This window comes from Heliconius melpomene, chromosome 17 (genome assembly GCF_056956725.1).
Source record: "Heliconius melpomene rosina isolate 202511_hmr_F chromosome 17, ASM5695672v1, whole genome shotgun sequence".
NCBI classification, from domain to species: Eukaryota; Metazoa; Arthropoda; class Insecta; order Lepidoptera; family Nymphalidae; genus Heliconius; species Heliconius melpomene.
In genome coordinates, this window is record NC_140405.1 from 6,802,432 (window position 1) to 6,874,520 (window position 72,089).

Sequence of the window (72,089 nt, forward strand, 5' to 3'; positions counted from 1 at the left end):
ATACCACGTTAAAAGGAAAAACCATAATAAAATACCAAATCTTATAGCAAAGAAAATTAAATACCTATATATTTAAAAAAATGATTACCTACTTTAATTAACAAAAAACAAAAGGTAAAAAAATATAATAATACAATATTGTCTGGTCTAATTATTTTTAATTCTGAACGAGATCGTACACGGAAGCCCGCTACTGTGACTCCATTGTGGCTGCAGCACTCCTGAATGGGTTACCACACTTGTTCGTCGCGGTCCACGAACCAAAAGACGCCGCGTGCTTTTGTCACTTACTTGCTTACACAGTACATACTAGTTCAGATACACAAGACTTCCAAAATATAAATACAATTTCATGTTTTTTAGCGTCACGCTATATCCCGCACACAGCAGGATAGACAGAGGGAACCTAGTGTTAAGACACTCCGTTCCCCATTTTCTGCCGATTTCTGGAGGCATTGCTTGTTAAGTGGAACCCGGAACTCAACGCCGCGCTTTTGAATTGACACCAGAGCGATATTTAACATGTAAATAAATTCTGAATAAAATGAAGATAGAATAAAATAAGTATAACTTCTTAGGATATTAAATAATCTTAGCAAAAAAAATAATCTTAACAAAGCTAGCCGGTTGATATCCACAGTCCATATTTTATGAAAAAAAAACAAGTTTCAACAAAGGAATTCACATAAATCATAACATCAAAATTATCCCCATCATAGTGTCATCATGGAGAGTGAAAAAAATAATTTACTGCTCCCAAAAAAGTAAACAATAAAAGGCAATGTGTCAAAATACCCTCATATTGTTAACAGTGAGCTTTGAAAAAATGCGGTTACCAAAGGGTCAAAAACGCTACAATGGCGGACCCACTCGTACAAAATGGCCCACAAAAGATGTCACAGTGTTGATTGAACATAAAAAATACTATGAACTTCTGAAGCAGTTAATGGGACTAACAATAAGCATTGCCGTTGGTGGTATATTTGAATGACGTGCCAGTAATACATTTTAGATTCGTGTCAGCGAAGAATGCTGATTAAGAATTCTTTTATTCTTCATGATTTATAGTGACTGACTAATTTTTAAGAAAATTTATATATTTTTTTTATTTTAATTTCAATATTCACTTCTATGATAAAAAATATTTATTATCTATGGAAATTTGCTTTTTTATTGGCTAAATATTTAGTCTATTGTTATCGCTGTCAGTACTGCCAACATGCAATTAGTTAACAGTCAAAGTCATGCAAGGAATGTTAGACGTAGAAAAAGTGTAATCGTATTTATATTTACTTACAGAACATTTATCTCCATACTTGTGTATTTAATTCATCAATGGAGCTCTACGAGACAATCGACAATAAACTGATAAAGAAATGATACTAATATGAATAAATGTGCGGCGATATTTTAATGTCTGGTGAAGCTAAGTTGTTGTGGAGTTGGAATTTTCTGTAGTCTATTTAGAGGTTTATATTTCATGTTCAAATGGTTTATCTAACTGAGAGCCGTGCTTTGTCTCGCGTGAGCAGGAAGCAAAATAGTTTTAAATGTTATTATTAAAACATATCGTCATAAAAAATAGTTAATATATATTTTCATCTGATTAGATAATAGTTCAAATACACTGTATCAAATTTCACACAAAATAATTTATTTGACAACATTCCGATATTCCAATTCAACCGCGTTCAATTCCGCCACTAAACACGCAATGCCTCCAAATTTCGGTTGAAATTTGGAAGTAACACTAGGCTCCCTCTGCCTACCTTGCCACATGCGTTGAGATACATAGAAAAAAAAGCAAAATATTATTGCTATTAAAAGAAAAGATAAACAAAAAATCTTATTCCATATATATTTCCTCTTAATCTGTTCAAATGCGAGCGTGCGCACAACAAGTGAAGCTAACTAGCAGTCAAGAGGTCGCTCCTTCGCTTCGCCTAAATTATGACCACTAAGTAATCACTCACCATCGCGCCGCTTTTTACGCTCATCGATACCATATACCTATTCATATGTGAGTTTATAAAAAATAAACACTAGAGTTTGACTGCTCTTTTAATCATGAAATTAATACAATAGGATGAATTTCAAATAATATAGGTATAGTAGATATGCGTAGATTGAATAGGTAGATAAACAGAGGCCAGTCATGGCGCAGAGGTAGACGCGTGTGACTGTAAAAGCGATAGGTTATGGGTTCGATTCCCACTTGATATTTTATATTACAAGTCCGTCGTATCGCACTATCTTCATTAACACTAGGTTCCATTTGCCCCTGGTTGTAACTCTACGTTGTACCTCTAACGAATCTAAGTTAAGATGTAACGACAAGACGACCTTAATAGCCTTAGGAGGCTAAAACTTCGCTTATCCTCTTTCACAACTGCCGTCTACAAATGCATTCGTGTTAAATCTTAGGAAATTTATCAAATACCGGCAACAGCAAGAGTGGTATAGCGAAATTGAACGGGCATGAACTTTCGAACGACACGAGTTAGGAATTAAGTTTGACAGTAAATAGAGGTGTAGCTCAACGATGTTCGTGCGCACGAAGGTAGTATCGACAATATAATGAGGCAAGAGCTGATTGCGGCTGGATTCGCGGGAACTCACTGTCTATCACCGTTTGCTTAGAAGTGTTATTGATTGTGTCATTATCATGTATAACACGATCCTCGTATTTGATATGACCCGGCACCCGGTACTTGAAAGCCTGGCCTTAGTGATAAGGATATCACAGTTATGTTATATCGCCAAATTGTAAATCCACAAGAATTATTAAATATTTTTTTAATACAATTCTTGTAATAACATATTCGTACTACGATTTGTAAAAGTTTGCTATTTGTAATTTAAAATTGGTATTCCATTTTTTAAATTTACTAAGTAGTAAATAATAAATATGTGCTTTATATAAGTTTAATTTATATTTGCTCGTTGTACATTACTATTACAGTAATGCCTATATTTTAAACGTCACGTCCTAGCAAAGTGCGGAAAATAGTGTCGAGGTCACGTAGAGCAACGCGATGAAGGCTCACTCATCGGGTTCAAAAGCCAATAGCGCAATTTGCTCTACAGCGGTCTCAACATCAAATACAATACCATCAAAATATTGCCTTATAATTTAGCAAATTTATGTACCTATGTTTTCCAATTTTTTTTACCAAAAGATACAAACGTTTACAAATAAATCAAATTATTAAAAAACTATAATATTTCTTTAATAATTAATATATGTACATACTTTATATTAAATTCTAAAAAGTATTTGGCAACTATGTAAAGTCTACTTATTGCTTAACCGAATTAAACTTTCGTGGATAGAGACATTTAAATAATATTTCTGTCGCCTCTGTAACGCTTAGCTCTGTGGCCATAGATTCCTTAATCTCCTCTAATCGCATGCTTGCGGGCAAAGCTGCAGCTCTTTGTATAACTTACGTTCACCTGACACACATTTAAAGAACCCAAATTCCAAATTATACTTTGTTTTACTCGAGTTAAAGGTGTATTCTGAAATACTTCGATATGGGTATGTTCTTTTGACATAGGGTGCATATTTGAAAACCTCAAACCCCTGTTGCATATTAAGGAGGAATCAATCAAAATAGCTTGCCAAAATGTGTTTGTGCCCACTGGCGCTTATAAATAACCTCCTTAGTGTATTGTCTTGGCCTTAATAGCCTGCTTTATGTGAATTACATTAAAGTTGAGATATATATATATTTATATAGATAATTCAAACAAAAAGATCAAAATAGTAAAATAGTCTCGTTCATTTCTAATTAATTGTAAACCATAATATGTATTTTATATTAAAATTCATTGTAAAAACAATGATATCGAGATATCGTGTGTTGAGTATCGGTAGTTAACGCCGCGCATTGTGTTGTGTTGTTAGAAAATGAGCGAGCAAATGTATGAGTGAGAGTCGAACCTATAACCATCACCATTAATTTAAATAACACCTAAACTATAACTTTTATTATTGCAAAAGAAAATTCAATGTTAACGCAATGCAAATTTCAATAATAAATTATAAGTATACAGACGTCATATTTTATCTTAGGGAGGAAGTTAGCGATACTTAACAAAAAGGCCCATTGTACGCCAATTTAGGGTTAAGTGATATTAAGTGAATACCGCCGATGGAGCACCGTCCCAGTGCTGGTAGTCATCATGTATCACGGGTACCCACCTACTTAAAAACAGTTTAGCTTTTAATAAGGAATCGTTAGGGTTGTACATAGAGTAACGTAACACGCAGATGTCGCATAAATATCTGACTAACTGACTAACTTATAGAGTTTATAGTTTATCTATAGAATGTGCTTAAACAAATAAAGCTTAAAGCCTTAGTTGATAGTTAAAATCGCACATATTATGAAAAATACTAACTTTCGCTTTAGTTTTACCACGCTACAGCAAGCGAAAGAAATATTTTGATTTAGTAATAAGAAAACAATAAAAGCTTTCCTATTTTTAATTTATTTTTTTTATTATTTTAATTTATTCGAATATATAACTATTTTAATAATTGACAATATAATATAAAATATGAAATTAGTCTATGGAAAGAAACCTCCAGCGATGTTGCTACAACATAATGATTGATGGGTCCCGAAAGCGGGCCCGACGGCGAACTTGGGATTTATCACCGGGACCACAAGCCGATCTAACAAAATTAGTACAAAATACTAACTACTTTAATGCACAGGCATAAAGGCTAAAGTCCTTTATTCGTCATCTTTAACATCTTATAGTAAACTCTACATCCGTTTCGCGCGATCATGTGATTCCAAACTCGTTAGTTGCATATTGAAAATTAATTACTTACTATTTGAAAAATCTATGAATGTATGTATAAATCGTCGACAATTTTTTAAAATAACAATAATTAAGCTTTGAGGGAATTAATTTAAAAATATTACAAATAATAGGATTGAATGTCCTAAAAAAATCTGAGATATAGTGAAGCAATGCTGTGAACCTAGTGTTAACATATTCCGTTTCAAATAAGACACTTCCGTTCCCCATTTTCTGCTAAATTCTGAAGGCATTGCGTGTTGAATGGTAAAACTCAACGCCGCGCTTTCTCTCGTACAAGAGCGAAGAAAATGAAAATATTTCATTTCCTACAGTGGGAATCGAACCCACAACCTGTCGAGTTCTCAATGGCACTCTTGTATCCTTGCCCCATCCGATAGGCCTCAAAAAAGAATATTATCATCTATTTTGATTTTTATTTAATTTGGGCAAGATCTAAACCTAATATTTTATTCATTACTAGCGACCCTCTTGCGGCGTCGCCCGCTTTTACTACTGGGTTATTCATATAATGTATGTTTGCAAAGCACTTAAGATAATGTGAAAATTAATTAAACCCTAATGCAACCCGCATTTTCATAGTTTCAATAAGGATTTTTCAATTGTTTTACGCAGCAAGGATTTTTTAGTAGGTACCGTAATTTTAAATCTGTGCTACTAATCTTTTCAAGTACTTAATATAATATATTTAAATGACTATTTTTAGATAGTTAAATGACTATTTTTAAACGGAAGAAATTATAAACAAAAACCTACATACCTAATAACTACTACAAAAAATGTGAAACCAAATATATCGCGCTTAAATAATACATTCAACTCCAATTGTCCAATACGTGCAAACGCATCTAACTAAACCTTCGTTACTTTAGAGGCAGCCGGGTTTTTTATTTTCGAGCTTGTGGTTAATGCTGAAGGGGGTATTCTGTCCCTAATGAAAAGCAAGCACGACGTGGCTGCCTGTGAGGAAAATTAAATAGAATGCATGGGCCGGGAATCGAACCCGGGCCGCCCGCGTGGCAGGCGAGCATTCTACCACTGAACCACCGATGCGTGTTAGGCAAGCGGGCACGGCGGACGCATGGCGAGTGGCGAGCCGTTTCGCAGCATGGATTTTTTTGATATTGTAACAATTTCTAAAGTACTTATTAAAATGAAAAACAGTAAAACAACAATTAAATGCGTTTTTCTCTAATACTATTCGCAATTTCGAAATAGTGTGAAAAGCAAATTTTATCTTCGTTTAACGTAGAAAATTAATAAAGTATTTTAAAGGATAAGGATTAATACCATTATGGAAAAATATCCCTCACAATAAAAAATATCTTGAAATTACTATTTTTAGACAGAAATATGATCACTACACGTTATCCTTAAAAGATAAAAATATGCTCTCGCGGACTTTTTTGTAGATCTTATTAAGAGGAACAATACTCCAGTACAGTTTTTTCCTGTAGTACTTACCATTAAAGCAGCGCATGCGCGAAAGTGTCTCAACGGGTAGGACTTTAGACACATTTATCGTATTTATGTTAATTTACATAAGAATGTACAAATAATAAACTATATATAAACCTTCCCTGAAAAATACTCGACCTAATGGTGAAAACCGCATAAAAATCCGTTGGGTGGTTTAGAAGAAGAAGAGTTAGAAAGTTCAGACAGACACGAAAAGCGACTTTGTTTTATAAGATATAGGATAGGATAGGATAGGATAAGTAAAACACCTTATCAATATAGACCCGAAGAAATTCAACTCTATAAATAACAAATAAACACACGTTGCAGGTACAATATCTTTTACAGCAAGTGCAGTTATTATCGATGAAGATTTATAACATCGTCGGCTATTATCTTCAGAAAGCTGTGATATTTGAACCCTTTTGTTTGTATCCGCCATGCGCCGCCAGCGTACAGGACAGACAGGTGGAACCCTCACCGGAGGGATGGTGCTAACTACGACTGTTCCTTTCTTCACGCTTTTTCTTACATTTTTTTTGTCCAAACACCATCTAAATTTGTCCAGATAAAGGTCGAACCAACACCAGCAGTAATTAATGGCGATTAATAATCGGTTATCTTGATCGTAGGCCTGCTAGCGTTATAATTGCTATACGTGTTTGGTTACAAATAATATTTAAAATTTTAAAATTATTATAATTTCACCGAATTCATATGTACCGGTATCTTGGAGAACGATCGGCGTTTTGATAAGAAAATAACAGTATTTAGACATTAAAGTTTTAAACTTAAAATTAATCTAGAAATTATAATTAAATAATGACTATTGGTTTGTTCAGATATAGATAGTATTTTATATTTGAATCTAAATCATATGCGTTATCTCCGATCACGGTGTCGGCGGCGTTTCGCATGCGCCACGGAGCACGGACCAGGCAAGATAGTGACGGGAGGCAGGCTTCCTCGAAGTGCGCCTTGCATCCTTCCTACGTCAATCAGGACGAGGGAGGGCCGTGCGTTTACATTGTCGATAACCATTCAACGTGAAAGTAAACGTAATAACGAAGGTACTTAACAAAAAAGGAAGGAAGGAATATCTTGCTTTTACTCTTCACTGCAGCATCTACAATAATTTTCTTATGTTTTACATGATTCGAGATTAATGGTGAATTAAAAGAACTTGTCCAAAAGATATCATATGTTATGATGCTATATTTCATTGTTTGTCGACAATTCAAAAAATCTTCGTCCACACAATTTTAACAATTTTAACATTAACAAAACCACTCCTCACTTCCACCACCTCACCTTCTCCGAATTAATAAAAAAATGAAACTTGAATCAATCATATAAAAATTATAAAGAATTAGCATATAGCAGCACAGCATCGATACATCTCGGAGGGCACTCTCGACGGCCGGCGGCCCCCGCGGTGCTCAATTGATGCATCGCCCGATCATCGGGGACCGACGCTCTGCTCGCCTATTCACTTATTACTTATGACATAAGAGGATAATTATCAGCGATCAAACTTCTTGTTTGTTTTATAATAAAAATAGATAATGTGCATATCGTCAAATTATTTATTATTAGCGACCAGAACGCGGCTTCGCCCGCTTAAAGTTATGTTAGGGCCAATTTATACAAAATCTTTATTTTAATTGTAACCTACGTTCTATGTGTATAAGCTATATTACTGTAAAGTCTCATTTAACTCTAAAATATTCACCTTTACAATTTTCTTTCTGTTTTATTAGTGGTAAAATCCTACGCCGTACTTAGTCTAACTAAATTTAGAAGATAAAAATAACTTCAATATGCGTTCCTAGGATATCGAACCTAGCACTAATCACTTCGCCAATGTCACGTTGAATGGAAAACACACAAAGGAGAATGTATAACTGACTGTGTTAGAGTCAATAAATCTGTTGACAACATCTCCTGTCACATGTCGACGAAAATACTCATTATTATTATAATCAAATCAAATTAAATTATTATATTCAGAGCGCTGTTCTCAATTACATACATTGATGACAGTGAGACAAATGCACCAATTATTAAACATACAACCCACAAAAAAATATATATCATAGTATTATTATAATTACATGTCATACTTATACAAGGCAGACCATTATTATTTTTACCCCACACACAGCGGGGTAGGCAAAAGGAGGGTAGTGTTAAGACATTCCATTCCCCATTTTCCATCGAATTCTGGAGGGTGTATATACCTGTTGTATTTACACAGCTGGCCTCTGCGCTTCAACTGGCCTCTCTGGTCATCATCTTGTTGATAAATTATAAATTAAATTAATTAATTACCAATACAATTAGTTACAATGTTTGTATGAGACATTATATAAAAAAAAATATTTTGGCCAAATCGAACATTTATCGCTGACGTATTTATGGAGCTCTCGCTTACCGTATCCCATCGATCAAAACGTTTACTGCGGCCAGTAGTGGTGGTGGTGGATAACAATCGGATGCAGGTGTGTGAACGCCGTTTTGAGTCAAATTCCCCATAAACTACCATATATACAAGAAAGTAAACTGAGTAAGCTGTTAAATTTTTATTCAGAAATGAAACATATAATTAATATAAAAAATGAAATTTATCAATAATGACGAAGTTTAAGATTTTATTACTATAGGCAGATAAAAGATCACACTTAAAACGATAGAACGGTTAAGGCGACAGTTGTGGGTTCGATCCCCACTCGAGGAAGTGATATTTATTTAAAAATATTTATTTGCATTTATATTTTCATTTCTTCGCTCTGATGTCGAGACAAAGCGCGGCGTTGAGTTCTGCCACTCAATACGGAATGCCTCCAGAATTCGTCAGAAAGTGGTGAACGGGGTGTCTTTACACTAGGTTCCCTCTGCCTACACCGCTGTGTGCGGGATACAGCGTGAAGCCGATGTAATTTTAATTTAAATTTTCTTAAAACGAAGACTTACAGCGAGATTATTTAGCTACATAGGTAAAGAAGATATGAGGCAAATAAACATATTACATACATATTTTTGCTTTCAGCAGTGACCATGTCAGCATTTTGTTAATTTATTTGTAAACTGAAACCTAGATCATATATAGAAAACAATATAGGTAAACAACATTCCCCTGAATGTGACTCGAACCCACTATCATTGCCAATTATCATTTTAAATACAAACATAACTTAATATTTTTCTTAAATAGAATGTACCTATTATATTACAAAGAAACGAATTTCATATGATATCTAATTGTTAGAATAATTCAATCCTCGAACGATTTCTAATTGATTTCTAGATATTTACGTCCGAAAAAATCTATAAAATAAAAAAAAACTGTAGCATAGAAAAAAATTGTTGATTCCTCCACATTGTAGATAAGAAGTGACTATTTTATGGTCGATATAAATTTAACAGGTAATTTAAGATTACTTTGTCATTTAACTGAGAGCCCTAGTAAATGAAACTTTTATAGATGCCATTAATACGTATTTCCCTAATTATTTGAACATTTTTAAGATTCTAAATCATTTTGTTGCCGTCAGTTGGTTTAGAATAACAGGTTTCGTTTTTTTTTTGTCGGCACATGCCACGTGACATCTCTTAAAACATGTGGTTTCGCTTTGTGGTTTCCAAAACTGCGAAAAATGCCAATTTCTTTTTGTCGTCCGTTTTTCAACAATTTAGTGTCAACTCGATCTGCGAAGGCTTTGTTTTTGAATCACCTGCCGCTTAAAAATGTAAACACTTTCGATTCAAGGTTAATATGAATCGAAAATAATTTAAAGTAGTGCAAGTTTTTTGTCCAATACAATTTTAATGTTATTATAAATTCAATTTCCTCGGTGACACTAAAATATGAATTATGATTTGAATAAGAGGTGGTAGATGTATGAACGGCGTTACATACTGTATATGTTTGGCTTATAAACACTCATTTAATTAAGTTTAGACATTTTTAGACATTTTCCGTCGATAAAATTCCGTAATATTCTTAAACAAATATTTCTAATATTTAATATGAAATTCTTAAATTTTATTTTCCTTAGAAAAATATAAGAATATTATCCGTGATGGGGGGCCAGACCTGTTAAATAAAATTGTTATACCTATTCTTTTAATATTAAACATTTTCCTCATAAAAATAGCGTGAAACAATTTAAATTGATGCCACATATTTTTAAACAATATATTAAAATAAATTGAATATAACCATAACAAAATATCTTTTAATGATAACATATACCTACATTTATTAGTTTATTTAGTTTAGAAATATGATTATAGGGTGAATGCGCGACTGTTCGCGAATTTACACGCGATGCTTCTTCAAAGAATCTCAGGTAGCACGCCGTCAACGTGAAATAATATTAAACATTAATTCCTGTCATACATGAAATAATTTTAAAATCCACTCTCAACTATTATAATTAAAGTAGATATTTTTTGTATTTACTAGGTAGGATGATATAAATATACTTTTGCTCTTTTGCTCTATACTTACATTGATTCTTGAAATTGTTTCATATTTATGTTTTATAAACGTGTAAAGGGTAAAATGCCACATATAAATGTTTTGAACTTTAAAATATTTTCATTCTACAGTTTCGTTTTTATTTCTTGAACTAGTAGGTAAATACTAAGCTAACATAGAGCCTTCTTTTATTTGACCCGTTTTGTTCGTAATAAATAAACCGAGTAATTATATTTTTCACTTAAAACATTTAACTCCAGTTCAATGTACTTTTTCTGATCAATATCTAAGACTATCAGACTGTATACAGCGTGTACGAACTCAAATTTTGGAAAATATACTTATGGCAATATGAGGCCATTCAGGGCGCAGAGGCACAAGCGTGTGACTGTTTTTCTTTCTTAGTTACGCCACTCAACCCACAAGGCCTCCAAAATTCGGCGAAGAGTGGAGACTCTTCGCCGAATTGTCTGTCTCTGTCGAATCTGTCTTAGGCCTGTCAGCGGAGTGTCTTAACACTAAGCTTCCTCTGCCTACCCTGCTACATGCGGGATCGAGCATAAAACTGAAATACTAGCAAATATTGGTAGGAGTCTCCTGGTAGTTCTAGTTCTCTAGAAACCATTAATAATTGACGTGCCTACGTCAATTATTATACATTAAGTAACATAACCCTTTATGTTACTATCACATTGTCGCTTTTTTAAACAATTTCTTTATATTTTTTAATCGAAACGTCACCCGAGATGTTTTTAACACTTCAGCTACCGATCGCACCACAACAATAGACCGAAATACTATATTCTCTATGCCCAAATAAAATAAATTGTTACATACGATTACACTCACGTATTTGACTCGAAGGAATTCGGGTGTAGACTGTAGAGGCACAGCTATAAGTTTTTTACAGAGAGCGCGGTAGGTAGCCAGCGAACTATCGGTAGCTGACTCCGGTATACTCGCGTTAGTTCAAACAAATCATATGTCGTCTCTTTTAATTATGTCATTGGTTGAGATTGACTCGTGGATTTGAAGCTACGAGCCGCCTTGTGGCTAAGATGAACAGTTTTTGAACATTTATTTTAATTCATCATGTGGATATATTCGTTCTGACACCTTAGGTTAATTGGTACAAGTTGGTTTGTGTTCGATGGTCGTAAATTTATTGAAAATCTAATGTTTATTTTCGTATTTTCATTAAAGAATTATTTTTAACATTTTTAAAGTGTTATTCCATTTACTTTCTTATTTAGAAAATGTATAAAAATTTGAACGTAACGGGTCTCGAACCCGTGCCTTCTGGAAACCGTCCAGCTGTCACTACTAAGCCATACGTTCAGTTCCTTTACAGTTTCCAAGTATGTATATACCTTCATACGTGTTATCTAAACAAGTATTAAAAAAATATATATTTCTTAATTAATATAAGTTTCTGCCTAGTTCTTCAACTAGCCGTAAAAAATATTGGAATACGGCAGTCAAATATAAGCATATCCACGTAAATAACGAACATTGCTTATCTTATCCAAATCAATATATATATATATTACCTAATCGTCATTTTATAATTACAAAATAATCCCAAGTACCGTGTGGCTTCCGACGATTAAAACAATTTCGGTCTGGTTTTGCTTTACTACTTTTTGTGAGAGGCCAACATGATATCATGTTTCCATAAAATCATCGAAGCGACTATTATTACGAAGCCAGCTTTTGTTTTAACTGATATTTCGAATACATTGGACTTTCAACCTTCAAAATATCGTATATTAGTCCTCTACTTGCTTATAGATGCAAAAGATATACGTCATTTCGACGTATGGTTCCAGCATGCCCAGTAGCCTAGGTAATTTGATAAGTTGGATATCGCTCTGCCTCCGCTTGAGTATTCGGTGCGATTAAAATAAAATTTCTTTTGTTTTAATATTTTGTACGTAATTCTCAGAGGTTTTTATATTTATATGATGAAATCGGAAGATATCTTCACTTTCAATCGTTCAGTTAATAGGTCTTTGACCTATTTGGACCTATCTAAATTACGAATATTATAGCATTTTTAAATATGTAGTTTACCATACCATGGTTTATAATGTCCAAGGATTAAGAAAAAAAAATTATTCTGACTGCAAGATTTTATATTTGTGACACAAGTGTGTCACTCTTTCTCACATTTTAGAATTAAATAAGAAATGCATTAGAGCAAACAAAACCCATCTGGCATAACGGTCTCCCGTAAAAAGTCGAAACACTTTTTTTTAGTAAATTCAGTAGCGTTACGCATCAACGAATTTGTTGTTTAATTTTTTACCCGTTAATTTAGTTTGTCATATTAATAAAACGGATCCACAAAGAATTGACTTACTTATTTAATAGAATAATAGAAGAATTTTGTTAAGTATCGTTTATTTTTAGATTCAAATCGTGATTTATGCATGCAAACGTATAATTAATAACGATAAAAAAAATCACGCTAGTCTCAAATACAGGCAATCAGAGATCTTTACTGGAATTAGTAAAAAAAAGTGGAGCAGATCAAAAACCTTCGGTTACCCACCTACTGAGTTCCCATTGCACGTCACACGCTCACGAAACAAAATACCGAGATGATAATATTGTAGGACGCCTTATCGAAGCGTTTATTTTAATTCAATCTGTCAGAAGAGACAAAAAACGAACTGGGCATAGCTACTGGGCGCATCGGTGCAGGGCGCCTCGTGACGTGGCCACGTGAGCATGCAGGGGCCTGTCACTCAGTGGCCATTATTTTAGTGCCTGCAGAAGTAAAAGTGTATTTTTTTTAAAGTTAATCCATAAATTCAGCAAGCCAACTATAAAAACAGCTATAAAAAAACTTAAAGAAATTACTTTGTAAATTAACAAGCAATACGGAATACCATTATCACCGTCGTTTTTAGATTCATAACATTTTAAATATATGTAAGGATTCCTATGATATTTGTTAAGATAATCTATTTTCAGAAATAAACATCAATGTTAGGTATCTGCTTAGATACATATAGATATTGATTTTGTATTCGCATAAATGGTTGGATATTTTATGTATTTTCCATTATTATATTTAATTAACTAAACTGTATTGTATTAAAAAAATATTGATCTTATGCACTATGAATTTGTTCTATTTCTAATCTAATACTCCAATTTATACAAATTATAAAAAAAAAGATAATTTTACCTTAAATTACAATCGACTGATTATAAAAAGATTGAATATTTTAGATGCTTGCGCATTTATTATACGCAACATGTAAGAGTGAGTTATAATTTGAGCACGGCTCCGACGGTCCGGGGTCAGGTTTCGCGGTGGAGACGCGGTGCGCGCAACCGCGTAATTTCTCAGCCGACGACATACAGGCACAGGCGGCCTTTTCGTAAAACACTATAAACATGAAAATTTTACAAGCGAAATCTTGATGGAATATGAAATATTCCACAAGTATAATCACATAGTTTTCGTATAAACGTGAATTAATCACAAAGTAAATTTTTATAGTTGATCAAATAAAATTTAAAAAATATACGTAAGTTTAATGTGTTTCAATACAATTCTTATGAACAAAAAAAAACATATAGAAAAATAAAACTAAATATTTGTATCCTTCTATTAGTTCATTCCAAAGCATACTGACGACGATACGGATAATAATAACGAAACCTCATCTACCTGCCGATTATTAAATGATAGACCGTATAATTTATGAAATTATCAAAAATTATTCCAGTAGTCAATGGCCAGTTATGGTATTTTTTTGTAATATACCATCAAAAACATGTACCCAAAAAAAGACATCAGAAGCACGCGACACGCGATCCACAGCTCCTTCGACAAAAAATGATGCATTAATAATAAAATCTCTGTGGGTTCGATCGTTATTAAACAGCTATAAATTATCCTAATAGTTGTAAACAACTTTAGAAGCTTAGAGCGAGTAGGTGTTTATAAACTAGTCTCGGTCCATCATTTTTTGCTACCTTTAAGTGGCTCACATGAAGTATAATTGGACGACTGACCGCTAATAGGGAAATAAATCGATATATGTGCCTAATTATAAACCGATGCATACAAATACAGAAAAAAATAAATATTCAGTTGTAAAAAACCTTTACATATGCCTACGTAATAAATGTTCGTTTAAAAAATCTAATATAAAAAATTTAATACGTTTCGTAATATTCAATATTTACATTTAATTAACAAAAACATATTCTTGTTTGTGAAATTATTTAAAATAATTAATACCTCACTGCCAGTTTATAAATACTATAAATATAAATACTTTTTAAAATATTTCCACTATTGCTATCTATTGGGGATTTTTATCATCACGACTAACGATGACCAGCGCCATCTATGCTGTAGGTGTATCTTTTACCAGTAACGGGCACATGAGGAACACTGACATCTGTGAGTAGTTATATTTTACAAGGGCGGTGGTCATTATCAAAATAGCGTTGCTGGTTTTGTAAAAATACAAAATATATTCAACAGATGGTGTTTTAAATTTTTATATCTGCCTTAATTTTTACAATTGATCGTTTCGGAAACTCTACAAATATTCTGGTCAAGTCAAATAAAAATTAGTGATCAAATACCAAAACTCATATAAAGCTGAAATTTGGTGCAGATCTTTGGTACAGATATGTGATTAAAAGCCACTAAACGTCGAAGTTCATCATTTCCATATAATTCATATCAAAAAATAAATGACACAAAGTTATAGCTTATACAATTATGTACAAAAATGAATCAGTTTATTTATTTATATGCATAAAAAATCAAGCCTATGTAGCTTGATAATAAAAGATTTTTATTTTATTATTTTATTTTATAATTATTAAAATCGTTGTTTGTTTTTTTTTTCTAAATATACAACTGTTGAAATATGATTCTAAAATTGAAAAAAACTAGTATGTATGTGATGTGCTTGTAAATAATGTGTTTAATAGCACATTATTTACTAATTTTTCTTCTTACTTCACCTGCCGGTCCACGAGTTTCACAAAATCTGTACAAGTATCCACTCGGGCGTGTATCAGTTAGAGGATATAAACATAATTCATTAAATAATTACTATACTGTACTTACTAAAAATATATATTTTAATTTTCCTTTTGATAATACTTATTTCCTTCTTTCGCCAAATTTGTCTTCACACAAAGGCTTTTACATTTGAAGAACCCAATAATGAGAACCTCACTCCATATAATCTACGCTTTTCGGTATTGAGCGTGAAACATTTTAATATTGTATGTAATATTGTGAGAACAGAAAAGCAATTTCGAGGTTTTTTGTTGACATTATGCGTAGCGGCTTTATATTACAAATTACAACTTAAAAGTAGGTACTTCCGTGTTTACATGAAGCGCTTAAAACAATGTTTTGGACCCAAGCCCAAACTTTAGCTTCAAAATTTATTTCAACCCAAACCCAGAGAAAAATTATATTGTATCGAAGAGAGTGTGTGCGAGTGTGTTTAGAGAGAAGAGAATGCCCTTTAGTAGAAATGCTTTAGCTTATCTGGAGAATATCCAGAGACTTTTTGTAGGTCATATATATATATAGTAGTAGATAGTTTCATCAATTAAATTGTTTTAATTTTTTTAAATTCTTTTTGATGTTATTTCAATTAATTTTGATAAAATTTTTATATTCTTCAAAATAATATTAACATTGAAAATTTCAGTCAATTCAAAAACATCACAACGTTTATTTGTTACCCCTATCAAAGCAACTTTTTGTTTGAACAACTTTTATACGATGCAATGGTCTGAACTGAGTTCTGGTCTGGTCATGGATATGGGGTGGAAAACAATGAAAAAAAAAATTACTTTCTATATTTATTTTTGGAATTTTAATTTAAATTATATAGTAATTTCATTGTTAATATCAGTTCACTTTGTATTGTTAAATTTATTGACGTGGATTTAGATAAGTTTCACAGAACCCTTAATTATCATGTAAAGTAGCTCGCACCGTTACACACACCACAACACTGTTTTGTGGGCAATGGTCGGATCTTCCTTAGTTTGCTGACTAACTTATGGTTTCCCGTGGTTAATCCTGAAACTTCACGAACTTTACTTCGAAGCATTATTCTGTTTATGAATATGCATGAAGTGAGTGTAGATACGATTCATTTGAGGAAAATATTTGTATATTAATGTAGACCTTAATCTAATGAAATATGTAGAATCTTAGTAATATTTATTATAAGATATGTATAATAAAAAAATCTTTGCAATTGTTTTTTCACTGGTACGTTATGGGTCATTAGCAGAGGGATATGCCACAGTATAAGGTAAATAGAATATTTTCCCCTATTCCCCTATTATTTTAGTAAAATTCTAAAGTTCTGTCACTTATACATATTTCAATCTTGTTTTTATTCCACTTTAAGTTAGTAGAACAAGTAAGTCTACCCGCATGGATTATACAAGAGCTATTTCAAACCAACTTGAACGTATGTTTACTCTAGACAGACCCTCTTCTGAAGGTATGTGTAGAGTAGACTGCAAAAAAAACATTAGAAAATAATGCGAAAATTCAATAACAAAACTTTTATCAATTTTTTTTAATGATAATGGAATTTGAAATTCAAAAATTATTTTTAGTTAGTTTAGTTTAGTTTATAGCGGTTGATATGTGATACCGCTATTTAATATAATCTAATAATTATTTTACACTAAATGAGTAAAATTAAAGATCCACATTTTGTGGAGAAATTAATGAAATTTTGTGAATTGTTCCAATGCGCTGCGTGCGGATGATTCTAGCAAATATAATAATTATACATTGTAATATTAATTTAGAATATGAAATGTTCCCTACAAGTTTTTTCAAATAACAAGTTCAAACGGGAGAAGCCGCGTTTGTGTCTCTAGTATACAATTATTCGGTCACAGCACACACAAATTTAAAACTTTTCCTTTAATTAGCTTTTATATTGTTACTAATAGGGTAAAACCGGGATAGATGCCCTACTTTTTGAAATATCCACCTAATTAGATAAAATATATTTTTTATAGGAATAATTTTTATTTATTTAGCTAGCTCAATCCTTTATGATGAATTACTTATATTTTTTTTTAACAAATCAAATATACATTTTGCAAAAAATAGCTTTTCGTGAAACACTAATTTTGAGGATAGATGCCCACCTATATGGATAGTTGCCCCACTATGAAAATGCTGGGGAGGATAGATGCCTGCAGAGTAAGGTAGGTGCACTTTATACCGATTAAATGAAAAAACCAAACCAATTGTTAAATAATTCTAATTTTAAAACAGCAATTTTGTTTCCAACAAACATAATCATAATAATGAAAAGTATATAGTGTTTTTTAAAATCTTATAATTTCTATTAAATTGTAATATCACAAAAATAGGTAACTATTATTAAAATTTTAAAACATTTGTGTAACTAAAATATTAATTCTTTCAACATCCATTATCATATTTTTTAAGTTAAATTTTACAACAAAATTACAATTCTTAATATTTTTTTCTTGTAAAACACTAATATTATAAATTAAAATATTATAATATCATAAATACTAACATCCACATTGCACAATTATACATTTTTATATTAAAAAGACCAAAATATAATTTTTAGTTATCTATTCTAATCATCTATTCTAATTCTCTAATTATCTCAAATAATAATTATTCGTTATTCCAATTTAATTAAAATTTAGCCAGATAGGGTTTTTATTTTTCCACATCTTGCGCAATAATTTCTGAAAAGTGTACAGGTTTCACGTAGCCTGTCTGACACATTACACATTGAATCCAGTCGGATTGCGACTTCGTATTTTTATAGTTTTCGAAACATTCTAAACATTCTAATGAAACAGTCTAACTTAGTTTTCAATTGTTTTTGCTTTCTCTTAGCTATATCTTTCTTGTGTTTAAAAAATGCTAATTTAATAAATACTTTAAAAAATATTTTAAAACTATATACCTAACTCCATATACTGAGTATAAAGGGATAGATGCCCCTAAGGGCACCTATACCTCGAAAAATCAGGGCAACTATCCTTTGTGATAGGGATAGATGCCAAGGAATTTTTTTAGTAAATTATAAACAAAATAGAATCTATAAGCACCCACATACAGTCTTAATGAACCAGTACATCGACGTAATAAAAAATATAGCGTAATTGATTACAAATTATAAAGTTATACAACGCAAAATATTAACCTTTAAATCTTTGACGCGTTCACGAATTTCGCCGCGGAGATATTTACTAAAATGTGCTAAACGCGTCCTCATTGCACGAATGTCCTTGGATAACTTTGGTGCGGGAAGACTGTGGCTCCTGCTTGTACAATTATTTTTTTGTCGCGAGTTCGGGAAGTTAGGTATTTTGAAAATGGGGCATCTATCCCACTGCGGCATCTATCCCGGTTTTACCCTATACAACTTCTATAGAACAACTAAAACAAAACCATTTAAACATTAGTTGTGTCAATTTGTATTGTATTCAAATTGGTATTGTTTCTTTAAATAAGTTCAATTTTATTGACTGAAATATTTTTATTAACCAAAATAAACATTGTCAATCTCCGATTCGTACAAAACTGTTCAGTACCCTAATATGTTGGCGAGAGTAATATTTAATAGTTAAAGACCAAGTTACTGGTTCACAGATACGAACAGTTGAGAGCCAGATAAGCTGCCTCGCTCAGAGACATCAATTAGTCATTAATGGTACAAATATAATATTATTATATACTAAGTAAACGCTAATCGACAGCTCTGAGTGCGACTGTAATACTCTAAAGTATATATAACACGTATTTAATATGCAAGACGATGTACACAGCTAGGGTATTAAAGGAAATAAAAGTTGCAATTTCAGTATCACAATTTATTGGACAAAACTTATAGCACAAAAATTATTAATTTAATTGAGTAAATTTCACTTACTCTAATATTATAATTTGAAATAGAAGAAGTAAATTTTTATTATATGATTCATATTATATTTGAAAACTACATTATGCTAATTATATTTATCATTCAGATGGCTAGTTGAGGTGAACGCGTAAATCAACATGTTGAAATAGAAATATTAAAATATACTATTTGTTCCTTTCCCAATACTTTATTTTTACTGTGACACAGATAAAATATCTTTATATAGCCTAGAGCTAGCCAATAAATAATTCAAGACAACCTCAACAAGCCACCCGTATAGAGTAAATGTCAGAAGAGTTAACAATCGATAAAGACACATTGGAATGATTAATATACTTGCCAAGTAGATATGTTTGAAGAGCGTACGCGACTATGAAAATTTCAAAAGTCTATTTAGAAAAATATCTTACCTATATCATCATTATATCTACATAAGACTCAGAAAATTGAATATATATTTATAATTAATTAATTATAAGCTACGAAACAAGGAACTTTACTTCCTTATGATTATGCCTGTAATTTGGTACTTTTAAGCACCTACAAATCTAAATAAGTTATATATAAAAATACATTAATAAGAATTTCTGAAATTTTAGCAATTTTGCTCCCATTCGTTTATTTGAGGATAATCGTATTAATCTGATGAGTAAACATTATACAGACACACACAGTACCTTATTTCTGTTGTCATTAATTTCGAATACTTGGCACTGCTTTATTTTTTGTTATATCTTTCGAAACATTCCAGCTTATATTACCATTTTTATATCATTAGCAAATAAAAGTTTTAAATAGATACTCATAGCAACATCTAAAATACTATCCATTATTTTGTAAATGTTTTATACATATATTAGGCTCTATTAAAATGCTTTAGAAAATACATAATACACGCTAAATGTATTCAAGAAGTAAATTAAATCTATGCACACATAGACGACGATCTAGATTATTATAATTATTATATATTAATAATAATGATTATTATGACGTGAAGCCTTCGTGGCGTAGGGGGCAGGGAGCAGGGGCAGTTGATCCGTGCCCACCCAAGAATTGTGCCCGAAATGAACATATCAATTCAAAGCTTAGGTCTAGACCCCATTAATATATATTGATACTTTTCTATGACCATGACATGATATTATCTTGGCAGCATAAAGTTCGAGATCAGGAGGTCGAAAGCTCTCATTTATTTCCTCACTCGAGGTATAAAAGAAAATTTAGGTTCTTGTCAACTTCGACATTTCCTTGTAGACAGCATGTCAGGCATACACTTTTATTCCACTGAAGCGTTGCAATTTTTCTGGTTTATTTACCTCTCCACCTAGCCATACGTATTAATCAGTTATAATGTAATTAACATACATGTAGATTGTATATTTATAAGTAAATAAATAATTTAAGTTAAACAGGATCAAAGAATTGTATATAAAAAAATCATAATCTTACATTTAACAAAAAAAAACAAATGTTATTTTTACATATTCGAATGATTACTCAACTACGTATTTCAAACTTTTAAAATTATATTTTTAGTTAGGTACATGTGAATAGAAAAAGACAAAGATGATATTAATTTAAAATATATAAAACTAAATATGCTTTATAATTTATAACTTATATTTCGCAATAATTATTGATTTTAAATGTCGCTTTCCAAGAGACCGGCTCGTTTTGGCCTCGGGTAGTCTGTTAATTCTATTTCCTCTATATCTCGTGAAGATCCCGCACGTCCATTTACTGCTCGGCCATTTCTCGTGTGTTTTGGGGTTGATTCGTCTATTTTCAACATTTCAATGTCGACACCCGTTTCGTCTTTATCGACCGCTGTCCTGCTCGGACAACGGTCTAGCTCCTGTCAGGTAGCCTGTAGTTCAGCCAGCACGTGGTCTTCCTCGTGCAAACTCTTTTCTGCCAACCTAAAGCTCTCTAAGAACTCGTTCAGGTCGACTAGGCCATCTTTATTTATGTCCATTAGTCGGCAAATATCCACCAACTGATCTTGAGTCATTGGATTCGGCATATACTTCCCCAGTAATTGACATGCTTCCGAAAATTCTTCTAATGTTATATAACCTTGAAGCAAAACAATACAATGATATCTGAATCAATCTTCAGAGGTGTCATTAAAAAGTAACGATATAAACTTTTTTAACTGACAGTATAACCATAAAGAAGATAATAAAAAGAAGCATAAAATGAATGAAATATGAGAGTTGTTTGTATGATCAAAGTGACAAATTCAAATAACTATGCAGTCACTATGAAATGACAAAAGTTTAAGTTCAATTATGCAACAACTTTTACCTGAATTATCCTTGTCGAGTATTTTAAATATGGCCTCCAAACTTCTTTTATTTTTATAAAGCGTTTCAACAACGGTTTGAGTGTCGGACTTTCGACCAACTTTCTGTAACGAATATGGACAATACAATTTTATATCTGAAACTTTTTTAAATTATAGCAGCAAACTAAATTTGCAGACAGATTGACATATTTTATTTCGTTATATAAAAGATTTTTTTTATTTCGTGTAAAACTTTTCTTTGTATATTTACTTAAGTAATTTTTTTTCACAAAACAAATTTATACATTTATAACATTCAATTCTGTAAAATTTCAATATGACAAATCGGCTAATTAAGCATTAGCCTCAAAAGGCAAAGGTCATTCATTCATTGAAGCGGCAAAATTTTCTGACAAGCTTCAGTAATTTATCAAATTCAATTGAAAGAACAGATTTAAAGTTCACGATTGGTTGAATCTTGGTAATATAGGTGAGATATTATTTTTTTTTAATTACAGGATTATGATATTTTTATAGATAGCAAGTGGCTATTAACACAAATATATATAGATACATAAATATATATTTAAATCAAACTACATCATTGAGCTTTCAACAATTCCCGCTTGAAGAAATCAAATATTTAATATTTTCGTTTCTTTAGTCTAGTGATCAGACAAAGAGTGGCGTTGATTTCCACCACTCAACACGCATTGCCTCGAAGAAAATCGACAGAAAGTGGGGAACGGAGTGCCTTAACACTGGGCTCCTTCAGCCTACTCTGCTACACGCGGGACAGAGCGAATATAAATTATTATAAAAATAGTTGTAAAACGTACATTTGCAGTTAAATCAAATGTGTCCATATAACGGACATGGCGCGTCTCAGTGTCGGTCCGCACGAGCTTATCCTTCAACATACGCCATGGTAGACCAAGGTGTGTAGTTTCTTCCATGGCGTAACACCAGTCGCTTATTGTAATAAAGCCTGTAACAATGACTACTGATAGGGTAATTGCACCAAGACTGATACAGATAAAAAATATATAAAGTTTAAAACTATAATTAAAAGCCAACATCATTAAATAAATTTTAATTTACAAAATATATATTTGGTTTTAGTTCAAATTGCTTTAAATTTGTATTAGTACAAAATAGATATCCAATTATCGACATTGAGCCCCTAGTTATCTACACAAAGTAAACGACACGTAATTATTGATTGAGACAGAATATATGGGCGCTGAATACAAATGATGAAAGAAAATAATTTAAGTATTTTATTGCTGATTTCTATTAAATATTAGCTTTTAATCAGTGACATATTAGAAGTCCTTATAATTTTTTAATTAATTTGACTCATAAAGTAACGGCCCTTGCAATTTGTTATAGAGGATAGTGTTTTCTTCAAAATGTAAAACTAGGCAGCACAAACTAACTAAATGAACTATTTTAATTGTTGGACTGCACTGTAATTTATGTAGAACGAGATCACAAGAAACAAACCGTAAATATCAAAATAGATATTAAAATGTAAAAATAAATAAGCTTTTATTACTAAATCTTATTTTAATTTGAGTGCCCTCTCGTATCTTACTTAAAACCGTAGAAATACAAAGAAAGATGCTGATTAATGATCAGTCTAATGTCACGTTGAATTCTAAAGATAATAGTGACAAATGATTCCCAATTTCAACCAAAACTTTGAGGCAGCAAAAAGAAAATTCAGTTTAGAATAAAATAAAGGAAAGCTTTTAAGCTCGGTTACCTACTAAAGTATAGATATACTTTGTTTTTACTTATGTACTTTTTTATTTAAAAGTTTTAATTTTTTTACTACTTTACTAAGATTAATTTAAAGTTAATATTTAAAAATGGGTCACAATTTCACTGTAGATTTAGTTACTAATATTGCTAACAATAATATTATATAACAATTAATTTAAACAACGTACAATGGAGGAATGTAACGTAAAATTTTCTCTAAATTAAGTAAAATTTTCTCTTATTGTAGAATATTATTTGAATTATTATAATATTCCATTTCCAAGTAATATTTCAGTCAATTTCTACTTTTTAAATCGCACACCAGTAAACAAACAAAACTGTAACTGAAGAAGAAATACACAAGAAAACTTGTAAAGTTGTATGGCAGAGTCATAAACTTCCCTGTAAAGTTCTTTTACTATTTTATTGAATGTAAAATTTTTGAATTTCAAAGAATTTAAATTGAATTTATGTGAAAGTTAGTTTTACAAAAATATATATTTACAGTATAGTGCATTTTAAATATAGCTAAGTATAATATATTTAATTAAGGACAGTCGTGGCGCAGGGCACAAGCGTGGAAATGTAAGCGCATCAGGTTGGAGATTCGATTTCCACTCGAGGAAATAAAATATCTAAAAGTTTCATTTCTTCGCTCTGGTGTCGAGCTAATACGCAGGGTTAAGTTCCTCCACCTAACACGCAACGCCTGTCTTAACACTAGGCTCCCTCAGGAAACCCTCTACATGCGGGATAAAGCGTGAAGCAGGAAAAAAAATGTAATTACAAACCACTTTGGTCCACATCCATGCTCCGAAAAGTGGCTTCCAAAGTTCGTCGTGCCATCACAATATGACTATGTAATTCCCTCATAGCAGATGACTCCACCAGACCAACTCTCTGGCGGAACGTGAGACGGCGAGTACGTGATACAGCTGCCGTGTATTGGACAAATTGCCTGTCTAGAGAATTGCCGCGTAACTTTAGATAAGCGCCTTTGTTGGAACCGAGCTCGTAATAGTTCGATGCAGAGAATATTGTTATCACCTGAGAAAGGAAAACGTTTATAACATATTTAAGTATATAACGTCGTTGTTATTATGACTATGGGCGTAGGAATAGGGGGCCCGGTTAGGCCGTGCCCTTGCCGGAATAGTCTGGTGCCCACCTCAGAGATTTTACTAACGAAAGATTTACGTAGCTATTGGCGAAATGAATTGTGCTCAACTGGCACGCTCGAAACGCCATATATCGAGAAATCAATCAATCTACGTACCTATTTAATGCTAAAGTCCAGCCCCAGGCCCCCTTACCCGAAGATATCTCTAGATATGCCCATGATTATGACAAATAAAATTATCTTGAGTTTACAATGAAAAGAATAGAAAAACATTACATTTCCATTATGCAAGATCTCGTAACCGCCGGGCTTGCATTCGTGACTTCTCACCAAAAAGCTCAACTTGTTCTTGCTCAGAAAAGTAGCGGTAACATCGGGTCCAAAATACGTGCCTGCACCACGTAATGCATTCGCCACACAACCGCCAGTACTCTGTGGGTCTGACCAGAGTATGTCAAAAACCTGGGGGGAAAGAGAATAAATAAAAATAATAAATGAATGTACCCAATCAGTGCAGTTTAAGCATTTATTACAAATATATTACTAAGATGACAATTTTTGCTCTAAGATTACGAGCTATAATAATACAAAAAAAATTGTATAATAATACAAATATCTCTTTATGACTGAAATAATTTTAATTTTATTCTTAAATTATAAATATGAAACATTTTGTTTCTAAATTCCGAAACAGCTTTATTTAATTTCACACTTAATAAATGTTTCAAATACTTTGGAAAGATAATCTTCCCAAGTTTATTACTTAACAAATTCTTTAATAAATTTCATTCATACATTCTAAGCTAACACCGGCACCTCAGAAATATATTTATACGAGGAAAAGATTTATTTGATGTATAGAATACTTATATAAAAGTACCTATCACGGTGATATCGAATGAATCGGTATTTTCATGTAAAAGTTTTTTCTAGTGTAAAGTGCTTTCCCAATGACAGCTTTTAGTCATGTTTTTATTTATTTTTTCATATAAAAGGGCCAGTTAAGTGAATAGGACTAGGTAGATCTACGGTAAGTACCGTATAGGTTTTTATTACAGGGCGAATTTCAAACAAAATGCAACCAAATAGACGCATAAATCGTATCTTTTGATACGGTTTATTTGAAAACTTAATTTTTTCTCAGCTCCAAGGGACAGTATAATTGAGTATTTAAAAAAGGCCTTGACAGACGGTCAACAAACTAATCCTATAGGGGTTCCGTTTATTCCTTTCGAGGTACGAAACCCTAAAAAAGAAAAATACATTAATAATATAACCACCGCAAATATTTTTATCTGATATACGTCCGTACAAGTATAGTATGCTTTTGGCCCCAGTAGCCTCTATTTTGTCACCGCATTTTGCGCGAGGCCGAGGCAGAAGAGCCCCGGCCTTGGTTGGCTAAGTAATAACAACTATAATATACTTAAACAAAAGCCGTAGGTCCGTTATCTACACAATGACAATATTCGTGTCACAAAAAGTAATTTACGATTCAGAATTCAGATATAAGATATCTACTTTCAAAGTAGTTTTATTTGTTTTATCGTATTGCTGAAGCATTGATTATAATGGAACAAATGTAACTTCAACAAAATCATTATAACGTTAGTTATATTTTCACTATAATATATAATGTAGATTTTTTTTCAGCTTTACGCTGTAACCAGCATTTAGCAGGGTAAGTAGAGGGAACCTAGTGTTAAGACTAGACTTCCCCGAATTCTGGAGGTATAGCATGTTGAGTATCTCATTACCAGAACGACGAAATAAAAATATTGAATGTTTAATTTCCTCGAGTAGGAATCGAACCCATAACCTATCGCGTTGACAGTAGAACACTTGTGGCCTTGCGGCACGACTGGCCTCGTTATAATTATATAGTATACGCATATTGGCTCTGCAATCGAGTTGATACCTGAGTCTAATACCTTTGTACATAGAGAAAGCAGTGCACCTCTAACGAGACCTCGCGCTGCATTAATTTACCTAGATTTACCTAGTTATCCAACCTACATCTACCTCGCGTTATAGGCATACTGCAGGCCACTGCCAGCTCGGTGGTTAATTTAGTATGTACATTCATTATCCTGATTGTATTTTTGGTCACGGCTTCAAATTCTGGAGCATTCATTTGTATCTATCGCATAAAGTTTATGATGGTTTTTCCTTAAAGAATATAGAAAGCACTTAGTTAAGACACTCCGTTCCCTATTTTCCGCTTTTTTTTTGGGGTATTGCAGAACTCAACGCTGGAATTAAGAGCGAAGAAATGAAAATATTAATAATAATTCACTTCCTCGAGCGGGGATTGAACCCACAACCGTCGCGTTACGATCACATCATTGTGTTCCTTCGCCACGACGGCCTTAACATTAACGTGTATTAAATAGCCCTCAGATAATATATTTATAAAAACCGATATTTTAAACAAATATAATATTTTTTAAAACGACTTTTATGATGAACTAACATCACGAAATGCACTGAATGCTGTCGTAGTCTACATTTCGTTAACAACTAAAACAAAAGCTCTCTCAGTGGTTTGTGTAAAACCAGCTGAATGTTAAAACACACGTGTTTTCATTCGACGACGACTTTTTTTCTGTAGTAGAGTGAAATGTATGTAGTAAACAAGCTAGGATTTTCCCTTTTTAGTTCAGTAGTCTGTATTTTCTAGTTAATGCTTTAAAGCAACTTTTAACTTTAGAGGCCAGTCGTGGTGCAGGAGCACAAAGTGTGCCTGTAAACTGGTTGTGGGTTCGACCCCTACTCAAAGAATTGAAATATCTATTTAAATTTATACTTTTCTTATTTCTTCGCTCTGGTGTCGACGCTAAGCGCGACGTTGAGTTCCGCCACTCAAATGGGAAACGGTGTGTCTTAACACTAGATAATATAATCCTATATCTTATAAAACAAAGTCGCTTTTCGTGTCTGTCTGTTGTTTCTAACTCTTCTTCTTCTAAACCACCCAACGGATTTTGATGCGGTTTTCACCATTAGATCGAGTTTTTTTCGTAGAAGGTTTATATATAGTTTATTATTTGTACATTCTTATGTAAATTAACATAAATACGATAAATGTGTATAAAGTCCTACCCGTTGAGACACTTTCGCGCATGCGCTGCTTTAATGGTAAGTACTACATGAAAATAATGTACTGGAGTATTGTGCCTCTTAATAAGATCTACAAAAAAGTCCGCGAGAGCATATTCGTATCTTTTAAGAATAACGTGTAGTGATCATATTTCTGTCTAAAAATAATAATTTCAATATATTTTTTATTGTGAGCGATATTTTTCCATAATGGTATTAATCCTTATCCTTTAAAATACTTTATTAAATTTCTACGTTAAACGAAGATAAAATTTGCTTTTTACACTATTTCGAAATTGCGAATAGTTTTACAGAAAAACGCATTTAATTGTTGACACATCCCGCCGTTGACACTTCAGCTGTATGTTACTCAAGTTTCACTTATCCCTTACTCTCAGCATATAAATAAGTATATTAGTTACGTTGGCCATTTAATGTAGACCAAAACTGTCTTTTACTGTTTTCCATTTTAATAAGTACTTTAGAAGTTGTTACAATATCAAAAAATCCTTTGCGAAACGGCTCGCCACTCGCCATGCGCCCGCCGTGCCCGCCTGCCTTACACGCATCGGTGGTTCAGTGGTAGAATGCTCGCCTGCCACGCGGGCGGCCCGGGTTCGATTCCCCGCCGATGCATTCTATTTAATTTTCCTCACAGGCAGCCACGTAGTACTTGCTTTTCATCAGGGACAGAATACCCTCTTCAGCATTAACCACAAGCTCGAAAAAAAAAACCCGTCTGTCTCTATAGCAACGAAGATTTAGATGCGTTTGCACGTATTGGATAATTGGAGTTGAATGTATTATTTCAGCGCGATATATTTGGTTTCATATTTTTTGTAGTAGTTATTAGTAGGTAGGTTTTTGTTTATAATTTCTTCCGTTTAAAAATAGTCATCCTATATCCTATATCCTATATATCTTATAAAACAAAGTCGCTTTTCGTGTCTGTCTGTTGTTTCTAACTCTTCTTCTTCTAAACCACCCAACGGATTTTATTGCGGTTTTCACCATTAGGTCGAGTGTTTTTCGTAGAAGGTTTATATATAGTTTATTATTTGTACATTCTTATGTAAATTAACATAAATACGAAAAATATGAATAAAGTCCTACCCGCTGAGACACATTCGCGCATGCGCTGCTTTAATGGTAAGTACTACATGAAAAAAATGTACTGGAGTATTGTTCCTCTCAATGAGATCTACAAAAAAGTCCGCGAGAGCATATTTTTATCTTTTAAGGATAACGTGTAGTGATCATATTTCTGTCTAAAAATAATAATTTCAATATATTTTTTATTGTGAGGGATATTTTTCCATAATGGTATTAATCCTTATCCTTTAAAATACTTTATTAATTTTCTACGTTAAACGAAGATAAAATTTGCTTTTTACAATATTTCGAAATTGCGAATAGTTTTACAGAAAAACGCATTTAATTGTTGACACATCTCGCCGTTGACACATCAGCTGTATGTTACTCAAGTTTCACTTATCCCTTACTCTCAGCATATAAATAAGTACATTAGTTACGTTTGCCATTTAATGTAGACTGTCTTTTACTGTTTTTCATTTTAATAAGTACTTTAGAAGTTGTTACACGATCAAAAAAATCCTTGCTGCGAAACGGCTCGCCACTCGCCATGCGTCCGCCGTGCCCGCTTGCCTAACACGCATCGGTGGTTCAGTGGTAGAATGCTCGCCTGCCACGCGGGCGGCCCGGGTTCGATTCCCGGCCCATGCATTCTATTTAATTTTCGTCACGGACAGCCACGTCGTGCTTGCTTTTCATCAGGGACAGAATACCCCCTTCAGCATTAACCACAAGCTCGAAAAGAAAAAACCCGGCTGCCTCTAAAGCAACGGAGGTTTAGTTAGATGCGTTTGCACGTATTGGATAATTGGAGTTGAATGTATTATTTAAGCGCGATATATTTGGTTTCACATTTTTTGTAGTAGCTATTAGGTAGGTAGGTTTTTGTTTATAATTTCTTCCGTTTAAAAATAGTCATTTAACTATCTAAAAATAGTCATTTAAATATATTTTAATAAGTACTTGAAAAGATTAGTAGCACAGATTTAAAATTACGGTACCTACTAAAAATCCTTGCTGTGTAAAACAATTGAAAAATCCTTATTGAAACTAAGAAAATGCGGGTTGCATTAGGGTTTAATTAATTTTCACATTATCTTAAGTGCTTTGCAAACAAACATTACATGAATAATCCAGTAGTTAAAGCGGGCGAAGCCGCAAGAGGGTCGCTAGTTTAAATATATTTTAATAAGTACTTGAAAAGATTAGTAGCACAGATTTAAAATTACGGTACCTACTAAAAAATCCTTGCTGTGTAAAACAATTGGAAAACCCTTATTGAAACTACGAAAATGCGGGTTGCATTAGGGTTTAATTAATTTTCACATTATCTAAAGTGCTTTGCAAACATACATTGTATGAATAATCCAGTAGTAAAAGCGGGCGAAGCCGCAAGAGGGTCGCTAGTAATTAATAATTCTTATTATTTTATTTAAAAATATCAACATTTTACAAGCTAGTGTAACATTTTTCACTTCCTGTACAGACGGAAACATTTCCTTTTTAAAAGCCTAACTCCATAGTTAACATAATAAAAACTTACCCCAAATAAACTTAATAATAACCTAAACCCTAATAAACGAAGCACATGATTACAGCGATCGACAAATTGTACAAGACTCCCTCAGAGGACAGAACTTCATAAGCAGTTCTAGAACAGTTTATCGAGTCACACTCAGGGGTCCGGTGATAAAGCTATATTACTAAAGGATGATACTTTCAGACTTGGTGCCGAGGGCAAAGAAATATGATGAGAGAGCGACAATAACTCAATAAACCCGTACATTTGGCAAACGAAATGAAAGCTTCGTGAATCTTTTATTTTAACTCGAACCCATTTGTTTCATCTATATCTACATAAAATATACGTATATATTTATTGTAATATAAATTATATTTAGTATGAGCATTTTTTAATTTCACTTCTTTTATTTTTCGAGATGGGTCAGGACATGGTGATATGGGATTTTAGTCTCCATTCCACCCCATTACACTCATTCGTTTAAACATTGTTTGGTATGTTAAAATGTAGGTGATAAACGTACAATAAGCCAATTGTTACACGATGAAAAAGTAATAAAATATCATAAAATATCGATATATCATGTCAGTATGCAGCACCACGTAAAAGGCTTAATTGGGGCCGTCCGTATAAAAGTGGGCGAATCCATATAAAATGTAAAATGATATCAAATCTTTTGAATCATTAATTTTATACAATTAACGATGGAGTTGTTTTTTTTTTTATAAATAACACAAGGTGTGGTCAGCTATTGAGGTTAACTTTTCTTTTTCTCAGGAAAGTAGAGAAGTTAATGTGAACGTAATGTAACGAGAGTCCGTTCTGAAATTAATATTTTTAATGTCGTTAAATATTTCCAGGTTTTCTGGAGAAGATGAAGATTTTTATTTCGATCACGTATTGAATATGCTGAACGCATATTTCCCAATGGGGTAAGTTTTTAAGAAAGAAGGCACAATGCCTTTGATAAACAAAGCTATTTTTTATTCAAATATCTCCCAAGTCTCCCAATCAGACCATTTCGTATGTATGTATGCCAACTAACCGCATGCCCGCCAGTCGAAGATAATTTTAAATTTATATACAAATATACAACTGGGACATGCATAATTTTGAAAACTATATTGTGAGCTTAGCCGCTTTATGCAATGACATAATTTCACTTTTATAACTAACTTCATTTTATCCTAACACCCTACGGTATTAGGGTACGTGACAAGAGAAGCCAAACTAACATTGTAGTTTACTGGCTTCAACTCCCACGTATTCAGATTCTAGTTTTAAAATGTTTAAACGTGATGGAAAATAATGTAACTTTAACATTTTAAAGAGACTAGAGCTGATATACTATAAAATATTTGCTAAGCGTGAGGTATTTTAGCACTGTTTAGTCATACGAGTACTATATAAATCAGCTTCACATTGTATCCCGCACGCAGCAGGATAGTCAAAGGGAACCTAGTGTTAAGACACTCTGTTCCTAACTTTCCGCTGAATTCTGGAGGCATTGCGTGTTGAGTAGCGAAGCTCAATTCCACGTTTTGCCTTAACACCAGAGCAAAGAAATAAAAATAAAAAAAAAAAAAAAATAACTCACTTCCTCGAGTGGGGATCGAACCCACAACCAGTCGCGTTTACAGTCACACTTTGTACCCCTGGTACATCTAGCCTTGGCACGACTGGCCTCTCATCTATATATATAAAATCGAAAGGTCACTCACTCATCACGAAATCTCAGAAACTACATGTGCTAGGAATCTCAAATTTTGCATAAGAGTTACTTATAGGACGTAGGTGCTCGCTAAGACGGGAATTTGAAAAATTCAATTTCTAAGGGGTTGTTTTTGGAGTCGAAACTTTGTATGAAATTTCGTTACTACAAATGCTAGGAGTCTCAAATTTTACATAGACGTCACTAGGACGTAGTGACATGGACATGGAGACAGAAATTAATAATAACATAGTTCACGCGGGTGAAACCGCGAGCGGGTCGCTAGTATTATATAAATTTCCACGAAATCAAAAATTGTGCGAAGACTTAACTAACTAGTAAGTAAAGTGGTAATGAAGCTTTTCTTTTAGTTCATTATAGAAACGTATTAGTTTCGCTACGGGCGTAATCTACTTATCGACAAGATTAAGCCCAAGAAAGTGCCTAATTACTTTCTGATAAAATACAGAACACGTATCTTATATTTTAGGCGTACATTTGTTAGAATCTTTTTTTTCTTCACTACAAACTGAATCCCGCACATCGCAAGGTAGAAGCAGAGGGAACCTGGGAACCTAGTGTTAGAGCACTCCGTTCCCATTCTCCCATGCCCAGGTCTGGAAGCATTGAGCTACCAGAGCAAGAAAATGACCCAGAACCTGTCTCGTTTACTGTCACATACTGGAACCCCTGCGCTACGACTGGCCTCAAAATATGATTTATCATTAAATATTTTTTATTACTTTTCCATTTACAATCATTACTGGATGTTTAAGAAAAAAAAGACAACAAACTATTGACTTTATATTAAATTATTATTAGTTGACTCTATCACAACATAACCTCTTTATTAAAATAGTCTGTACTGCATTGCAGTGTCATCTACCCTCAAGATGACCCTGAAACGATTTAAAACGGTTTTACTTTACGAGACTTTACTAGACGAACGTTCCCAACATAATACCTACTTACTAGTGAAGTGGGTAGAAAAAATAACAATATACAATACTCGTGACTGTTCTAAGAAACAATATGAGATGTAATGACAATGCTTAACTCTCACATATTACATTCAGGCGTAGAGACGTAGATAGATATAATTATTTTTATATAAAAAAATACTCGTAAATACCACATAATCTATACCTAAGCTTTGAAATGAGCTTCATGCTGTATTCCGCACATGGCAGGGTAGGCAGAAGGAACCTAGTGTTACGACACTTTCCCATTTTCCTCCGAATTCTGGGGGCATATTGAGTGGTAGAACCCAATGCCGGGCTTGCCCTTGACACCAGAGCGAAGAAATGGAAATAAAAAAATAAATAAATATTTCATTCCTTCGAGTGGAGATCAAAACCACAACCCACACATATTAGCTCCTACGCCATAACTGGCCTCCTAAAGCTTTGGCTATATATTTTGGGTATATTTGACTAACAAGAACTATTTTGTTTTAACAAGAAAACTATTAAACTCGTGAGACGCTTTTACAAGTTGCACGGAAACTAATTAGACGGTGACCCGATAGTAAACCGAGAGTAACACGATAAGCGCAGAATCCACCGGATGATTACTGCGATCGTTAGAATGTTCTGGCACAGTTTTCATTATTAGGAGCTTACCCTGTCATCAGTTTCTTATTAATATATAACTCGTTTAAAAATATATTCTTATTAATTTACAATATCTAATGTTATTGCGGTGCCTTTAAAAAATACCAATTATATTTCTTTATCATCTTGTCTAATATAAGAAAATATTTAATTTCGAAATATTTCCCTGGTCAAGAAAGCGTGGTGTTGAATTTCATAATTCAAAACACAATGTTAACTAATGAGCGAAAGTATGCAAGCAATGTTTCATATATTTCTCTCTGTCCCTGCTTTAAAATATTAGAGATACTAGTAAATAAAAAAGCTGCATTTATTTTTCATAAAAATGCCTTATAATTTTACCCTAAAAACAACAGTTTTGTTATTTTAGATGGAGCAAAAAAAAAGCAATTAAAAATTAATACAATTTCTCTAAATTATTATAATTATTATATGTCTACAGTAAAATAATATTTTAAATAAACTCTCAAAAATAAAATCTTAGAAAAAAAAAATAAGAATTGGCATCAGTCAAAATATAAATCAGTATATGACTCGGCTATAAGGCACAATAAGATCGATCGATGAGCTAGGGAATAAATAATTGATACTCACCTGTTTCCACTCCACCTTATCAATTACTTCTGCGGGATTCGCGCTCTCGTTCATCGGTGGCCGGAGAAGGGAGACGTACTGCAAAGATAATGCTATTTGTAATTGCCACTTCACCTATAAAACTTTCATGTTGCTTTTTATATTTAAAAGCATATATGTTGTTTTTATTTTCATACTAGCGGACGCGCGCAGCTTCGCCTGCTTATTTGCACTCTTAGGGGTGAATCCTAATAAACCATAACGACACGTGTTCAATGAAATATTTTTAAGAGTCTAAATTTCAAATCTTATAAAAATCGGTGGCGATTTAAATTTACAAACTTTCAACCCCTATTTCATCTCCTTAGGAGTCGAATATTACAAATTCCCGTCTTAGCGAGCACCTACGTCCTATAAATAACTCCTATGCAAAATTTCAGATTCCATGATGAGTGAGTGACCTTTCGATTTAATATATATATAAAAGACTCTTCAGCAAAATATTATATCAATTTTTGTTTTTATTTCATTTGCATGTGGAAAATATGACATTGTTTTTATATCAATAAGTTGGAATATAGTACATACGTTGGAGGAAATAGCTGATATTATATTAATAATTGATACTGTGATATCGCAGTAGGTATATATTTATTTTGTGCTCGTCATCTCTTGTGTCGTTAATTACCTTCCTATTGAAAGAAAATATTACAGCTTCACAGAAAAATGTCAGAGCAATTTATTTTGTTTTTTTATCCTAAACTAGCGGACGCGCGCAGCTTCGCTTGCTTATTTAGGGGTGAGTTCTAATAAACCACGAAACGTATTCATTGAAATATTTTTAAGTGTCTAAATTTCAAATTTTATAAAAATCGGTGGCGATTTAAAGATTTTTCCATACAAACTTTCCATCCCTTATTTGCACCCTTAGGGGTAAAATTCTAGAAAATCATGAAACATGTGTTCAATTAAATACTTTAAAGAGTCTGAATTTTAAATTTTATAAAAATTGGTGCCGATTTAAAAAAAATGTATACAAACTTTCAACCCCGTATTTGCGTAGGGGGAGAATTCTAGAAAACGATGAAACACGTGTTCCATTAAATACTTTTAAAAATCTAAATTTCAAATAAAATCGGTGCCGATTCAATTTTTTTTCCATACAAACTTTCAACCCCTATTTCACCCCTTTAGGGTTAAAATTTTTAACCCTTCCCTTCTTAGTGGATGTCCAGATTATGAAAGTAAACATCTGTCCAAATTTCACGTTTCTACTCACAGCGGTTACGGCTGTGCGTGCATCTTACCTCAGTCAGTGAGGACCAGTCCTTTTATATATATAGATATCTATTTGTTTTATATATAGTATTTATTTAATACATAGATATTTATATAATACATAGATCAAATTAAGTTAGTTTAAGTATTAATAATTTTGTTACGTTTCACATAAAAATGACTATTTACTTAATAATAGTATCGATTTTTAAAAACAAAGTGTTTCGAAATATCCGCATTAAAATTCACTACAGTAAGATGATTGTCCTAAATGAATATTAATATCAATTTAAAATCTTATACCTACAACAATTTTGGCTTTTAGTAATTTTACCTAATACCTTTAATATTAATGGATCTTTGGATGTGTTGAAATAGTGGTACGTGTCCTAAGAGCGAAGGAAAATATTTTCATGATAATAAATTAGGCTATGACTTTAAAAGCTCGCGACAGCGGTTTTTAATACACCTCAAATATACAACCGGGAATACCTTTTATAACAAAAATTAGTATGGTTTTAATATTGTAGTATCCTATTTGTAAATAATTGCCCAAAAGATCTTAAAATATTTTAGGTACTTGCCGTTGCCATATTTTTTGCAAAATTATAATTTCTTGTTATATCTTATGTTATTTAAATCAAAACTTACCTTATCCCTTTCTAGGCTTCTCACCATATCCAAGTCGGTAGTATCAGATATACCGCCGTGGACGACAAACACGCGATTATTAATGATGGTGCCCAGGGGAAGCCAGCGGTATACATTTTCTATCAGCTTCAACAACCGTTCAGCGTTGTGCTATATAATAATATAAAACATATTAATTTTATGAGACCAATGGAGAGTAGAGGTTTAATGGGGCTGTGTCTGACTGTGTACAGTGGTTATCAATTCGATTCCCATTCAGAGTAAAGCACTTTTTTAAGTAGGGTAGTTTAGAGTAGAGCTCTTTATTTCTCCCCTCTAGTAAAACGAATGCTTCATTGGGTTACTCGTCACTCTAAACACATTGGGTTACTCGTCACTCAAACTCAAATGCGGGCGGAAAGAAGAAAGAAGAAGAACGGAGTGTCCTGACAAAATACGCATTGCGTTGGTATTATGTAGGTATACGAAAAAAATATACTACAAAAATCTTCTTCGATAAAAGCCGTCCCTCAAAGAAAGTTGACAATCATTAAAGGGATTCCCATTTCGTTGACAGCTAACCTACATAATGATATGAAAAACTCATGTGTAACCCGCGTTGGGTTACATTGTGATAATGTCTACTGTCATCCATATCAGGATAAATTTTATGCAAATACAACTTAACGCCGCGCTTAGCCTTGTTACCAGAGCCATGGAATATAAATATTTAAATAATTATTTCCCTCGTGAGTGAGAATCGAACCCACTTGGTCCAATTTCTTGTATTTCTGTTTCCCACAAGTAGCAACGTAAGCAGATGGAACCTGGGAACCTAGTGTAAAGTGTTAAGTCCGTCCCCCATTAAAACATTTCCTCATATACTTGCTGTATTGTTATTAATATTGAAGATATTTTATTATTTTTTGCATTGTTATGAAAAAAAAAAAAAAACGATAACGATTTGAAAAATTAACGAATAAGAATTAATTTAACATAAAATAATGTAGAACAGAGTGCCCTTATTGTACTTTTCCATTTGTTTTGTGTCGTTAAAAACTTCTAAAAGCCTCCTGAGAGCTATCCCGTACCTACCTATATATGTTAGCTATGACCTTCAAATGCTACGTCTCTAAAGGATTTTGTCGCAGGACTTTGAAAACTTGTTTCTGTATTTTTTTTAAAAAATACTTTTTCTTGATTAAATCCTAAAGTATATAATATAATATGTATTTCACTCAAAATTTATATCTTTACGCATGAAATTCACAATTTACACTTCCAATTTATCGTTTTATCTCATTAAATACGTCACTTTAAGTATCAAATTGGTATTTTTATAACTTAAAAATTCTTACTTTTAGTTTTACTAATTTACTTATTTGAAAATTGGGCGACGAAGTGTCTTAACGCTAGGTTCTCTCTGTCTTGCCTGTTATATTCGGGATAATGCGGACAGCTAAACAAACATACTCTCTGTTCTTCTCATTCATTTCACTCAAAAATCAACAATAGTATTTTTTTTGTTAGGGTATAAAAATTTCATCAAAATTATTAAATAATTATTATATAATTTTTGAGTAGATAGATAAAAAAATATATAGGTATCTACTTCCTGATAGACAACATACATTATTAATTTATTAGTGCTATATTTTTTTTATAAAACTAAATAACTAACATTTTAAGCCCCTTTAACTTTTTAGCTTATAAAATGGACACTCACCCTGTATTTTTGATGTACTTCCCGTATAAAGCCATACCTGCGAAATTAACAGAAACACTTATTATCTAACAGAAGTCATACATAAAAAAAAATATACATTTACTTCACCATTTTCTCACATAAATACAAGCATTACGGAATTTACATTTGATTCGGGACCAATTTTGTACTGAACCGTAAAATAAAAGTCATATCAAAGCCCTTCATTCCATTCCGCTTGGAAATAGTTTTTTTCCTAATGGCAAAATATTAAACGAAAATCAGGGACAATAAATAAGCTTAGATTTTATTTGCATTGTATAATACAATAAAATAACATCAATTCTTATAGAAATAAGTAAATAAAGGCTCTCGTGGCGCAGTACCACGGCGAATGACTGTAAACGCGACGGTTGTCGGTACGATTTCCACTTGGGGAAATGAAATATATAATATTCCCTTTGCCTTGCTCTAGTAATAAAACAAAGCATGACGTTAAGTTTCAAAATTCATCGGAAAGTGGGGAATGGGGTTTCTTAACACTAAGTTCCCTCGGCCTACCCTAAACAGGGATAAAGCATGAAACAAAAAAAAAAGAAAATCAAACATGACTTTTAATACCTGGAGTTCATAATGAGATCTTCGTGGTTGCCGCGATTTAAATAAACTCCTCCAGGAAAGGCCAGCATGCAGGCAAGTAATAGCAAAAACACTTCCAATCCTTTCTTGCCACGATCAACGAAGTCTCCGTTGAATATGTATGGATTCTCGGGCGACGGTAACCCATTCTGCACGGAACGAAAATTTCAATGTATTAAAATCACCCTCGTGGAAATGAAGATAAACACCAAAATCCGGTTAAACCTTGTTTAAAACTCTTAAAATGTTATTATAAACTCGACTACAATTAATCTTGATAAAGTCTCCCTTTATTATAAATAACGCTACGTCTGGCTGGATTTAAACAAAAACGATGTACGGGACGCGATATGAGTGATGATTGTGTCCGATTGCAAACGCGTGTAACATACAAACATACAGAGATTAAAAATCACTTAACGCGATTGTTTTCTATTATATATTAGTAATTTAGTATTATTACATATACTATAATATGCTACGAGTATATGTATCCCGCACACAGCAGGGTAGGCCTAGTGTTAAGACACTCCGTTCTCCACTTTTTGCCGAAATCTAGCGGCAATGCGTGTTGTGAGGCGGAACTTAACTCCGCGCTTTGCCTCGACACCAGAACGAAAAACTGAAAATATTATAATAAATTTAAATAAATATTTCTATTCCTCGACTGGGGATCGAACCCACAACCGTCGCGTTTACTTTTATAAGACGAAGAACAATCAACATTAATTCGCGAATCCCCACAAATGCAGGCTGACCGTGGCGGAGGCTACTTACGCAATGCGTGCTCGAATCGATACAAGGTTACGCAATCGTTATCCTCCGTCAGATTCGCGTTATCCTGTCGAAGAGGACAAATGTTACCCGGATTATCCAATTCGCCTTTTTATATCGTTTTGGCGTTTTGAGCGCGATGACTATTTTTTTGCGTCATTCTATATTTGTATAAGATTTCTTAAATGACGAATAAAGTGCAGTTAGTCCGAGCTTAAATAGACGGTACGGTTGTAGGTACAAATTTAATTCAAGAAAAAAATAATGCATAAATTTTGATCGATTTCCGAAGTAATAAGTAGTAAAGTTAAAAACAAATTAAAGAGTAACTAGGTTCCGAGACAAATTAAAGAAAATACATATAAATAAAAATTAAACATAATAAAATTTAATAAAAAATTACGCTACATAATACAAGCACTCCATCTACTTTAATAAAATAAATTAAAAACAAAACCCATAAAGAAAATAAAAGTCAAAACGACACTGTAAAACAACTGTTTTATGATAGAAACAGCTCGTTTGACACTAGCAGAGAAATAGCTTCAATTAAGTCATTCAAATAAAGCGTTGTTCTTAACGTTCATTAATAGTGACGGAAAAGGCAATAGAAAAACAATATCAACAAACGAGGTCGTCCGGCGTAACAGGCGGCCTATCAATCAAGGGTAAGTCAGCAGTCGGCAGTCAGCACAAATTGGATGACGCGTGCGCCGCTCCCTAATTGTTAGTACAACACGAGTTATCGCCGTCTTGACGTCAAACCAGAGATTATATACTGGCGACTTGTGCTGGTTCCCTTTTAGGGTTCCGTAAGGAAAAAACGGAACCCTTATAGGGTCACTTTGTTGTCTGTCCGTCTGTTGCTTAACCTCGAATAAGATACTTATAATTCCTCTAACCAAAGAAATTCAAAGATAATCCTGCCAATTTGAATTTTAAATTTGCATTACGTGATTGGATAAAGAAGGTTAACGACTTTTTTTCTCGTTTCTAGGTCGAACTGTCATCCTTAACTGTTTTCTTACGACGCGACGCTGAGACGCTATTTCCCGTAAAATTCATAACTCATTGTCCCATTGAAACTGCAATCTGGGTCTGTGCCAGACACTAAAACACATATGCATATCAAGAGGTCTAATATTACCGCACTTTGCTCTAGAAGATTTTTACAAAATTTGAGGTAAAATAGTGTAAATTACATACTATTCACGATCGGGGGAATGACATAATTAATACTTTCATTTACTCGCTCTGATACCGAGTTCCGCCAACACGCAATTTCTTCAGAATTTAGTAGATAGTAGGTAACGGAAGTCTAATTAGGGAATGCTCGTCTTAACATTACGTTCCCAGGTTCCCTCGACCTTCCCTTTGTGTTGATTACAACGTGAAGGTAATATAAAAAAAAATCTTACACCACTATGGCCAGTGGGACAACTTTTCAATATAACTGCGATTAACTTGACATTGAGTCCCCACTTAACACGCAGTATCTCGAAAATTGGGGGAAATTTGTCTAAACACTGTATTCTAAAATTTTTTTTGACTTCCTATAACTGGCTATACATATGTGAGAAAAAGGTTGAAAATAAAAAAACAATCTTTCAATGTATATCCATGACAGCCAAAAATATTATTCGCTATTTTTGAGTACAACTCGAAATACAAAACAATAAAGTACCACAATATGAATAGAACCGGCAAATCAATATCTATTCGTAGATGTCTATTACATATTATGTATGTATGTACGTTTGTGTACTGAGGCAATTGAATGAATTCAGACCTCATTTGGCTCGGCAAAGGTAAACGGGCCTTTGTTTTGCCAGATAGTGAAATTAAGATATAAACTAGCTTGAGTAGGGTTGGAATTTGAAAATAAATCGTTTTACATACAATTAAACTTTACCTGATTGCATTATATTTGCTCAGTTATGGTGTTTCTTATATATCTATTAAAATTTCCATGTCCAAGTGACGGTTGTAAATTTCTTAGATTTATCAGTTGACGAGATGGAATGCTATTTATTAAACATTTTTTACATTTTTATAGTGTTTTTCCATACTTAGGAAAGAAAAATAATCCCTCGGTTATATTTGCTTGCCTTGTCAAGTGCAGGATTAACCAGTGAAGATAAAAACAAAAAAGAAAAGTAAAACATAAAATATAAAATTATCCTTTTGATCATTAGTCATATTTTTTTATAAAAGAATACTATTTCTTATTCTTTATCTCTAACTAGATAAGTATATACATTTTGTAGAGATGTTAATTTATACCCTTCTAACAAAAAGGACTAAATTATTACGTAACTTTTCCTCTCGGCTAACTTTGTTGCTGAAAACCTTTTCAGTTTTATGTAGCACATAAAAAGATATAGATTTATTGTAAAAATTACTAATATGAACTTTTAATAAAGATATATCTATCTTTTTATGCAAGTCAAAATTTATTCATTTTTTTTAATAAAAGTACCTACAAAGTCTATCATAAAGAAAACGTATTAACTAAGCATTCATGTCGCAGGGGGACAAGTGTGTGACTGTAAACGCGACTAGTTGTGGGTTCTATCTCCACTCAACACGTAATGCCTCCAGAATTCGGCGGATAATAGAGAACGGAGTGTCTATACACTAGGCTCCCTCTGCCTACTCTGTTGTATGCGGGATACGGCGTGAAACTGACTTTTTAATTGATAAATAATCATCGGAAAAGCCTGTATCAACTAAAACATTTACTATCTCTAAAACAAAACAAAATATAATAAATCAGTCAAACCTTATGGAAAATTACAAGCAAGTCATCCAATTTCCCGTGTAGATCTCCACAAATAGTAATTTGGCTTGAAATGGAGGTAGTCGCCACGTTGATGTTAGGTAGCCTCTTCAACATTTGAGAAGCCTCCTTCAAAATCTGCGCTACTTGTTTTGGGTGTAAGCGATGCTGAAATAAATTAGAGTTTATTTTTCTATTCGAAAAGACTTTTAATTTACATTAATATCATTTGTAAAATATATTTGCTTGCTTAATTTATATGTTTTCCTTCCTCCTGGCATTAATCCCGGCTATTGTGAGGGTCTGCCCTCCTACTCAACCTATTCCACTTTGCACGGTCTTTTGCGTCCTCGGTGGTTAGACCATTGGCTCTCATGTCCTGCATCACGACATCCAGCCAGCGCTTCCTTGGGCGTCCAGGAGGTCTCACTCCAGGAACTGATATAGCAAGGCACTTGCATCCGACATAGTTATTAGGCCGGCGCGTAACGTGGCCAAACCATCTCAGACGACGCTCTTGGAGCTTATCCGCTACGTCACGGACTCCAAGACTACCTCGAATGAATGTGTTGCGTATGCGGTTAGACCGCGTTACGCTGCACATCCACCTCAGCATCTTCATTTCCGTGACGTGAAGCTCCTGAGTGTGCCGAGATAGTGCCAGCCAACATTCGCTGCCGTATAAAAGAACCGGTCGGATGATGCTCTTCTATATCAGCCCCTTGAGCTTGGCCCAGGCAGCGCTTAATTTATATGTTTTATAAAACCAATATAAGTACTTTGCACGCTGTCACGCAGGGGCAAAAAGACGTGCGACTGTAGACAGTTTTGGGTCGAATCCCACTCAGGAGTTGAAATATTTAATATTTTCTTTTTCTCACTCTAGTAAAGACGCAAAACGCGGCCTTCAGTTTTGCCAAAGTAACGAACATACTATCCTAATGGGCAACGGAGTGTCTTAGCACTGGGCTCCCAGATTCCCTCTGCCTATAAAAAAATATTAAAGTAAAAAAAACTATATTTTAGTATGTAATGTAACCTCTTACCAATAAGACAAGAGGTTACAAGTTTAAAAGCACAGAAAAAGAAATAAAATCACTCTACTCTACTTCGCCTACGTTAAGAATGAAATTATAAATATATCATTATATCATTCTCATTTAAAAGACTCATGATGTTGGTACTAAAAATACTCGTACATTAGATATTCGTAGACGCAACATCACTATGTGACTGACAGAAATCAAGTTTCATGTACATTGGCATGTTTAGTCTACCGTACGATACCACCATTATTTAATTACAACCAATATTTTATGACCATAAATATTAATTATAAACGTTATTTTTTCCCAGCTTTACGCTGTACTCCGAACATAGTACGGTAAGCAGAGGAAACGTAGTGTTGAGAAACTCCGTTCCACACTTTCCGCCGAATTTTCAAGGCATTGCGTGACCCTAACGTCTTAATCAGAGAGAAGAAATGAAAATATTATATAATATAAAAGTAATATTTATTTCCCCCGAGTGGGATAGCACCAACTACCGTCGCGATTACACGTACAGCTTAATTTTAAATTGTACTACGCATAGTTACGAATAAAAGGTTTTCTATATAATGTATCATTTTAAAGTAAACACGTAAATGAATCACAATAACCTATTCTTAGAATAATTATAAGATTAACTTTGTATAATGCTTTAAAATTATATGGCGGCAGTCTTGTTATAATCATTTTTTTTTATTATGTACATAAAGTATGTGATATTATGTTTTATAACGCAATAAACTTTTAAATTACTGAAAATGAGTAATGAAATGTATTCACTTATATCGTTGTTATATTAATAAGTACGTAAGTACATATGCATCTTACTTTTTTCTTTCTAAATGCCTCGATAAGTAGATCAATGTCCTTTCTTTGCAAAGGAAATTCGAGATCAGGTCCACGGGCATGTTTCGGTGGCGCTGTCTCGTCCACGCCGCCACCCTCGTCAGATTCTTCAGAGAACACTTGTTCGGCTAAAAATATGTTTGGCATTTTAATGTCATATGATTCACATGTTAGTTATAATTTTACGAAAAGAAAAAAAGAAGTTGTGAAGTGTAACTGAAACGCGATAGGTTGTAGGTTCGATTTCCACTCGAGGAAATCCACATTTTAATATTTTGATAGCTCGCTCTGGTAATGAGGCAAAGTGCAGCGTTGAGATACGCCACTCAACACAATGCCTCCATAATTCAGTGGAAAATAGGGAACAGAAGTGATTTGATGGGAACGGAGTATCTCAGCACTAGCTTCTCAGGTTCCCTCTGCTTACCCTGCGATGTGAAAGTGAACCTTAAAAAAACTAATAAATAATAATCTGTTAAAACGAGAAATCATCTTGAGATTAGAAGTACTTTAATCGTCAAGATATTAAAATATCTCATGATTAAAAGTTAAAGCCCTTCTAATGCCATTATATCAACTTCGGCGATAACGAGGTGATTGTGAGACGTGCCATTGTTACGGAAGTCCTTTTCATCTACCTTTAACATAACATTAAAAGTATGTAAAGTTAGATAAGTATGTTTAATTGAATTGATTTTATATTTTCTACTGAGCTAAATGTTTGAGCTTTTAATTCGCTTAACGTTTATTTTTAAATTCATAAAAAATAAACGAATATATACTGAAAATTATTATAGGTACTATATTTTTGTTTGGATAAACTTTTTCCTAAAACGAATTCTGTGAGATTTATTCTGGTAATATATACTTAGTTCCATTTTCTACTTTTCTGCGTGTGTTACAAACGATGCATGTAAAGTGGGTCTTAATGTCACGCATTTGTTCAACACAACACATATTTACTACAATTTATGACCACCGCAACGACGTTGCTGTGTAAATTTGATTTAAGATTATCTTTTTACCAGCTTACCTCTATTTTCAGGCTTCTTTCATAAATATTTCAGCAAAATATTTTTGTGTATTTTAAATATTCAACAACCATAATTAAAGTGTAAGTTATTGTATTCTTCATAATTATATTATACGCAATTAATAATATCCCCCGCTATACAAGAATATAAATACTATACAAAATAAATTAAAATAACTAAGTTACATGTGCTATAATCTATCAATCGTTATAAACTCCCTAAAACATATTATATTTTAGTATATTATAGAAGCATTCCGCACTATTTTATAAAAAAAACATATAAAAGAAAATTCAACTCTTTGCCCAAAGAATTTTAAATTACATTCAAAATTCCTTTATTTTCTAAAACGCTTATAATATCTACAGCGTGAAACTGATTTATATCTCTTCACGAATTTTACCTAAAGCTTACTTTAGGCCCTTGTCGAAGAGCCACTCAACTGATTTTGATCCGGATATTCTTTAGAGAAAAATATATAACATAATTTAAAATAATTATATAACATAACTAGCGGATGCGCGCAGCTTCGCTTACTTATTTAGGGATGAATTCTAATAAACCACGAAACATGTGTTCAATGAAATATTTTAAAGAATCTAAAAGAATCGGTGGTTTAAGAGTCGGTGGCGATTCACCCTTAGGGGGTGAATTATAGAAAACCATGAAACATATGTTCAATTAAATATTTTTAAGAGTCTAAATATCAAATTTTATAAAAATCGGTGGCGATTTAAGAATTTTCCCATACAAACTTTCAACCCCTTATTTGCACCCTTAGGGGGTGAAGTCTAGAAAACCATGACACATGTGTTTAATTATATACGTTTAAGAGTCTGAATTTCAAATTTTATAAAAATTGGTGACGATTTAAAAAAAACCTATACAAACATTCAACCCCTTATTTGGACCCTTAGGGGAAGAATTCTAGAAAACGATGAAACACGTGTCCAATTAAATACTTTTAAAAATCTAAATTTCAAATATTATAAAAATCGGTGCCGATTTAATTTTTTTTCCATACAAACTTTGAACCCCTATTTCACCCCTTTAGGGTTAAAATTTTTCAAAATCCTTTCTTAGTGGATGTCCAGATTAAGAAAGTAAACATCTGTCCAAATTCCACGTTTCTACCATCAGCGGTTACGGCTGTGCGTGCGTCTTACCTCAGTCAGTGAGGACAAGTCCTTTTATATATATAGATAACATAATTTAAAATAATTTAAAATCTATTTAACATTATCTATATTTGTAAAAATATGGCAGGATGAGAATTTTATCGGGATAAAGAACTTGGATGGAGTCCTAGGAAATTGCAGGTTCAAATCTCTAGAAGTGTGTGATGACCCTTTCCATTCGACTTTCATTTACCACTCATTATTGAATATTATGTACCAAACTCGTTCCACCATAAAATGATACTTGAATTAAAATTTCAAAAATGATGAGGGCTGTCATTACACATAGTTCAGTTGATATCCCAGTTTCATATGAGTAATCCCGTTCAGACCGTTGATTTACATATTTTAACCAAAATATCCGGATACGGATGATAGATTTTAACTAAGACCCAATGTTATATATATTATTGTGTAACTTATATTTTTGTCTCTCTCTTAGTGTTCTACATCAGACTCTTCAGATCTTTATTTTTTCGTGATGAAAATAATTAAAATATTTCTGACGAAGAACCCACAACCATCGCTTGCATAACCAGATCTTGTCCAACTGAACTACAATGGCGTTATCGTTGGAAAAAGACTCGTTAATTTATTTTTGTGTTCATTAAACAATTGTTCATTGCTCTATGCTCTCCTCTTTTTAGAGGAGGACATATGCTAATCTAAAATTAAATTTAATAGTTATTGAGTGGAACTTTATCTATTTATGGTTTCAATTTCTTAAATACTTAAAGCAGGTGCAAAATATATTTCGTAATTAAATCTAAATTTAAAAATAATTGATGATATTTGAATAAATTTTCATATATTTTTGCAGTATTTGCCATCTTCGAAATCCTTCTTACCCGTCATATCATATTTTATAACATGTTATAAGGCATTAAGGCATGCCTTCTTGCCAAATTTCACAATACGATTTTATATGATTACATACATTACAGATTTTTTAAATTATTTTTACTATGAAAAAGGTTTTAAAAATATTTCAAAAATCTAACTCGGTCTGGCTCGGGCGAAATCGATAAACCTATATAAATTCCATATCTTAGATGCATTATATAAGTATATAAAACAATATTTTTTGCTTATATCTAAATATAAATTATAGTTTTTGCACTCACTGACAGACGCAGTCCTTGAAGTCCGTTCAGATGATGGCCGTCCACTCGTTTCTCTCATATGGCTCAGTAGTGCATTGAAGAAGTTATACAACTGGAAAGGAAGTTTATGTTAACGTTCGAATTCGTTTTATGAAATGGTGGCTTGTCTTTTAAAAAATATATAGGTTAGGTGTGATTATTTATATTAAAAATCTTTGAAACAATAATATCAAATCTGAGTGGTTTTAAAAGGTTAATTTATTTGTTTAGTATTACAGTTGAAGTATTTTTTCTTTTTTATGTCTGTATTATTAATGCCTCTATTACTTTAATTTATTTCATGATACGAAATGTACGTATTGAGGAAGTCATGATGCAATGGCACAACCGAATCACCTGTAAACACGACGGGTGTGGGTTCGCTTACCAGTAAAGAAAATTTATTATTATTCATAAATATTTTCATTTCTTCGCTGTGGTAACAAAGCCAAGCGGGGCGTTGAATACACCCACTGAACACGCTATGCCTCCAAAATTTGGCGAAAACTAGAGAACGGAGTGTCTTAACACTACCTACCCTGCTATATAGATGATACAGCGTGAAGCTATAAAAAAATATAATATACCCACAGACAAACATTAATTTATTTGGATATCAAGCATCACAAATAAATAACTTTAAACCTATTGGGAACTAATAAATAATCACATTTCTCTCATATGTATCTTTGACTGTGTAAACGGTTGACTGCTTAATAGTTATACGGCTGGGTTGCTCCTGGCCCACTTATGCGTCAGGTCGACGCTTGAAAATGTCTCAGTCTATAAAATTATTATTGACTCTTTTAATTAATGCAATATGTAAATACTGAATTTATTCAATAAGTATTTGTTTCGTGTATTTTTTTCAAAAAGCATATAACACTACTAAAGGTAGAAAACAATGAAGATATTATGAAATGACACACATTGCTAAGAATTTTCTTTAAAAGTAAATAACTAAAAAAAATTTATATTTATGTTTCAAAATGATCTGACAGACTATATATGGTAATTTCTTAGAACGATCTCCCTTCAAAATAGGCCTCATGTCACTATCGTCGGAAAATCTTATTTCCCTTTTAAACATTTTAATAACGTAAAAGGTCGCTGGAAGATACATCTTGGCTACAAGATGGATGGGCCACCATCTAATCGTCCCTCGTCCAATTTCAATATAAGCGTCAAAAAACAAAATTTCTATTCTAAATTTTATAATACATCACTGTTATACCTGGGTGTAAATCCACCACTATCTCATAAAATCTTTAGAGTAAACAAAAAGTTTTTCGATTCTTAACAATTCTTAACGTTGTTATTTCTGCTTCAATAAAACAACAACTTTCAATATTTTTATTAAAATTAACCCTAGAGGTGAATAATACTTTATTAAAAAGGATCTAAACAGAATAATAAATTCTATGATATAATACATGCTGCTGTGAGTGTCGTCAGTTGTCTCAAAAACCGAGCGTAAAGTGGAGAATAAAGTGTCATAACATAAGGTTTCCTCTAACTAGCTTACTTATGCGGCAAAATTTAAAGATAACGATGTAATTTTAAGAGTTTATAGCATAAAGCGACTATAATGATAATAATTTACTGAATCAGACACGTTTTGCAACCTTAATAAAGTTTTATAACTATTTTTGATTTCATTGATCTGACCTGCAATGAATAGAAACCTCACAGAAGAATTTCTCGCTACGTTCCTTTGTTTCATTCTATTGAGATTGTTTCTCTTTTTTTTAGTGGTCGCAAAAGCTAGTAGCTTAAGAATCTTAGTATAAACTATAAACAACTGAAAAAACTCAAAATCCTTACTAACATTATTAATTTGCTTAGAGCCTTTTTTCAGCTTACAATAGGATAACAAAAACAATATTATCTATATTATTATTGTTCGTATATCATACTTCTACTTAAAAAAAATATTAAAAAAAAATGGAAACAGAACTAAAACTTCCATTTCTACAAATGATATTAATCTAAAATTCAAATTTGAATCTCTAATATCTTCTTGAATATGGGTATAACTTTCAGCCTACACTCGTTCTATTTATAACTCGCGTTGGGTTTACTAAGATATTTAATATAATAAAGCCTTCTGCATATTTTAGCGTGTTGCCTGTACCTGAACATCTTGTATAGTTGCTGTCGTAAATTGAATTTAACTATAAAGTTTCTATGTATATACTAAAGTGAACGAAAGTGCTGGATGAACACGTAGTCTGCCAAAGAGAGTTTATTGATAAGCTTGTTTATTGAACTGAGACAAATCGAAGTACCGCCAACTTAACAATGTTATAGAGAATATTGGTATATTAAATAAAAAACAAATCAGCTTCAGATAACCGCTAACAGCAGCGACGGTAGAGGGAACCTAGGGAACGCCGAATTTTGGAGGCATTGCGTGTTGAGTCGCGGAACATAACACAATATTATCATACATATTTTAGAAGTAAACATAGAACTATGTTACTAATATCCTATCTTCACTCCACCAAGTAAATGCTTCTATACACATGACATAAATTAAGGAGCATGAAACTTTTAATGATCAAGTTTAATACGTTGCAGCTTCAACTTGACGCTGTATCCCGCTTAAGTATGGTAAGCATACGTTTCACTATTCATATTATATTATTCAGTGAATAATATTAATAATAATCAATTAATACCGGCGTTAAGTTCCGCCACTTAACACGCAGCTTCCGGAATGAGGAAAATGGGGAACGAAAGTTTCTTAAGAAAAAGGAATGTCGTAACACCAGGTTCCTAGTTTCTTTTTGTCTACCCTGCTATGTGTGGGACACAGCGTGACGCAAAAAACAAAAAGCTATTAAAAGATCTCAGTCTAGTCTAACTAATCAGCTCATTTCTAGAATATTTTTCAATGGCGGCATTTATAAGATCATTTAAAATTTGGTTAAGTAGAGGGAAGAGCTAGGACGGCAAACGCCAGCGGTAATTCACTTTCACATTTCAAAAAGGGACCTTAATGCTACACTGGGTCTCAAATCCCTGGCGTTACTTTCAGCTTCTAGTTGTATATACAAGGCGCCCGGCATCATAAAATCTCAAGTAGTTTTATTGTGTATATAATTTAGCATTTGTCATATTCACCAAAACTCTTAATATAAGTTTAAATACATACTTGTTGACACTATTTTCTATTGCACTTTCTTATGCAATAGGTAAAAATAAATATATTAAATTAAGAACATATGAAAAAGTAACTAACAAATTAGTTACTTTTTCATATGTTCGTGAACTACGTGTTCGTAAATGAAAAATCTATATTTGCAATTTTTAAAAATGTACTCATCTCAAATATGGCTGACGATGCTATAACATCACAGCGTGAAGCTCAAAGCTAGCTGACTGAGTATAGGAACAAGAGTTCAAGCCAATTTTCATTGAAAAGGTTAATTGAGAACAACATTTTTTAGTAGTAGTTTAGTAGTTTTAAAATATTTTTGTTTATTTCATTTTTATATAGAAATCGTAAAGCAATTCATAGAATATTTGTGTGTTTCTAGTCTAAGCTGTGAAATACGGACGAACAGACAGACATAATGACTAATCTGTATGCTTTCCCTTTTTTTGCCATTCAGCGGCGGAACCCTAAAAATATAATATCAAATTATTAATTATTATGTTATATATATATACTAGCGGCCCGCTCGCGGTTTCACCCGCGTGAACTATGTTATTATTAATTTCTGTCTCCATGACTACGTCCTAGTGACGTCTATGCAAAATTTGAGACTCCTAGCATTTGTAGTAACGAAGTTTCATACAAACTTTCGACTCCAAAAACAACCCCTTAGAAGTCGAATATTACAAATTCCCGTCTCAGCGAGCACCTACGTCCTATAAATAATTCCTATGCAAAATTTGAGATTCCTAGCACTTGTAGTTTCTGAGATTTCGTGATGAGTGAGTGACCTTTCGATTTTATATATATAGATTAACTAGTGGACCCGAACGCGGCTACGCCCGCTTGAACTGTACGAATATTTATTAAATATATTTATGAAATTATTTTCAGTTTTCAATAGAGAGATGCGTTAAGCAAGCTCATTTTGAGCGACGTTTTCTAACAACAAACCTTGCAAATTGTTGCTTAGCAACGGCGGTTGTTATAAACACGGCGGAATAAATTGCATGTCAAATTAATAAGTATTTTAATATATTGATATATCGATATCGAAAATATTACAAATATGAGAAAAAAAAGTATCCTATGTTCATCCCGAGACCCTCAAGTATCTCTATATGATTATTTTATCACAATTAAATTAGCGGTTTGGGCCTAATTGCGTAAAAGACAGACAGACAGACAGACAGAGTTACTTTCGAATTTATAATATAGGTATGGATTCTAAATGATTCGAAGTAAAGACATCTGTGACATTATTAAAAAAGCAATTTCATGTTTCTACTTAATTGCGTCTGTTTCATTTCGTCTATAATTTATACAATTTGCTTATTATGTTAATTTTGTTAACTTTGCAAGATATATATATGTTTTTCTTTTCAAAATATTTATATGAATAATATTGTTCAAAATTACTATAAATAACTGTTTTATTGTAACATTATTTCTCAATATACGTATTGATTTTAAAACAAAAGTTATTAGATATTATTAAAAAACAAAAGTAATGCAGATTAGTAAATTAATAATTATGTAGTTCAAGCGGGCGAAGCCGCGAGCGGGTCGCTAGTTTCGTAAACTTGAAGGTGACATTATTGAATCTTCGTTTGCAGGAAATGAAAAAGGCTTGCAGAGGTGCCGACGAAACTCAAGGCCACACTTTGCTTGAAATAAATGGATAAAAATGTTCCTCTCTGCGTTAGTAAGATCTCTTTAGAAAGTGAAACCGTAACCATTGGGTAGAATAAGCTGGTGCTGTTTATAAGCGTGAGCTATATGGATAAATAGAGTATAACAATTAAATAAAAAAAAATACACACAAATCTTTTTTATATTAAATTGTTCTATAAAAAGTATTTATATTTTTTAATTTAACGAAGCATATATTATGTACGAACCCACTCGGGAAAATGACTTATTTAATATTTTGCAAATCAAAACGTTTCCCGCCTACTATACAGCACAGCATGACAATAAAAATAATTTAAAAATTAGATGTATAAAAGCTGCTATTAATAAGCCATTTCTTAATTTCACGCCAATGTAAATACCTTTATTGTTAAATATTATCACTTTCAAATACAAAATGAAACTATATTAGAAAGGAACTTTATAATTTATCTCATACAAATGTTTATCAATTAAAATCTACCGAGCCACCCTTTGTTTAAGCCTTAACAGCACTCCGGTGTCCCCACTGACGCCCTGTACACCTTTGTTCCACAACCAAGCACCTGACTTTACATATAAATTCTCAAGTTTAACTTCAATCTTCATTTTAATGTATTCCTATTGTCTTGTCGTAACTCAAGTTATATATACGTATATTGTATTATATATTTGAATACGAAATTATAATTGCCACCTGTGACAGGATCGTCAGTATTCATTACAATAGCACTATTCAGTTGTAGAGCTAGTAGAGTTGTTATTATATTTACAAATCCAGTTTAACAAAGTAAGCGTTATGAGGCAAGTAGTGGCGCAGAGTGTAAGCGAGGAAAGGGTGTGACGGTAAAAGCGACAGGTTGTCTATTCGATTCCCACGAGAGAGAGAGAGAGAGAAATGAAGAGCGGCGTTGAATTCCGCCACGCAACACGCAGTGCCCGCAGAAATCAGAGGGAAGAGGGAACGTAGTGTCTTAACACTAGGCTCTCCCTGCTTACCATGCAACATGCGTAATACAATGTAAAGCTGAGAAAAAAATACTTGTACAAGATTTTGACAGCCGTGAGATACGTTATTTTAATTATTGATAAATAAAATTTAAACAATAAATTTATATTATAATTAATTCTTAGTTAGTCCTTTACAAATTTATCTACGTCCGTTCCCTAAAGCCTACAAAATATCTCAAATCGAAAGCTTACTGCCTTCAGTATCTGATTTATAGCGTAAGTAAACCCCTTTCTGATTAAAGGTTAGAACGCGTGGGCTTATTTATGCTCGTAACTTCGTTGGATCTAAGTTTTTTTTGTTATTAGTTAAAATAGAATATTTTTAATAATGATAAATAAAAACGTTTTAAATTATTAAAAATAAAAAAATATCTATTAAAAAAATTAAAAACTTGTAACAAACAAGCTCTTATTTTAAAATTGTACTCAAGTGAAAATAATAATTGGAAAAGCATGTATAGGGCAACAAGTTTAGTTTTAATTCTCCGTTTCTTATATAGGCTACAAGGTTTTGCAATTATGATTTTCGTTGTAGTTACAATTGAAATTTTAGATAAAAGTTTTTTTTTATTTTTCTTGATCTTTATATTTCCATTACATTATTGCAGGATGTTTTTCTGATCTAATTTTTACTTCATGTAATTGCCAAGGCAAATTAAATGAGTCTGAACATGACCTACCTACCCCCTAACCTGTGGCCACCTTTCGGCTTCATATCCTGATCAGAGCATTTACTATGGTGTATTGTTTTGCAAATTAAACTCTTTCATTTGATACGCCTGAGACGAGTTATGGAAAAAATTGTAAGCCGCCATTTTGTTTTAGCAGCCATATTGGTTTAACAACAATATTGATTACAAATAATTTTATTGATTAGACCTGAAGTCGTAATCCAAGTTTTAGCCCAATCGGACCCTGGAGAGTGGGTCGAAATGAGCTTGCAAGATTTCACATACACTGACAAACTAAGCAACTAACATGCCAAGTTAAACAAAGGCCTATAAAAAGACAAATGACACATAAATAACTAACATAACATATAAATTCAGTTCTTAGAATAAAATTAAAATAATAAATAATGGTTGCTAGCACTACTACCTACTTCTTTATTTAATTCGTTTTCACATCGCGTGCTTCGAGTACGTACCTCAAACAAATACATGGGGCATGAAACGGCACGTCTTCCAATATTTATTCTGACCATTTTTATTGATTTATAGAGAACTTTCTTTGATTCGTAGGTTTTATATATAATATGTTAGACTAATATTTATAAGATGACATAAAAGAATAATCAAATAAGCTGTCTAGTGTACAAGGAGCATAACAAATGGTTTTTAATTGGCACAGTCTTTACTCGTTTAGAAGTTTAGATTTAGAATTCATGTAATAACATGCATATAAATGCAGAGAGAAATGCATAATGCTTTTTGCACTTATAATTTTAAAGATCGCTAGTTATTATATAAAAACATCAACGTGCTTTTCTTATACGTATACTGGTGCACATTAAATGTATAGCATTTTTATTAGTACTAACAACAACATTACAGCATTTAGTCACAAAGGGTGTGGCTTAAAAGTACGTTCAAGGCATGCATTAAAGTTAACATCCATTCGTAACATGATAAAATTTTTCCAAGCATTTATGCAAAATACGTTTCATATTATTTAATTAAAAACATGACGACGACTTTCGACGTTTTTCGTGCCTGATATCCTCAATATTTAGTTTAAATGAGAAAAAATATATAATATTCGTTATTTTTACAAAAGGAGGTTCATATTATATTGAAAAAAGAAACTCTTAACCATGAACGAGTACATATTTCCATTCACACTTGGTCAATTTTCGGATAACTGTGACCACTACCTGTGTTTTAAAGACTTTAAATACCTCTGAAGAATACTCCTTACATTAATATTATATTATTTCTCCTTCACATACGTCTATCAATAATATTCCATATAGGTAATTTACCAGAGGCCAGTCATGGCGCAGAGGCAAGCGTGTGACTGTAAACGTGACGGGTTGTCGGATTAATTCCCATTTAAGAAAATGAAATATTTAGAATTTTCATTTCTACACTCTGGTGTTGCAGCAAGTGCGGCCTTACAGTCAACACACTCATACCTCCAGAATTTGGCGGAAAATGGGGTACTGTGTTTTAGCACTAGGTTCCCTCCGCTAAAAAAATATACCAACGGCAAAACACAGTAGTATAACATGCTAAAAATAAAATGTTTCATATATTTACCCCTCACGTACGCAAACTGACAGTACGAAAGGTGAGCAAGAGGATATATTTACAGCTAAGGAAATAATGTTCATCCTGTGGTAACATTAACACTGTAACGATCGAAAGTCACGCAACCTTATATATCTTTATATAAATACTAAAATAGACTTAAACGCGGTTTCGCTCACTTAAACTTATTTTTATATTATAGGCAAGAATTTTTTTTTAAACATATACCTACTTTTTAATAAAAAATATCCTATATGCTTTCTTTAGTAATAGGTACAATCCTCTAAGAATATGCGTACAAAGTTTCATAAAAATCGGTTTAGCAGTTTTGATGTGAAACCGTCACAATTTTTTCCAGAATTCGGCGAAAAGTGGGAAACGGAGTGTCTTAACACTACGGTACGGTTCCCCCTGCCTATCTTGCTGTTTGCGGGATACAGCGTGAAGCTGATTATTACTAAAAGAGTAATATATAATAAACAATTGAGAAATGTCTGAATTCGATAATTGCGCATTCAGTAGGACCTGCTGAGATTTGTATCCGACTTAATATTTGAGTCGGGGTAACGAGTCACTTTGAATACAACCACCTAACGAGATCGCATAAATACAGCCTTCTCTAGAATTCTAGATACGTTGCAAATACGGATATACGTGTGTATATAGAAACCTAGATATAATATTGAAAGATAAGTCAATAAGGGAATAGTAGTTTGACCTTTTAATATATTATATTTTTACCTGACTACGAAAGGAAGAGTTTGGAAGAGTTTTGCGTGTATCTTGTATGTGTGTAATATTCTTTATTACTTCCTATCGCCCATCTTCCATTTTTCCATTACCACCTGAACTACATTGATTTCTTTCATACAATTATTAAAAACTAAACATTTGTATTAGACGTAAACAGAAATGAAGTTGATAAAAGGTTAGCCTAGAACAAGTGTTATTACTATAATCCTAATTAGATTATAACTCACCTTAACTTGATCCTGCTCGCCGGCGTACTCGATGCTCTGAAAGATAGTCCAGGTGTAGCGCCTGCGCACCTCCATGCGCGCCAAGTACCGCCGATACCACTGCTGTATTAGTATCGCCGCTTTCATGGCTACGACAGATAAATAAGAAAAATCGTTAATTTTTTACACAGTCATTTTAAAAAATATTATATATAATTTGAAAGTGTAACTGTGCATCAATAACAACATTTTACATAGTATTTGCAAGTAAACGTATCTTATAAGCTTTTTCCTGTGTATGGTATAAAATTCTTTGTTTAACGATATAGTAAATCTCTTAACTAAGAGATGAATAACAACTTATCTTCTTATAAAGAAATATATAGGTACTAACGAAAATACTGATTACATAAATATAATGTATAAAAATATATAATATATTTAAAAAAAATAAAATAATAATAAGAAAAAGAGTATAGAGTATTTATAAAGGTATAGATTGTAACGTCACCTACGTTACAATCTATTACAAAGATATTTTTTCTAAATATTTTCGTACTTTCAAAAAAACATATTTTTCCTTTTGTACAAGAATTTGCTTCGAATAAAAAAAAGAACTACACTAACGTACAATATTTAAATTGAATAAGTACGTCCAATATTTAGCGTAAATTTGCCTTTGAAACAGAATTAACTCAATTTTATACTGAGTGCGGATCTCTTAGTTCGTCGACTATACAATTATACACTGACCTCATTTTTAAGCTGGACTAACTGAATAATCAATATTTGCTTATAAGTAAGGTAAGAAAAAAGGTGAAGCCATCACATACATTTTTCGTTTTTTAATTATTATTTTTTTTAATATTTTTATTTTCATAGTATTAAGAAAAGATTTTCCTATCATCACATATCAGAAAGCCTAATAACATATGAACATATTATAACACGAAGCTCTATGAACATATTGTATATCAAATAGGTATGTAAATGTAAATTCAAAACCTAGTCTCGCTTAAATATTATGATGATATGCATAAGTACGTACGTAGTATACGTAGAAACATATATAATAAATGTATAATCCGTATTTTGGAATCCCCTAATGTTTATTTATATTACGATTTAGGCAAATCCAATTTACATTGTTAACATAAATTGTAACTTTGTCTATAGCATCACAATTTAGGCCTGAATAGTGATTTGTCGAAATGCTATAGATAAACCTATCCTTGTAGACACGTTTACGTCCTTGTAGACTTTATGCCGGTGCTTTATGGTTGCTACAGTAACGTATGAAGCAAGAGGTTGAAAATACCTCAGTTCCGCCACTCAACACCCAATGGCTCCAGAATTCGGCGGAAAGTGGGGAACGGAGTGTCATGTGTATCAGTTCATCAGTCAGTCTAATAAAATATATTAAATGATAATAATAACTAATTAAAAATATTAAATTTCTCTACTCACTTCTTTCAGCCTTCGTCATGCTAACATCATCTCTCTTCCAAAACTTCAGGAATGGTGCAAGCGCCTTCATTGTGCATTCCCCGTTAAGAACTCGTTTCCCTATTTTCTTTGGTACTTCTTGTTCTATTTCTGAACTACGACATGAAGAAGAGTCATCTCCTAAAGACCGCGTCCGTCGACTTCCTCTAAAACTGACGCAACCGCAGCCTTCAAATGAAAACATTGTGGGACTTTTGTCCTTCTTATACTTCTTATCTCTTCGTTTCCGGACACATCTTGGCTTGTTTTGGCGCGTTTTCGGAATCGTGACAAAATAATTCCCGAAAAACTAAGAAGCAAGCATATCCAGACTTGAAGACTAGTCTAAACCTGTAATGAAAAAAAAAGTACATGTATTTTAAATCTTATAATTCAAAATATATCTAAGAAATGTATTTTCCTGATATAATAGCGTCAATTTACATCGTCGGTCGTCAACTCGATTTACTTTATTTCCCCAGAGTTTTATGCGCCATCGTATTCCCTATAGAAGTTTTTACACAAGTGACTCGTTTTAATGTAAGCTGTAAATTTTATGTTACATTTTCATTTAAATACACGAAGTGTATACTTCGTTTAAAACATTAAAGACAACGTAGCCAAGAAATATGAAAATTCTCAAAGGAATTATAACAATAACAAAAATTGTTTCATATAATACAAGACTTAATGCTCAGTTGGACGGCATCACTTTACAATCGTAATGGTTGTGGTTTCGATCTCCACTGGGGGGGAAATGACTATATTTAAATGTGTTTTATTCCTACTTTGCTATGATAAAATGCAGCGTTAAACTCCGTCACACAACGTACACCAGGTTTTCTCTGCCTACCTTGACATACAAGAAAAAGCGAAAATGTGTAAATACTGTTTTTACGGATTATAATTTACGACGATAATTATCGTTGAGTTAATAAAGAAATAAAATTCTAGTGCAATGACGTCAATCTCAATGATAAACCGGAAACGTACGACATTAAATACTCATCTTTTGTACGTAAATTAAAATATGTAGACTATACAATGCAAGCACGAACGCTTGCCAAAATGTTATTTCATATTAACGAATCTTTGAAAACAGTGAAAAAATACATACTTCGTTAACGTCAAATATATATTTAAATTAAAAATTTGCTTCACGCTGTATCTTGAACACAGCACGGTAGGCTGAGAGAACCTAGTGTTAAAACACTCCGTATATCTATTAAGATTTTTTTAATAATTAATATGTATTTCAAATAAATAGCCACACATATAAACAAATTTAGTGGGAAAATGAAAACGTTAAGTCATATAAATAAAACTGTTATTTTTGAGATCAAATTAAAATACCCACATTTATGTTAACAGAAAGTATTCTCGTATAAGATATAGGTTTATATTAGCAATCTACTCTACCGCACGCTTGTCGCGTTGAGAGACGACCTGAAATTACTCTCAACTGTTCCCTCTGGATTACAGTAATAATTTACTGATCCTTGCTGATTATATGAACTTGATGCACCATGACGCAGCTTGGACATGTTGGTTATTAGTTTAAATCCTATCCGTAGACTTGTTACATTTTTAATAATATAATCATCCAAAAAAAACAAGAACGTAAAATGAGAGAAAAGTTCAATATTATAAAATATGCCTTGGTTGTTGACTTCTACGACAAAAGAAACTCAACGACACTCGAGGAAATAAAATATTTAATATTTTCATTTGTTCCCTGTGGTGCCAGGCAAGGCGTGGTGTTGAGTTCTACCTCGCAACGCAATGCCTTCAGAATTCGGCGTCTCCAGAAAGTGGAGAGCAGAGTGTCTTAACACTGTGCTCCCTATGTGTGCCTACGTTCAAACATGCGGGATACAGCGTAAATTGATTGGATTTGGCATTGATTGAGCTCTTAAATGTATGGAACATTGACGATATATTATGATAGTTAATAATTTCTTTTATACCGTTGTTGCTAGTATACTCGTAGAACCCTAGTTTTAAATTGTTAAAACCCAATTACTACCCGCTAATGAGCATTGTATTCGTTTTATTTTTGATATCGATTTTTCACTATACGTCATGCAATTAAATTGTAACATGCTATCAAATTAAAACCTGTATGATAAATATTTTCGTTTTAAACTTTTAACTTAAAATACTATACACATAGAACTTTATATTGTAGAACGTACTTTTCCATTACTAGGAACACCATTTTACGACTTCTTAAAGTACCTAATTATGTGGGTACCTTTCAAAGAGGAGATCCTCCTCCTTTGATCCTTTTAATCTTTGATTCTTCTTGTCCATTAAATTATTACACATGGTTGCACTTGTCAAATTGTGTTTATTTTATATTTTATATATATGTAGAAAGAAGAGCTTAGAACAGATATTATATTATCTTAGATGTTTAATGATTAGCTTTAATATTATTATCTGTAGCAACTGTTTATAATATGACTGGCTGTGTTCATGTAAAAATGACAATGTGTCAACACATTTGTATAGCTTTGGAGGAAATGATCGAAAAGACACTAATTGTTGATTATTGTAGAATTACGATTGGCTGACATATGTTTAAAAGACTCCTACATGACTTTTATTAGACCAGTGAGGTAATTTGACCAATAACGCGGAGGCTTATGCCTTGAGTAGAGTCGTGACGTGTGAGGGTGAAGTTCGATTTTAAAATAAGGAGGAAGTTGACGATCGTGGAATGATTTGGTCTTCTGATGTTTTGACGATCGTAAAATGATTTAGTCTTCTGATGTTTTGGAGAAAGGAAGGACTAGTGACGAGTGTCACGAATCTGCTGCGTTATTCCTGCTTGCATTAACCCACAATGGAGCCCACAGGTCCAATAAGAGTCATTTGCGAGCAATCTCCTACATATATAACTATATGGTTATGTCTACTCTATCTACTCTAGTATTATAGTGATGTCTATATATAAAATTAATATTTCCAAAAAAAATTTCTTATTTTTAATGTTTCGTTTTTTATTTAGGTCCAAATATTGAATAAATTATTAATTAGTTTGAAAATCAATTATTTACAAATTAAATTTGTTTTTTTTAAAAACCTCGACATGAAAAGCTTTAAAAGTAAACAAAGAACTAGAAATGAGCTGAGATCGTCTACAAACGTCTAAACATATATAAGAACTTGATGACAAATCGATTTATCCAAGTAATAGCTACGATGCAACCGACAGACGTACAGATGCACAATTGCACAGGTACATATGTCAAACATATCACACCCTGTGTTTTTGTCAGGGTTTAAAAAGCTAATATAAAATTGTTGATAAGCCATTTTAACCTGTGTTTCACAATACAACTCAGAAGATTAAAACACAAAACATTTTGAAAAGCTTATTATATGAAAAAAGTAAACATACTAAGAAGATCTACCCATAATCTACATTTTTTTTTACATAGTATACACAGAATACAAATGACTTTACTGAAATATAAAAGTCAACAATGATAACGGTTTCATATGATTCACTGACTGGATCTAAATCCCAATCCATATGATAATATGATATGAATTCTATTAGAATACCGATGCTTTCAATTTACATGTAAAACGAGTTTCTCAAAGGAAGATAAATTTATTTTCTGTGAAAAAATTGTTGAAGATAAAAGACTATATTTATATCAAATAATGCAGTCTTAGTAATAATATTAATTACTTATTTTGCGCGATAACTGTCTATATATTTAACGATAGATATCTAATCAATGGAAATGGATAACATAGTAATTCTAATAAATAATTATTTGTTTTGTGTTTCCTGTCATTCTGAGACACTAGAGGTAAGAAATGAAAATATTAATAAATATATTATTTCCTCATAAACACATCAAAACTAACAGAAAATAAAAATAAATAGCAAACAAAGATTAGCTTTAAATATTAATAAAGTCTCTTTTTTCCATTTGTAATCTGTGACAAGAAACCTAATGTCAAATAAGTATAAGTATGTATGTATGTAACAAACAACCGACATGCCATTACGAGTGAAGTGGAATTGCTCCTCGTAAAGATATAAGATAGCTTAGCTTTACTTTACTTTTATTTTATTTTGTATTTTATACACGTAAACCGCTGATACATCTCTTACATATAAAATACTTATAAAATAAAAAAAAAGTACTGCGAAACATTTGGGAAAAAAAATATGTTTATGAAAATCACACATTTTCATCGTTCTCCTTCTATTACATAATAAAATATTGTGCGTAGTTTTTATATTTTATTTAAAAAATCTTAGTAGCAGTGTAGTGCTAAAAGATTCATAATTGAATCATTCAGTTCATCATAGCATTTCAAAATTATATGCGTATATAGAAGCACTTAGTTGAAGTGTTAAAAAAAATACCTACATCAAAAAAAAGCAACAGAATTTGAAATTTTGGGCGAATCTGAAATTTGACAGATATTGCTTAATCAGTTACTACGAAAAGATTTCTAAAAAAAACCCTACAACAACTGAAAACAGAGAATTTTACACTGCTGCACTGCCATCTCTCTATAAACAAAAACTTTTCATATTAATGAAAACTAGATTAATTGGGTAATAACCGTACAAACGTAAATCATATAATAGCTGAAGCATTACAAAGTATCTCAGTGTTTTCTTAAACCATTCATCCATAAAATTTTCATTTCGTAACAATTCTGTCGTTAACCTGACAAACTATAAACTGTGCATGCTACGACGGAGATAAACTCTCTGCCTGAAATATAAATAGATAAGGTATCACATCATCACTCTATATTTACTCCTTAATGTTATTTTTATTATCTTCAAAGAGCTCAAATACACTGGAGGAGCTAGTTATTGAAACCATCTGTTTGGGACGATAGATGCAACAAAGGTATAAACTGTATAATTATGAACTACTTATAATTTTACACTTTACGTAAATAACATATTGAAAATATGTAAAATATAAGATTCTTGTAGTAATTTTAGGGATTGTTAATACACTCTCCGTTTTCCGTTTTCCACCCGAATTCAACACATAGTATGTTGAGTGTCGGCACTCAAAACCGCACTGTCTTATAAAAATAATTACCCACTATACCACTACGGCCTTTTCAATTCTATATTTAGAAGAATAGATTATAATATTGCTATTAAAGAATTAACGTCTTTATTAACCTCCTTGCTATAGTAGTAAACGCGAACGTGAACGTAAAGCAGTAGCATTTTGTCAAAGCTCCCATTTATCTTTGCACCTCGAATAAACCAGACTGGGACGTTTCTAGCTCATGCATTAATTTAGCTTGTCACATATAACGCGATTGTGGTAATATTTATGAAAACAAAAGAACGAATATATTTTAGAATATTTATATGTTAATACGAAAGGTAATTATATTATTATTTGGGATGTGACGATGCACAGCATCTGTGAGAGGGCGCTGTATACTTCCCTTTGATTATCCAATGATTACCACTTCCGGTTGCTGTTTTCGAGCCATCAGCGATCGCCGGAAGTCACGTGGTCTCAGGTGGTAGGGCGCCGGAACGTATAAAAGGCGACACTACGCTTCTTACCTCAAACTAATGTATATTTTTATTCCCAGCCCGCTCGACGACCGCAAGCCGAGGTTCGAGCCCCGCAGGGGGCGCCCTTGCGTCGTCGGCACTCCCCACAGGCAGCCACACAGTGCCTGCATATTTTCTGGGACAGAGTACCCTCTTCCCTACCCACCCGGTGTCGCTGTAAAGGCCAGTAAGGCTAACAGCATTAAAGTCAAGTCCGAAAAAAAAAAAAAAAAAAAAAAAATTCTTACCTCATAGCGTCGTTATTTCCCATCAGAGTAACATTGTTTAAAAGTGAAAGTGCTGTGGTAAGTGTAGTGTTGGAGGTGGAATTACTTCACATCGTGAACCGGATTTCTATATCGGGCCTACTCCTGGGAAGGCCTCCAGCAAAGATGTTCATCCTCATCAGAGAATTTGTTTTTGTGAAATTCAAAGGTAAGAAAATGGACAACGGGTGAGTCATTTGAACCTCTTCTTTAACAAGTATCACATGCATGTAATACTGTTCTATTGCTTGGTATTATATATACCAATACTGTAGTGGATTCTGAGCTTCACCGAACATGGCTGTGTTATAACCTACAATAAGGTTAGGTATATATCTCAGATTTTCAGCAGTTATGGCCCAATTTTATTCACCTAACGGGCATTGCAAAAAGCAAGAGGACTCGTCGCTTGTTTAACGCTCTTAGAGACGTTCTCAGCATAATATCATGCGATGTAAATGGAGTTTACTAAATAATCGGTTTTCACCGAGTTTACTTAGTTGTATATTATCTAGTAATATACTACCTTCGTTTAAATGCGATAAATTCGTTAGGAGCGTATCCTGAACGACTTATCAAATATATAAGATTCTATTCTCGTCATATATACGAGGGATCTCGTATATCAGGGAAGCAGATTATTTAATAGTTGCCAGTTGTCAAAACCAGCGTCAGAGTGGCTGGCGTTGCCAGTCACTCTGACGTGACACCGATCGATGACAATCAGAAATGGGATCGGAACAAGCTCTGGTCCCAATCACCTTATTCTCCGACATATATATAAAAAGTCTGTCTATTTTTAGATAATCTCTTTTATTTTAGGATAATTACTAACTTTATTGAAATGCTATATTCGCTGGGAGCGAGTTAACGAATACTCGGCAGAATTAGACACAAGGATTCGAAGACAATTTCAAAGCCTCCTGGCAGGAAAAGTCTTTCAAACACGGAATATCAGAGGTTCATTTTCTCAATCCTAGAGGAGTGAGGATAAAGGAATTGTGGATTTGCTGTTTATTCGTGGTTACTGCCATCGCTATGAATGTGATAACATTTAGCAATGGGCTCCATAGTGTTTAGCAATCACGGGACCTCCTGTATGGCTTCTTCGGCAAAGATTCTAGCCAGCCACCTTATCTTAGTTGCCTTAAGGGGGACTCGGACTATTACTTGACAAAAGGTATGTCCAATTATTTAAAGTGCATTTATCCGTACATTAGAATTTAAAAAATCTCGGTACTATTTTAATTAGGAATGCTCTCAATTGTACGAGAGGGGGGCAGTTATAAGGAGGCTGCCTCTGAGCGTATCGGAGGCAGTGGCTGATGGTTTGGGCTCCGTAGGCCCTTCCCGGTTTAATCGCGGGAATGCATCTAGCCATTTACCTCCATGCCACCAATAATCCTTTTCGAAGATTATTTGAAGCAGTTAGACCTTCGTCAACCGTACAAGCATCAAAATTGAGAATCATGCGTTAAGCATAAAAATCTAGTATACATTTAATTATACATTAGCAATTGTCAAGTATGAGTGCATACCAATATTCTGGCCTTTCCGCGAGTGAGAATCCGGCGACTGGTAACACAAGCCCAGAACTTAGCACAAGAGTCTTGCATGATTGTTAATAACTTTATTTAATTGTAACAGTATCTTTCTGTATACATTGTGTTGAGAAATACGGAGCCTGCCTCTGGGTATATCGGAGACGGGTGTAGATGGTTTGGGGCTTTGAAAACTCTTTTCTACTTAATAATGAGCATTCTCCATATCATGTCTGACTTTATCCAATAAGAATTTTCAAGCGGTTCGAGAAAGCAAGGATAGAAAATAGTTCGACTCACGTTCGACAACTGATAAAGCAAACCAATAGGAAATTTTCTAATAGATAACGAAATGTCTAAAACTAAAGTCCACATAAGTATTATAAAAAGTCACCGAAGGTTTCTTCGGCTAATTTGGTATTATCCTCGTGCCAGTGAGTGCACATCCCCGTGAGTACCTCGGCAAAAGTATTTAATACCTGACGTACTATATAATAGAAACTGTGTATCCCTGTTGTGCATCCCAGTAACCATCAGAATTGAAGCTGATGTAGTGGAAGAAATCTGTAATCAAGCTAGAAAAAAAAAGCATCCAGAGAAAATGCGGAGGCAACACATAGTTTAATATTTGGAAGAAGTAAAATTTGCATCTAAATAGAAGGAAATGTTAGTAAGAAGCACGAGAAAGTGGAAAGGAAAGCAGTTAAATAATTCAGAAGGCAAATCAACACCAAATTAAAGTCTCCAGTTGGGCCTATCAAGCAGTGAATTGTATTGTATTAGGACCTTTTATTACTGAAGTGGTCAGATATGAAATGCGAGAATTACAGACGACAACCTTTTATTACTAAGTAGTTGGATACCATAAAGTCTAATAATCAATAATACTGCAAAAAAGACTATCAAGAAGTTTCATTCATTTTTTGTAACTTTGGTTCCAGAGCTGGGAAGATGCTGGCTAATGAAAATAATATCTTCATGGAACATGAGGGCTGTGTAAAGGTAGTTGTGCTAATTATTACTGTCAACAGTCTTGTTATATGATATACCTTGGGCGATATCCACGTGCGTAACGTAGGTATTCCGCTGCGTATTGCCATGAGTTTTGCATAAACTGAACCTGGCTAGCGAGGTGTACACGTAGTCGCAACTCCAATATGGCGGAGAGCATGTTGGATGTCTATGACATCATTAAGTCCGGGAAAAATCGGACGTTTAACTTGGGTACATCTGTATTTAAATCGTATAAATTTTGACACTGTAAAGTTGCTTCTAAAAGCGAATTTCAGAGAGTGAACTATTGTAGTTCTAAAATACAGCTAAGAAGCGATTATAAAATTGATAACTTTATATGTAAATGTATAGTAGTATCAATTACTTATAACTTTATTACACTTCGAAGAATGATATAATCATTAGTCGGCCTAAATTTTGGTTGAAAAACTAATGAGCTTATAAACTCACATTTTCTAGCGCGTCGTATGTCAAGTCCAATTTTCTTCAAAACCGTACCTAAGTAGCAGATAGGATATTCATATCATGAATTGTCGGTCTGGTTGCGGTTCTGGTGAGCATTCATTGATGCTTTTATGAAGTTATAATACTCAAAGTGGGTGATAATGGACTCAAGTCTTAAATTTTACAAAGGCGTTCAAAGGTTTGACCAGTTTAACTCTAAATTGAAAAAAATGGAACATTTTATTGGGCTAAGTACATAGTATTTGGTAGAGCACTCTATTAAATGCTCTAGTGTTATTAATATATGGTACTAATGTCATCAATTACAAGGTAGTTAACTCTAGAAACTACTTCATCATCATCATCAGCCGGTCCTCGTCCACTGCTGGACATAGGCCTGTCCAATGGCACGCCACTGAGCTTGATCTTCAGCTCTTCGCATCCAGCCGTTGCCCGCCGCCGCCTTTACGAATATCGTCGCCCCATCTGGCGGGAGGACGTCCTACATTACGCTTGGCGAGGCGTGGTACCTACTCTAGAACGCGTCTCTGCTTACTATAAATTTATTATAGGTGTTAAAAAAGGAAGTATGGAGTTGGTTGCCGGTTCTATCTATGACCTGCTGTCTGAGCCGGAGATAGTTTCCAATAGACCGGACGATATTTTCATTGGCATTTCGATCCTGCTCGTACTTCTAACATCATATTTCGCCTAGAAATATTTCGGTGAAACAGGTGAGACCTGTTAAAAAATTACGCTCTAGAGACGGTGGTGTCATCCTAAGAAAAATGTTGTTCTAGGTTCTACATTAAGAAACTAGCTAGACCACCGGAAACAGGCTACAAAAGGTAACAATTTTGTTGTGTAATTTTGAGGGGAGGCTACGCAAGGGCTTCATGAATAATAATCGATACTTATATAAAAAGGTTAGTAAATCAATATCAAAAGAAGTGAGCACGTCTAGCTTTATTATTTAGACGGTTATGAGAGATTCCTTTCCTACTCATGCTTATCAGCGAGTTGCAAAACATCTTCTCAAATTTGTTTGTATGCAGTTTATAAGTAAATCTAATAATTGAAGTTAGATTATTTTGGCTCTGCTTCCGGCAGAGCGATTATCAATTGAATTAAAAGATTAAGCAATTTGCAATTCTTGGTTTCTCAAATTGCTTTTAAATAAAACAATGTTACTCATGTTTTTTGTGGTTTTACAGATCAATTTATCTGAAGGTATCAGAATCAATTTATACAATCATTCTGATTTAGATCACATAGCGTCGTGCGTGGTCACCAGGAGTTATAAACACGTCTCTCACAGATGCTGTGCATCGTCACATCCCAAATAATAGTACAAGTCTTTCATAACAATAAAACTTGTATTATTGTGGAGAGACGATGCACAGCATCATTTTTAGGGCTCCTGGTGAGAATCTGCTAAGAGGTAAGAAGCGTAGTGTCGCCTTTTATACGTTCCGGCGCCCTAACACCTGAGACCACGTGACTTCCGGCGATCGCTGATTGCTCGAAAACAGCAACCGGAAGTGAAAATCATTGGATAATCAAAGGGAAGTATACAGCGCCCTCTCACAGATGCTGTGGGCGCGCGCAGCTTCGCCTGCTTATTTAAACACTTAAGGGTGAATACTAATAAACCATGAAACACGTGTTCAATTTTTAAGAGTCTCAATTTCAAATGTGGCGATTTAAAGATTTTTCCATACAAATTTTCAATCTCTTATTTGCACCCTTAGGGGGAGAATTCTAGAAAACGATGAAATACGTGTTCAATTAAATACTTTTAAAAATCTAAATTTCAAATTTTATAAAAATCGGTGCCGATTTCATTTTTTTTCCATACAAACTTTCAACCCCTATTTAACCTCTTTAGGGTTAATGGTTTTCAAAATCCCTTCTTAGTGGATGTCCAGATTACGAAAGTAAACATCTGTCCAAATTTCACGTTTCTACCATCAGGGGTTACGACTGTGCGTGCGTCTTACCTCAGTCAGTGAGGACAAGTCCTTTTATATAGATTATAATGAAAATTAATAAGGATTATAAAAAGGAAATAACATGAACAATGAAAAAAAACAGAAAGTATAATTCATGGGAGAATTTTTTTTTTTGCTTCACACTTTCTCCCGCCATTAGCAGGGTAGGCAGAGAAAACCTGGGAACTTAGGGTTTAGACACTTCCGTTTCCGTCGAATTCGAGAGACATTGCAAGTTGTGTGGCAGAAGTCATCACCGCGCTTTACTTCGTTACAGAGCGGAAATAAAAATATTAAATACTAGCGGCCCGCTCGCGGTTACACCCGCGTGAACTATGTTATTATAAATTTCTGTCTCCATGACTACGTCCTAGTGACGTCTATGCAAAATTTGAGACTCTTAGCATTTATAGTAACTAAGTTTCAAACAAACTTTCGACCTCAAAAACAACCCCTTAGAAATCGAATATTGCAAATTCCAGTCTTAGCGAGCACCTACGTCCTATAAGTAACTCCTATGCAAAATTTGAGATTCCTAGCACATGTAGTTTCTGAGATTTCGTGATGAGTGAGTGACCTTTCGATTTTATATATATAGATAAAAATTTTCTCGAACTGGAATCAAAGGCCATGAGGAACTGTTATTATATATTTATAAAAAAAATAACGCTCTTACTCTATAGATCGAGATATATAATATTTCAATTTAACCTGACATTGTAGGTTATGCGGTTTTGATAAGTAACAACAGCCTGGATCTGATTTTCGATGACAACGGGTGGTAAATGGAAATGGCACATCAAGAGTCATAAAGTCCACGTGAACGTAGTTGCGGGCACGTTTGTAATATAAATATTTTTTGGCCGTACTAACGATAGAGGAAATAGAATTTAACGCTGTTTTCTTTTGTCAACACACAAAGAACTCTCACAGAGTCAACATAAAGAGCTCTTTATGTCTCTTTTTTCCTCTTTCCATTTATATTTTTATTTAAGGAATTAACTCCTCATATAAGTGTTACATATAAGACTATATCTATATTCTTATATATTTTTGTATAGGACTTGTACTTTATATCGTCACATAGAATACCAAAACATGAATCTCTTGCCCAAAATAACCTTAGCTACAAGTTTACAGACAAAGTTGATGTAGGTATAATCACAATATTTATATATTCTAATAATCAGCTTCACGCTGTATGCCGCAGAACCATAGCAGGGTAGGCAGAGCCTTGGTGGCAGAGCGAAGAATAAAATTATTAATAAATAATTATTCATTTTCTCTAGTGGGGATCGAACCCACGACCGTCGCATTACAGTCCTTATGCCATGACGGCCTCAAAATATAATATCTAAAAATATTAATTATGCAAATTTTGTAGGGCTCTTCACACAATCTTATGAGAATAGATGTTATGGTAACACCTCTCTAAAATAATCTGACGTTATATTATATTATATTATGTGAACGAAGGGTCCTTTGTAATTTCATTATTTGAAAAGGAAATTGAGGTTTTCTTGTTAAAGATGTCATTTAATATCAGTATTAAGTTATATTAAACCTAGCTAAGGAACGTGACGGTTTATATGTATGTTATTTTAATGTTTTATTACATTTTTTTAGTATCAAACACAGGTGCAACTAGCAGATATACACAAAACGATTGCATAAAGATATTTATTGAGATGAATCTAAAAATAAAAATTCACTTCAAACAGCAAACAATTAAAATTGAATAAACTTACTTTATATGACGTACAGTTTATTTACTGCAAGTTGTCATAATAAAAAGTTATTGGTACATTAAACAAATTATAATCTATTCCATCTGAGAGAAGACCTAAGGGTTTTCCTTAAGTAGCGATACGGATTCTCGTTTCAATTTAAGAATCACTACAACAAAATGCGTCTTCTAACAGCCTACTTTTTTTCTTTTAAAATAAAGAAATACTACTGCCACATATTGAGCGTGTGTTTAATATTAAGTTAACAATATATAAAAACTATATTTTTAGGCAGTATAATGTTAATAGAAGATTTTGTTTAAACTTTTTTTACAAAGAATGGTTAATTGATAAACCATCGTGACATAGTGGGAGAGCGTGTGTCTGTGAACTCTCTCTCTCTCTCTCAATGTCTGAAAATTGAATGAAAAATAATGTAAAAAAATATTATTGTAAGATTTCCCTATCGAAAACTTATGCCTTTTTTTACTGAAGTGTTGCCACACTATATATTATATAGAAAATAGAGACATATTATAGAGTCGATGATGATTTGTCAAACATATAAAACAACTTGCATATAGTTTTGATAAAATCTCCTTTCTCAAACAAAGATAAAATAAATCTTTGAAACAGTGTAGTCACGTAGAAACAGGTGACTTGTTTACGACACATTTTCCAGTATGCTGCTTCGCTGTCAGAGACATATCAGATCGGAGTAAAAGTAAATAATAATGATGAAATGACGGCTATATAGTTTTTTTAATATTACACATAAATAATATTCTATTTACTTTTATTCATTTATAAAAAAAACAATAAAATGTGTTTATTACAAGTATGTATTACTATTAATACACCTGTATTATATATACACTATATTATATATACACTATTTTTAAAATACCATTTATTGGTATACTATTATACTAATAAATGGTATTTTAAAAATAAAAATACATATCGTTTACTAGCAACAGCAGCTCTAATTAATCCATTTATTATGAAATACCAATTAACTATAATTTATTTTAGGTATGGCATATGCTAATAACCTTTCAATTATATTACACACACACGGACAGACTAATTTATTTATGAACTTATAAAGCAATTTGATCACAACTTGTTCGGCTTCTCATGACCTACTAGTTGGTACTCGCGTCGTAGAAACTATTAACAACATTTGGCTTCTGTCTTCATACTCGTAGGTTGACTTCTTGACATTGTTGTGAGATAAGTATTCTCAATTGTTATATCTAATACCTTTGTGGATCTTTTTATTTATCTTTTTTCCTTTATTCCTTTTTTTTCCTTTTTTTTTCAGCTTAACGCTGTATCCATCCATATCGCGCATGCTCGAGGCATTGTGTAGAGAGTGGCGGAGTTCAACGCCGCGCTGTGCCGTATTGCCAGAGCCAGGAAATGAGCATATTAAA

The 72,089-nt window shown here is 33.0% G+C and overlaps 1 protein-coding gene across 1 annotated transcript; it reads right to left on the reverse strand.

Moving 5' to 3' along the window:
* Nucleotides 1-19,657: 19,657 nt before the first annotated feature.
* rdgC (retinal degeneration C) lies at nt 19,658-58,439 on the reverse strand. The gene is made up of 14 exons (XM_085200407.1): nt 58,081-58,439; nt 56,635-56,762; nt 47,546-47,636; nt 44,192-44,337; nt 42,318-42,482; nt 38,744-38,910; nt 38,144-38,180; nt 36,439-36,588; nt 34,531-34,608; nt 25,176-25,361; nt 24,571-24,826; nt 22,852-23,000; nt 22,033-22,135; nt 19,658-21,801 (listed from the first exon to the last, which is right to left on the reverse strand). The coding sequence occupies exons 1-14, from the start codon at nt 58,301-58,303 to the stop codon at nt 21,584-21,586; spliced, it is 2,097 nt and encodes a 698-aa protein (XP_085056533.1). The 5' UTR covers nt 58,304-58,439; the 3' UTR covers nt 19,658-21,583.
* Between the last annotated feature and the right edge of the window lie 13,650 nt (nt 58,440-72,089).

Bases quoted from the DNA above. Each gene is read 5' to 3' on its own strand.
- rdgC (XM_085200407.1), bottom strand. From the start codon at position 58,303: ATGTTTTCATTTGAAGGCTGCGGTTGCGTCAGTTTTAGAGGAAGTCGA. The intron at 25,362-34,530 runs GTGAGTATCAAT...CTTTCCCCCCAG, and splicing joins ATAAGGTGGAGTGGAAACAG to GTTTTTGACATACTCTGGTC. The intron at 22,136-22,851 runs GTACGTTTTACA...TATTCGTTACAG, and splicing joins CATTTGATTTAACTGCAAAT to AAAGTTGGTCGAAAGTCCGA.